This window comes from Phoenix dactylifera, chromosome 8, assembly GCF_009389715.1.
Source record: "Phoenix dactylifera cultivar Barhee BC4 chromosome 8, palm_55x_up_171113_PBpolish2nd_filt_p, whole genome shotgun sequence".
Lineage (NCBI taxonomy): Eukaryota > Viridiplantae > Streptophyta > Magnoliopsida > Arecales > Arecaceae > Phoenix > Phoenix dactylifera.
Window position 1 is genome coordinate 28,850,187 of NC_052399.1, and position 71,181 is coordinate 28,921,367.

Here is a 71,181-nt window from a genome sequence, read left to right on the forward strand (position 1 = left end):
TCATTGAGGAAGATATTCTCTATATCAGTGAATCTGTCTTATCTGATTACCCTAGATATCTTAGGTCCTTATTTTCCTCTTTGACGTTGTTTTCTTGTGCATCTTTGCCTAGCTTGGATGCCATATATCCTGGTTTTAGCAACTCTTTATCAACTGACTCGCTGCTTGATATATTGATGTTTCATTATCCTGTCTTTTGCCCGTTGCTTCCTCAGCTATATGGATAGGATCTATCCATAAACAGGGTGGTGTGATCAAGTTTGACATGTGCTGTTGTTTCACTGCTGAAGTGAATTTTTATGGCCATTATTGAAGCTAAAAATTATGTATTGAAATGGAACCATAAAACCCCAGAACTCCCCCTTTCCTCGTGCTTGTGTAGATTTGAAGCTTGATTTTGTTATCAAAATCAGATCCGAGTCAAAGACTGCATGTTGTGTAGTGTGCTTGTACATTGCTTCTTCCTTCAGATATTTTTGATTTCAACTCTGTTTGCTCGTAATTTTCCTGGACATTCAATTTCCTGCTTCTTTTGTGTTTATGCTTCCCTTGTATTTTTCATTGCATTAATCTTGGGTCAATTTTTTAGCCAGTAGGTGGCCCTTCAACTCACTTTTTTTAAACATCTCTGTCTCTAAGCCATCTATTTTTGGATTTCGGGTCCCCCAAAACAAGTAATTTTGTAGGAAAAGTGTACATTCTTGTTCTCTACTCCACAAAATCTGCCAACTTCTGACCCAGTAAGAGACTGATGTTGTAGATATCCATCATGAGTAATATTCTTCTGTGACTTTATAGGGACACCTTTCTTTCCTGCATGCTGCAGAGAAGGTTAGCTGTAGGTTTCAGTTAACAGGTGGTGCATTCAGCAGGTGGAAGTTTTGTCTGTTAACTCTGCAAAATATCGGTGTTGCCAGCACTGACCATGTAAATTATGTATTTATATGCTGATAAGCTTTTAGAAGTGGTGATTAGGGGCATGTGTGGGTTGCTCTTCTAATTTTTCAGCCCACCAGAGTTGAAGTAGTTTCTTTTGCATTTTGACAGTACTGAAGTGTTGGTGGTATTGATCTTAAAATTATTTTATTAGGTATGTTTCGTCAGTCATTCACTGGGAAAGAAAATAGTCTTGAGTGTTGATTTCTTCTGCATTGTATCCTTGATTAATATATGGATTATGGCATGTAAATGTAGTGGAAAGTTTTATTAATAGCCTGCAGCATCACATCTATGTGAATGTTGCTTGGATGATTCTCCCGTTTAGGTTGATTTGAGTCGCTGGGAAGTTCGGTAAAACCTGTGCTTGGTCTATTAGTTCTTGTTAGTGCCAAGTGCCGGCGGTAGCAACTCACCGGCTGGTGGTATTATAGGTAGCGGAGCCATGTGAGTCACCTGGTATCGCACCCGATAGAATTCCTGAAGCAACATTTGGGATTTGTGGGTTCGTAGCCTTCTAGAGCAAAGATGGGGGGAACAAATGCGTGGACTGATGCACGGGAACCTAGGAAGGTGTTTTGACTTTTGTCTTCTGTTAAGTATATGAGAATGTGTGCTATGTGCTTAAAATTTATATGTGATAGATATCTTGAACATTGCTACCTTCCATCAAGTTTTCCATTATTATGTGGGCGTCTCGTACGCTATATTGAGTGCTTCTATCTGCCCAAAAAAACATTGGAAAAGTCACTAGTTGAATTCACTAGGGAAGGATTTAAATTGCCAGAGTTTGAGGTTGGTTCTATTATCTATTTTAAGAGCAAAGGTTCTATTTGCCCATGGTGGTTTTGACGATGAGATGGGTTGATGCTGGTCCTAAAAAATTGGGTGGCCTGTTGGTCCATCCGAGCATGGATCATTTGGGCGGGCCTAGGTTTAACTTTTTAAGTCCACTTGAGCCCAATATTTATATATTATATTATATAAAATATATTATAAAATATATTTTTATTTTTTTTTAATTTTGTGATGGTTTCTCTCCCACCTCTTCGATATGGTTTCGATACGATGTTTAGGGCTAAGATCAGAATCAAGAAAGGAGATTTGCTTGCTGGTCTTTTCACCAGTGAATGTTGGCATGCAGTACTTCCTGAACCTCCATGTTTAAGTTTTGCCGAAAAAGATTGCAAATGATTTACCATCCATGCCACTCATATGGATATGAATCAATACTTCTAGCTGGATAGCTTTCTTTTGTAAGCTTTTTTTCCTTTGACATCACCTCCTCCTCCCCTACGATCCAGCTGCCCTTTGTCCCACCTCCTCCACACCCAACCGGCCGGCTCGACTGTTCTCCGTCCCACCTCTCCCTCCCCTCCTCCACACCCATCTGGCCAGCTCGATTGTTCCCTGCCCCACCTCCCCTTCCACACTCATTCAGCCGACCCGATCGTCCTTCGTCCCGCCTCCTCCTCCCCTTCCCCTCCTCCTGCTTTCCACCTGTCTGACCGGCCTGACGGACTCTCGTCCCCTCCTCCTCTCTCTCCAAAGGAAGAAAGCAGCGAGCGAGACGACATTAAGAGGAAGAAAGAGATTTGAGATAGGGGAATAGCGCAATCATAAGTAGATTCTTTTTGGAGGAGATCCCTTTCCTTACTTTGTTCGTGTGACCATTGCTGCAGCTGTTCCAGTACGCAAATAAGGTGGTTTGGGGGAGAAAGCAACTCTACTAATAGCACTAACTTGACTTCTCCTCTTGAAAATCTGTCCAAGCTGAGCCACTTCAAGATACAAGGAAAAATCAGACTTCCGCTTAAGTCCCAGTTTGAGGCGATAGACTTCCGCTTAAAGTAGTGACATCAAAAACGAATATCCCCTTCCGTTTTTCCTTTCCTTCCTTTGATGAATGAGAGTGACTCGCTCTGTGTTAGCCCGAATAGAGTTGACTCCCGCATGGAAGAGGAAGGAAATAAAAAACAGAATATTTGATTCAAAGTCTTTATATCCCAAAGGCCTTTGAAACTTTCAACGCATACTAAAAATAGGATATACTCTAGCTGGGACGAAAGAACCCATTTCTGTACTAAGGGTAGGTTGATAACCCACTGCGGAAGGCATTCTCACTAATAAGGCGGATACTTCTGATCCTGCTTGGATGAAATAAAAAATATTGTCGATGAATAGAAGCTAGTCTGGCCACCTCCCATCGCACCTCCCCCTCCTCTCCTCCCCTCCACCTTCTCTCCACTAGTCTGGCCGCCCCTGTTCGACATCTCTCTCATCCTTCTCCTCCTCGTCCCCATAGTTTCCTCCTCCTTGAGTATTCTCTCTTTTTAATTTTAAGAAAGAGATTTTTTTGGCAAAGCCCGCAGTTCGGTCCGAAAAAACCGAAACTCGATAAGTAGCAGGCTCAGGCCTAGAAAGTAAATCCGAAGGTTAAGCTGAGTCGGACCTAGGCCTAAAAAAAAATCAAGCGTTATCTTAGGCTGAACCTAATATGGCCCACCTATTGAGCAAGTGTAGTTGACGCCTTGCATTTTTTAGAATTTTTGAAACACAATTTTTGACTGAACACTTTTTTTTAAAAAAAAGGTGGGGCAACTAAATAAGATAGATTTTAAAAATGTGTTTTGAAGACGTCTTAAATACCATCAATATTAGTTCCAAGGCTGAGGTAGGAGATTTTTTTGTGGGTAAAATGTATATATTCTAAATGCATCTTTTAGAATCATAAAACGAGAGGTCATGAAGCTGACAAAAAATAGAGAAGAGAGTCCTGGAGGATTCATCTCATGTGATTTGCAACAAATGATGACCAGTTTGCAACATTATTTGACTCTTTATGGATATGGGTTGCATCGAGATTGTTTAGAATCTTGTAGTTGAAGTTATCTTCCAACTCAGCTTGTATTACAATTTAAAGTTGTAGTAGTTAACTTACATAAAGTCTCAATTTTTATATTTGGAGGAGTTTGCGAAAAGAGAGGCATCCTTGGTAGACATTCCGTTGAACACCGTGCAAATGGACATTAGGTCAGATTATTTGATGCACACAAAGACAAGGTAGAAAAAAGAATATATTTTTTAAAGAGGGAGAGTATTTTACCAAACAAGTCATGGGTATCTGACATATTCATACCTAAGAATTTTTTCACAAAGTGGTGACAAGATATATTACTTGTACAAATCTTCTATTTTCGATCTATGATGTCAACCTATAGGGTTTTATTTTTTTTTTCTAATTTATTCTCTAGTCGAATGCAAGAGATTGCCATTTAATTTACCGGAAGCGGTGGTATCTTGGACAAAGATGTCGGTATTGGATCATTGGTGGTGATGGCCTAGACATGAACCTAGGACTATGGAAGGGAGCGGGTGGCGGTGCAAGCTTGAGTAGGGTAGAAAAAGTGAAGAATAGAAAAAGTGAAGAAGAGCAGTGGAGTAGAGGGCTTGAAGTGACACATGGCAGAGCAGGTAGAGGATGTGAGCACTAGTGGAGGAGGAGTGGGAGGAAAGAAAGATAATATTATTAAGTTGCAGCTTGAGAAACTCAACAAAATGTGTGATTTGAGTTGCAGGCATCCAAACAAGCGGGCTACAGTGCACCTGCAACTTGAGCTATATGCAGCCCTACTTTCGGAATTCCAAATAGTCCCTTGGAGAAGATACGATCCTCCAAATATTATAAAGCAGAAGATTGGCATTATTCTCATGAGCTTATCTAGGTAATCACAATTTCTGAGTCACCCTCCACAATGTCTTGCTCAAGGTACAATGGTATAAATAAGGCCTTTCAAGGCCCTTTGGAACACTACCATGGGAATTGCGATATGTATGACCATAAAATTCATTGTAAGTTATATTGCTGTTAAAATTGATCTTGAGGAAACTAGGAGTTGGAGGCTTCTAAGTGAAAAAGGTGATCACATAGGTAGATAAACGCAAGGACTGTTGACAGGGAACCCTAGTTTCTCCAACTATCAAAGACCCCAATTGCATTATTATGAGTGAATTTTTGATACTTGAAGAACAGTTGTCATAATGATCAAGCATGAGTCATGGTGTGTATTTTCTAATATTCAGTCATTCCTTACCAGACAAATATGATAAGCAATATAGCATATAAAAATCACATCATTTTTATCCTTGCTTCTTTCTGCCCTTCCTTAAGACATTAAAGAAGGTTATCCAAGGGAAAGAAGGGATGGTAACTACATTTGGAATTGGTGCATTCTTCCATGCATTCACCACTCTTAGACATTCAAAGAGGATATGGCGTGGCCCTACACCAGGGCAACAATTGCGATAGAGGAATACATGAAGACCACATTGATGAAGAACACTTCAGTAGGGGAGATGATTTTAAGTTGCTTCTCGAAGGAGCAATGCTATTTTCGGATGAGTACCAACCTTCCACACCTAGACAATATCTTTGGTCAAGGAAGGGATGGCCCAGTAGAGCTTGTATCGTTTGCTCGACTAACTCGGGCTGAATGGTTGTGGTGGGCAGGTGAGTTTCGATCACAAGTTGTTGTTATGGTATTATCACTAGCCCATTTTTTGTCTCTCCAATCCTCTTCCTTATCCTGAAGCCACTCTTGTGTTCTCCCATGTCTTCGGTGGACTTCATGGGCAAGGCTTCTGCCACAGTGGCGATGATAATGGGCATTTATTCCTTTTCAAAAAAGCCGTTTGCAAGGACATTTAGATGACGAGGTTATTCAAGGCAAACGGATTGATTGGAGGGCCTTCAATTTGACACCTTCGGGCTTAAACTGTCAATAGAATCCAATTTCAAAACATAAGCACATACCACGACTGGCCGATGGTACAATATTCTCTGGTCCGGATGGTATGCGATTATGTTTGAATTGGATTTTTAGCTTGGCGAGAACATCGAAATTTCAATGAGGAAGTATGTGCAAATGCGGGCATGTGTTTAATCTCCCAAAGATTATATATTTGGAGAATTTTGGATACTTATACAAAACTATCGAACCTAAATTATAAGTTTTGGTTAGCCTTTTTGGTATTGGAGTAAACCCACTCGATAGCCAAGAGAACACTACAACATTAGTCCTTTAAGGATGATCGCAAGCTGATTATGATGTTTGCTATTGGATTTGATTAGATTTGGACCCTTAGCTTGGTAGAATAAAGGCACGTGTTTAGTCCCACATCAGTTGTGTGTTGGAAAGATTATGGATGGGTATGTGAACCAAAATAATAACTTATGGCTAGTCCTTTTTAGGTGAGATACTATGGGTTGTTACGTAGTGATGTACACGAGCTTGTTTTTAACCCCATATTGACATATGCTAGGGAGATCCTTGGTAGTTATATAAGGCTAAAGAACCTAAATAATACCTTTTAACTAGCATTTTTTGACAAGATCCTAGGTTGTTAGGGTCGTTAAAGGGTATTAAAGCGGAATTGAACTATGTGTGTTTAGCTTCATATTGGTTATACTTTAGATTATCTTGGGTACTTATGCAAGCCAAACAACCTGTATAGTTCACTTCAACTAGGCTGTTTTGATAAGATCTTGGTTTATTACAAGTAGGCCCTATAAAAACGCTAGCCTTGCAAGTGTTATGGACTCAACCCAAAAACTTAAATTGTTAGGAGGAGGATTGGCCCAGGCTAATAAACCTATGTGGCATCACTTTTATTAGTTAATATGGGACTATGATGCAAGGCCTTCCTTAGTGGATATTTATTTTTCACTTTTTCTTTTTGTTTGTGTGAAACTATAAAAAAATGTTATTATTATATTAATGTTTCTCTCTCATGGGCATTGCGTGTTTCCAATTGATATGGCCTAAATTTGATTTGCTTATCATGAGCTAACACATAGCCCAGCAGCAGATCAATCTAGATAGGACTTCTATTCTCCGATTGATCCGGATAAGAAAAATCAAGAGATAATCTCCAATGGGACAGAAACTCTTCGTCTATGAAAGGCACTCAAGAACCAGGCATGCGCAAGATACAACTTACTCTACATCATATTCTCTTTTCTCGCATGTTATTCCTAATATCCTATCCGATTTTGTAGGTCAGCATCTTTACATGGCAGATCGGCGCGGCGCCCTTCTCGTCTCTAGATCATCAGACCGGATTTTGGGCATCAACACCAATATTAGTAGAAATACAGAAGTGCATGCGAAAGCATTGGAAGTGTGTAGGATCGGCGGCTAGTGCTGTAGATGGCCGGCGGTCAGCCTTCATTTTATCTCATCTCATGCAGTATTACTAGTAAAGAGTGTTCAGGCGGCATAGACCTTGTTTGGTGAGTTATTTGAGTTTTTTTTTTTTTTTTTTGCGAGACCAACATTCCCTACAAACATAAGCTGACACGGTGCATTGTATGGACCACCCACTTCACAGGCCTAGCCTGCTAAGCTACTTGGGTTTCATCACCACCATTTTCCGCCACATTAGTAGAGAAGTCTATATACGAGCAACCTAAACTCCCCACTTCCATGTCACTCAAGTTTGGGTTCGAAGAAGTTCCGTGCTTCATTTCTTCCTCAAGGTGCTCACCTAAAGAAGAGCATGGCTGCATTCATTTCCATCTCTTCTATGGCGATGTCTCTACCAGTAGCTGTAAGGCCAAAACCTAACAAGCTTGCCATGGTAATTATAGTTCGCTATTTCTTGCTGAGTGTCATGTTGCCTTCCTCCAAAATTTGTTATCCTATGTTATCTGTAGTGCTGATTAAGCTATAATACTTTTTGGCTTGAGCAGAGGGTTTGTGGACCAAGACTTGGACGAAAGATTCAACATGGAGGTGCAAGACTACAGTCTCCACTCCCAAGATGTTCCAGGAGTACTAGTCCAATCTCATGCTCCATGGTGGAAATTCTCTCTACTTTGTGTCACTCGATCCATTGGATCTTACATGTTCCAAGACTTGATTTTGTTTTGAAGAATGACGCTTGTTCAATGCAGGCTAAATCTGAAGTTCTGCGAATTGTTCAAAGCACCATTGCGAAGCAGCTGTCGATTGATGAGAGCACTGTGACGCCCCAAACAAAGTTTGCTGATTTGGGTGCTGATTCTCTCGACACGGTAAGTGATTTCCAAATTTCTACTTGGACTCTATGCTTTATCTTGGTGCATGATTTGAAGTTAATGGTGTCAGGTGGAGATTATGATGGCATTGGAGGAGAGGTTTCAAGTGTCGATAGGAGAAGGTGGAGCTGAAAACATTGCAACTGTTCAAGATGCCGCCGACCTCATCGGAAAAGTGAAAGCAGAGGGTGCTTAACGACGGCAATGCCGGATATGTCTAATCTGAAAGCATTGATCTTGAAACAAGAAAAATAAGTTTCATAAACAGTAGTTTCATGTCAATTTCTGGTTATTGGTCTTCCTACGTTTTGCTTTGGAATTTTGTTTTTCTAGTCTTCCAGTTTTACAAGGATAAAGAATCCTTGTGGTTTTTTTCACCATTCTTCAATGGGAAATCTTCCCCTTTTTTTTTATGGAATGAATGAAGCAATGATCTCTTTCTACATCAACATGAAAGAAGAAGAAGAAATAAATTTCATAAACTTTAGTTTTATGTCAATTTTCTGGTAGTTGGTCTTGGGAATTTTTTGCTTTGATATTTTGTGCATCCAGTCTTCAGGTTTTTTTTAGTACACAAAGGATAAATTTGAGTCATTTGACAAGAGGAGAAAGCCTTTCCTTCCTTCCGGTTTATTTTATGAAAACTAATAAAAAAATTTTATGGAGACGCGGGGAATCGAACCCCGTGCCTCTCGCATGCGAAGCGAGCGCTCTACCATATGAGCTACGTCCCCAAGTGCCATTGTTTCGCAAAACATTTTATCTTGATGCTTTAACCCTGGTGGACATTCCTTTTGTAATTTATTTTATTCAAAAATTATAAGGATTTGTCGGCAGAAAAGGTTCATAAGGATGAAAAGGAATCTCGTGCCGGCAATGGCACAGAGAACACTAAGAAAAAATAATGTTATTTATATGGATATAACAACAGTAGTAGTTTAAGAAATAGAATACTACCAATTGTAGGCTATCCTAATGAATGAAAAATCACTTCATGCATGTGGTGTTGGTAGCACTAGAAAGTGGGAAACTTTCATGAAAAACCATGTTTATTTCCTCATATCAAACCGATCGGTGTCTTTTTCGGTTATGTTGTTATATTCTGAGGAGATGAACTATTAGATTCAAATTGCATATCTGAGCAACTAACAGGGTCTAGATTAACTTTTAGCCTTGTAGTAGGTCATTGTACATCGATCCCACCACCATTGGTTCTTAAGGTTGGGATTTTTGCATACCAAAAAAAAAAAAAAAAAAAAGATTGGATGCCTGGCAAGTTTTGGTTAAAAAAAACATCTGGTGTGGAATAGTTTACTAGCAAATAGCAACGCCCTTATAATGTTTATCTTTAGTCGAAACTATCTTTAGTTGAAAAAAGATATATAAAGAATGTTGAATCAGTCACAGTTCAGGAGTTAGCAGCAAATGAACAGGATTTAAGCCTCTAGAAACTTGCTTCTACTTTACACCGACTCTTTTAAGTAATCAACCTTATTCTAGAAAAATAATCATTCTATAGCATTCTTCTTGATTGTAGATAATCTTTATAATATGGGCAAGTTGCTGGACATAGTTGGCGCATCCACTTAGAGCTTCAGAGGAACCATGCTCATCCAGATATAATCGAGTCTGCCCATTATCATACAATTTCCATCAACAACTAAAACTTTGTCAACTCTTTTTAGAACCATAACTAGATTTAGGGTATATTTGGTTTGCGATCTGAATCGAAATCAGAATTAGAATGAAAAGCGGCATAGCCATATTCTCCGACGTGTTTGGTCCATCATTGGAATTGGAATTGAAATAGAATTTAAGTACCAGATAAGAATTCAGATTAGATTTACGAAGATTAGAGTATTCTCATTCTTCTTGAAATCAGAATGAGCATAGGACTCCTCCCAACCAAACAACTGAAATAGAAGTCACTCCTTTCCATTTCCATCCAAAGCCTAACTCTCTCCAAGACTCCAACCAAATATGTTCTTAATTTGGGATGTAGAGGATAAGAACATAATACAAACTCGAATAAACTGTTCCCATATAGTTTAACTTCATACGTTTTCCTATGGTTATTGTACTTGCGACTTTTGAATGAAATGTGCTTCTAACTTGGTCTTCATTCAAGGAAAAAAAATCATGCATCTACGTCATTACACCTTTTAACTTTGGCATCAAAGTTCACAGCAGTAATGGTCAGATCGGACATGACAAATGCAAAAAAAATTTGGTTGGATACAGAGCCAAGAGCCATCATTCAATTTACAAAGCAAAACTCCAAACAGGCATTGGAGGGGGGAAGACCAAGAACACTCCTGCTTTGCAAAACTCGCTTAAACCTACCGAGGTTTTCTCTCCATCACTCCACCCAAGCACTCCTTGTCCCCTAGTGTTTTCCCTACGCTCCCTCGCAATTTTATTACTACTACTATTACTACAAAAATCTGCATTTGTATACAGATTTATAAACAGCACTGTCTCCACCACACTGAAGTGAACTGTAATCCTTCTCCTCTTTAACTCGGTCTCATCTATCCAGAGAACTTATCACCACCCTGCGACGAAATCAAGCAAATTAGGTGCAGATAACAAAATAAAAACAAAAAAGAGTATTTTGCTTTTTTCCTTTAATTTTTTGCCCTTCTCTTTTGTTTTAGCTTTGTCAGAAACAAGAGTCTTCTGGTTGACAAAAAAATAATTATAATCTTAAACCATATTAACCATCAAATCTATGTGCCCCTGGTTTGGATGGATCATGATAGACTCGGATAATTATTACATGCAGTTCCATATAGGTCCTCGCTTTTCAACAAATTAACAATTTCTTTATGCATAAAGCCCCAGGAACTAGGAACCAGGAACCAGGAAAGGAACATGCCAAAGAGATATGCGTGGTTCTCCCGAACTTTTTTGGTAACAAGGAAAATTTTCAAGAGATTTAAAAGAATTTAGTTTTTCATTTGGGTACAGTAGATCCCGCCGGCCACCAAAATTTTATAGAACGCTATATGTTCATCAAGTGAAGAAAGTTGGTAAACATTCAAAGAAATTGATATGTTCACATATTTCTGTCATAATATATCATGATAACCTGGTAAAAGTTCTGAATAAGTTGCTGATTCTGATAGAATAATATGTTCATGGTGAAAAATACTTATTCTCATAAAATTATTATTTAGTTCAACTAATTCCCGAGATAAATATCTAAACAAAAAACCTTTGTGAATCTACATGAATGTTCTTATCAAATTAACAAAGAGAGATGATGTTCTTATCTCATCTTAAACATATCTAATTCATCACCATAAAACTTACAAGTTCTGAACGCGAGGCAAACCAAATAAAACCAGCAAAGCAGGTATGAAAACATATGCAACCATATCCATTTTCTGCGCTAAATTTGAAAGAAGGGAAAAGAACAGACCAGTCGTAAACGGTCGGGTTCCGGGGCTGTGCCGTCTCCATACCCTCCGCCGTTGGCGTCGGCTTCTTCTTCAGCCTCCTCCATTCTCCTCTCGGCCCCGTAGCTACAAACAAAAAATAACAAGCAAAGCCGGGGGGCAAAAAGGGATTTTCAATCTTCTCCTTCCTTCTAGAACGTTCTAGGGGGTTCTAGAAGGGGTGTACTCACGGGTGAGGGGGGAGCTGGGGACGCTAGCTGGCGAGGAGGGGGCGGAGGAACCGGAGTCGAGGGCGCTGCGGGGGGAGGAGGCGCCGGAGGAGGCTGTGCGCAGGATGGTGATGCTCCGGGTGACCTGGAGGCCGCCGGGCGCCGCGGCAGCTTCGGCGACGGCGGCGGCGGCTGCGGAGGCGGAGGAGGAGGAGGAGGGGGAGAAGGATGAGTACTTGCGGAGCTTGCCGAGGCCGGAGTCCGGCCGGGGACCGGCCATCGTATCGTCCCACAGCTGGTCGAGAAGTCCCATTCTCCCCTCTTCTTCTTATTGTAATCCGTCCAAGGGAAACTCAAGACGGAGCCCCTGAATCCCCTGTCTTCTAAGCTCCTTCGTATGGGGGAGGGTGGGGTTTTATGGAAGAGAGGAAGGGGATGAGGGAGAGAATTTTGGCGACCTCGCAGGGGGATTCTTTTGGATAAGGTCATTTTTGTCCCTCAATCGGCTTGCCTGAATTGGCTCGGCTCCGGCTTGCTACTACTTGGGCATATGGGCCTTAAGAAAATTCAGAAATACAAAGGAACAAGTTGATGGGCCTGATCTCTAGTTCTCTAGGAAGCTACCCTATCTCTGTGATTTGTGCCATACTTTTGCATAGGATGAGCTTTAGGTGTAAGAGAATGCTTGTTTCATAGTGGCACTCTTTATTATACTTGATTATTCTTGTAACAGTTCTATTTAATCATTCATACATGACGTTAGCTACTAGTCTTTTTCTTAAACTATGAGGGATGTTCGGTGCTCGAGGCCCGAACATGTGGAGGCGATAGCTATATTAATACATAAGAATTGCATATAACCCGCTTTCTCCTTTTTAACCTCATTAGAGTGAAAAAATTATCACTGATTGAGGAAAAAAAAGTGACTACGAAAAGAACCTTTTTAGAAAACGATTACAATGTATTTTTTATATAGTAAAAAATAAGCAAAAAAAGATTTAAAGGACTTGAAACTAATTGTTTTCAAGTCTTCTTGCATATCTCTAACTAAGTTTTTTTGTGGTTGTTTTGTTTTTGTTATATAATTTCTTATATGTGTATTTGAGTAAGCAATTTTTTTTTCCAAATGAGACAAAGAAATAAAATATCAGAGGAAGATGCATGTTATATATATTGCATGTTTTTCATGTTTTTTCTTTTTTTAATCTTTGGAGTCAAGTAGAAATGAATAGAACTCCTTTAACTTTTAGTCTTTCAATATTGAAGCCAAAAGCATTAGCAATCGATCGATGGAAACCTTACTAGGATGATTTCAATCATCAAAATAAAAATAATAATTAATCTTGACAGTCTCCGCTCAAATATAATCACAAATCTAATTTTCTTTATATAATCCATTTATTGGGATGTAACGTGATGGAGATTTTTATCTGTACGCATACGTAGAGCAACATATATATAGTGAGAAGGGTTAATAGTAGGTAGATCAAAGTGGTGAATAAACATTAAATCTTTATCAACCTGTTTCTTTCACTAAACACCTCACTTCATTAACGACTCTTTGTTAATTGTACACATAAATAATTGGTCAAAGAGAGTTCAATTTAATATAACATCTTTTCCTACTCCCCAGCTAATTATCCATGTTGCATAATCTATTTGCGTTGGGAGAATATAAATGTTACCATCAAAGACAAGGATGTCCTGCTATTTTTTCTTAGCTCACTTAATGGATGTAGCTATCTTTTCACGTCACATGATCAACAAGTCAAAACAATCACTAAATGTTACTATTTAATTATTGGAATCCTGCTTTTATTCAGATCCACGTTTGTTTTTTTTTTTTTTTGTTTTTTTTTTTTGTTGAAATAATAGTATTAATTTCAACTACTTGGTGATGATGTAAATGCAGTGGATTGGGCTTTTCTTAAGTCCAATTGGAGTCTCCGAGCAAACTGAGACGGCTCGAGCCGAGCCATCTTTGACGGAGCCCAAAAATAGAGGAGAAGAGACGCGAAAGGTCTGGGAGCCGTTGACGAAGTAAACCCTTGGTGGGCCCCATGTTTCCAGTTTCCAAGAAATGGATAAGATCCGTATCTAACTGGGCCAGCCACATCGCGACACGTGGTGGGGCCCACTTTTCCTACTTAGCTTCAAGATTTAGAATGCCATGCAAATAATTGCCTAAATTTAAGAATTATATTATTAGATACCACGCTGTCCATGCTTGTTATTGCACAAATACAACGCAATACTTTGTGCAAACATTAATTTAGTAAAGAAATTGTGAGGGATTGAATTGGCTATTCTATTTAGCAAGTCCATTAAAATAGAAAAATGGATATGGTTTTTCTTTAGGACACCAAGCAAATTTGAACCTGTCATCTATGTGAAAAAAAAGAAGGGAAAAAACAAGCTATAATTAGAAGCAATTGATAGGATTGACTGGTTTTTTCTGCCACCCTCTTTACCAAAACAATGCAACCAGCTCAATTTAGGGCAACATATATTTATCAGCATGGAGGGACAACCAATTAAAATTTACATTTTTAGCATGCAAAGACCAACTAAAATAGAATAAAGGTGAAAAGCTCTGCTTTTGATAGGTAAATATTATCCAATCCAATTGTTAAGGACCATCTGTGGCTGTTTTTGTCATACATCCAATAATAATATATGACCTATTTGAGTTGGGTTACCCTTGTGGAGCACTTGGAAGTTTGTCCCCTCCCTTTGGGTGGATGTGAGAATCTTGTGGGGTTTAGTTGAAACAAAAGCTATGATTAACATCAATCTAAATAAGTAATTGGGTCCCTTTATGTTGTCAATGGCAGTCAGCATCACTCACTAGGAGCTTGTCCCTTGTATTGGCCATGCACATCGCTGTATCCTTAGTTGATTAGTTTATTTCGATACCACCTATTCAAGAGAGTGTTGGTTTTCTATTGCTGTCATTAGCATTGGTGATAAGGTCTAAGAAAGCTGTGGTATGTTTGGAATCATTCTAAGGTCAGGGATGGTGCCTGTCTTCTGAGAAATAACAGCTGTGGTTAAGATTTTTTTCCTTTTGTTTTTTTTTTTTTTTGGCTAGGAGATTTGGCGACAGAAGCAATGCAACCATCCATATACGGATGCTGTGGTCGTAATCTTGCAAGAGGATAGGAAGCATCGGACAGAATGTCAAACAACTTCTAGGTTTGATTGGTGTTTGCCATGTACCCTAGTGCTAGTGTGCTACAAGGAGTACGTTTTTAGGTCTTCTTTTCATCAGTTTCCCTGCAGCCTTGCGTGCGATATGGGAAAGACTTTACGTGTAAGATTGGATGTTTGCCATAATTATTGTCAACAAATACATAATCCTTCCGGAAAAAATGCCCATTAACTTGTAGATATATAGAATACAATACGATATAACTGTTCATCACGACATCATTACAGGCTTGTTTGGTTGAAGAAAGTTTGCCTTTTGAATAAAAAACATTTAGTTGAAGAGAGTTTCATTTCCATTTCGATTCTGAAGAAGAATTGGAATATCCTAATTCTCTATGATCCAATTTCTACTCTTCTATAGCATTAAATCTAATTTCGATTCTATTATAATTCTGATGTTCCGATTCTGATCACGAATCAAATGGACCTGGCATGTGATCCGATCGGTAAACATTCAATCTACTGCTACCACCTCTCGTATTAAGCTATTGCACTTTCTTTGTGTTATTTAAGGACCTATAATCCATGCGTGTGTTTGTTCCGTTCTTGGATGCATGGGAGGCACGTACGGGCGTATGGGTTTATAGTGTAGACTGGCATAGTTTCAAACTCAAAATCAAACCAAAGTCCCATCTGTGTTAAATTTTTGAAATAATAGTTGAACTTATTATTATGTTAGAACTAAACTGAATCATCTCGACCAATATTGGATCAACCGCATCTCGTGAAACTGTCAACAAATTTCTTATCTCACTTTCTCTATAAACCATTTGAAGCATATTAAACTTTGAGATATGTTTTTTGAGCAGCTTTGTCTCGAATGAGACAACTCAGTTTTACCAAGAAGGGCAAGGTTCTACCGTCTTTCGTTTCAATATGCAAGCCTATCCATTCAAAGAATTATGCTATAAAAAATTAGTTGATGCAGATAATAAAGGGATCTAAAGCCGATATTTCCAATGAAAATGTGAAATGCTCCTATAGATGAGAAATGCAGCAAAATACTTTCCCTCGTGTATAATGAAGTGGAAAGATGACAGTATTTGAGGAATAAGTATCGGCTAACTCTATGCCAGCAGCCGCGGTAAGACAGAAGATGCAAGCGTTATTCGGAATGATTAAGCGTAAAGCGTCTGTAGGTAGCTTTTCAAGTCCACCGTCAAATCTCAGGGCTCAACCTTAGACAGGCGGTGGAAACTACCAAACTAGAGTACGATAGGGGCAGAGAAAATTTTCGGTGGAGCAGTGAAATGCATAGAGATCGGAAAGAACACTAACGGCAAAAGCACTCTGCTAAGCCGATACTGACACTACGAGACGAAAGCTAGAAAAGCAAATAGGATTAGATACCCCAATTGTCCTAGCCGTAGATGATGGATACTAAGCACTGTGCGTATCGATCCGTGCTTTGCTATAGCTAATGTGTTAAGTATCTTTGGGACCAAGAATTGAATTCCCCACCTTCTTTTGATGGACGAATTATATGTTATCCAAAACCAAGAGCAAAGATCATCGGAGATTATCTGGCATGGAGGCAAGTAGACTGAAAGTGCCACATAATTGAAGCCTCCTCATTCCAAGAACCTGAAATGCATGCACTTGCATCCATGTCATTATGCGTGGGTAGATGCATGCTTTGCAATTAGAACCATCTTTAATATGGCATTACAATCTAAACAAATACTTGAAAACTCAACGTATTGTATGACAAAACACAGGCCATGATGACATCATTTCTCATATTTTGTAGGTCACATTAGTAATCAAAACGATTCCTGTGTCTAGAATTTAGTTTAAGTTTGGGAAAACTGAAAGGGAAGCACAGGAGTAATTTCCAGAGGTATTGCACTTATGTCTTCTTTTTATTCAAAGATATTTTCTGTTTAAGGCTATATAATTAGTTTGTACTGTTACTTTGTAGTTTATTTGGTTGCTTTTCTTTTGTTTTGTACAAATTTGTCTTCTGCTATATTTTCTTTTCATCAATTTTTAGTATTCTAGCGTTCGTGTGATGGAAACTTGCAGAGCATCATCACCAAGTTATGCTAATAAGGTGGCGCTTAAGGTAAATGAAATGGTAAATGAAATCAAAGACATTTTTTTTTTGCCATTATATAAATAGTTTGCGTCTGTTACTTTGCAATTTATTTGGTTTCTTTTATTTGTGGTGACAATTTTATCTTTTGGTATATTTTCTTTTCACCGTTTTGGTAGGTTTCTTGTGCTCATGTAATGGAAATTTGCAGAGCACCATAGTCAAATTGTGCTCATCAGATGGTGCTTAATTTTTTCTTAGAAATTGTGCTCATAAGATGGTGCTCATAAGATGCTGAGAAAAAAATTACTTAGCTATGTCAGTTCATCACTATGTCAGTTCAAAACCCTTTGAAAATATATATTAAAGTTCATCACTATGTCAGTTCAAAAAATACTATTTTTCTGAAAAAAAAACATCGGATAATCCTGTCATTGGGGCACTAATTTGAGTTATACTGACTAATAATTGCAGTCATATTCTAAAATTACTTAGCTAAACTTTAACTTTGACGAATAATGATTCTTATTTCTAATAGGATGGCAAGTAACAATTCTAAAGAAGTATCAAGCATCAGGTGAGGTATGCAATGACATGAGTGAAGAGGACAATTTGGGTCAAAGTTCTGCACTTGGTGCACTGAAATTGACAATCCCCACTTAATGAACTAAAACTTGCTGTGGAGTGGAAGTCACTTAAAACACATTATATTAGCAAATAAATTCACCATTCATGGTCTTAAAAAAGTTGCCATTATAATGTTAGCTTGTTATAGGCTATATATAACAAGAATAACTGCAGCTACATCATCTTTTAACAGTCAATTCAATCAAATTTGAGACTTATCTGGGCACAAGATGGTTGGTATTTCCACTATACCACGTTCTATATAGCAGTGAAAACTAGCAGTTTCATATTTTTTAGGATGGAGGGCTCAGGTCATTCATGGAGTTGGGAGCAATTGTCCAAAAAGTTTGAAACTAAATTATTCTTGCACAGAAATATAAAAAGTCTGAATACGCAATATTGAAAACAAAGTGGCTGTTTTTGTGCAATTCACAGAAAAATAACATAGTAGATTATGAAACTGCACTCAGTTCTTAATAGGGTCATGTACATGAAAGCACACCTATACCATATAAAGATGCTACAGGGCCAACATTTCACTAAATTTAAAATCTAAACCAGTTAGTAGGAACAACATTTGTTAAAATTTAAATGTGAAAGAAACCCAATTTGGTTCATAAAATACACCTCGAAATGTTACAGTTGCCGGCATAAATACATTTTCTCCTGGAAGCCGTTAAAGCAACAAAGAATCAGTTTCTCTATTACTATTAAAATTTCTGGCTTGCGGACATTACCAGAAGAAGCGCTTTCATCTTCAGTGGAAAAAATACAGTCTCGTTTGGAGGGCGTTCCACTATAAATCTGCAAAGAAATCTGAAAATGAGGTATTTGAGGTTTGACCCTTGTCAGCCTTCTTTCTCTTTGGTCCTGCACAAATGTTACAGAAAACAATTCACTGAAACATTGAATAATACGCTATACAAGGTAAAGCCTTTCAGCAAGTCATCTGTAAACAATCCTGTCATGCATGGTTTAGTGCATTCATGCCAATTTGCTAAAGACCTAAGATCCCTGCTCCGTCTACATCTTTTTGAGCAGAAATTATCTATATAGGATAGTGAAATATGGCTTTCCAGCAGAGGCTTCTGAACCATGCCCGCAATTTGCATTCTGAACAGCAAATTTGCTACTTTTGATGAATAAAGGTAGAGGATGAATGCTTGAGAGCTCTTAAATACAAACATACCTTTACTGGGCTTAAAAGGCTTTATGTCCACATCCATTTCATCGCCATCACTATCTGATTCAACCAACTGTCTATCTGGGGCTCTTTGGTGACCATCCAAAAGATCTTGCATGTCCCAAAGCTATGAGAATCAAATATGTCAAGTCAGATAGTTGAAGATGCCAAATTCTATAGGTGCATATCTGAAATATAATGAAAATTGGTGTATTGATGTAAGGGTGCACATCAGGTGCACCCTTATTGATGTCATGAAGTATACCGGCCAAGGTTTACGATGTTCCCACTGCATAAAACATTGACTACAGTACTCAAGAACACTGTCTGCTAATATAAAACATCAATAAATCCTACTAGCATATAAAAAAAGGTCTTATCTTGTTACTTTTTTTATCATGGCAACTTCTGACATAATCAATTTGGCACACCCCTTCTACGGTGGAGGACGCGTATTCAGATTCCCATAAGGTGGTTCTAGGGAACTTTCAAACACCTCTTTGGTGCAGGTAATGTGATGGTTGTAATTTGTGACACAATTAATAAATGAATAAGGAGCATGATTGGGTAAATGCAGTGTGTTCTCGAAAAGTACAAATATCAGCATTCAAAATAGTATGTGAGTTGGGATATTTATTTCTGTGTTCACCTGCAACAGCTACTTGATTATAGAGCCAATTGGAGTGTCAGGTTGAGTCATTATACCTTAGGATGCAACTCAGGTGGGTTGGTTGGACAAGGATCAAGCCAAGCACGACCAGAGAAAATATTTAACCAAAACTCCTCGAACAAAGCAAACTGCCCAACCTGACTATAAAAACTCAAGTCAACCCAAAAATAGCTCAACAACAAACCTAACCGACCCATTTCCTAAGTTTTCAACCCATTTTTACATGAGTTTGGGCCAGCTAAGGTTTGGTTGGTTCAAGCAATGTCTAAGATCAGTTGACCTGGAGCTTAATTACTGATAATATGAGACAAGTACAATTTGTTCAAGAGTCCTATGGAGAATTGGGGTTAGGCTCCAATTGGGTTGGGTTAGGTAATAATTACAGCAATTTAGGTGCCCAATCTCTCGACCCAAACTTGACTTGACCTCAAGCTGGGTTCGATATGTCTCAACCCAAGCTGAACCCAAGTTAGATTAATATTAGCTCAATATAACCCCAAAATAAGGGTTGATTCAGGTTAACCCAGCCCAAGTTGCACCCTTAAATACACCATGCTGATAAATCTTAATTAACAGCAAAAGAAAAAAAAACTCACACCCATTTTTTTAAAAAAAAATACTACTTATCTTGCCAATAGTTACAGTACAAAAAAATGTGGATTCAAAGATTCTAGTCAGATAAATAAATGATATTCAATAGTGGATAAAAGGGAAGAATTGGACTTGAAGGTAAAGTTATTCGCTACCTATAAATCTGAAAAGTGAGAAATTAAATTTGCACTTAGCACTTTTAACAACACTGATGATCTACCAGGTTTCAAAAACCACATATTTATTAAGATAAATGATTTCACAAAATAATTTTAACTAGTACACAAGTTATGTACATCATAAGTGACCAAAATTTTAAAATAATAGAAAGGAGTACTAGTTATGGGAGCTCACCTTTAACATTTGATCATGTGAAATGCTGCCAAGAAATTTTCTATCATTTGAGAAAGCTGCGAGAAAACATAACGATAAAATTAGCTTACTTGCAGCTAAAATCAATTGTAAACAATGCTATCCAGATTGATAAGCAGAAAATAAGATGATGGACAGTACCGAGGCGTTCGATAGGATATTCTGAGTGCTCAGCAAGTGGCTGAATTATTCTATTTGGTAAAATGCCTACCAACCTAATAACAACTGAGGTGTCAGGTTTTAAGGAAAACCAGGGTGTTTGTATTAATATGAACCGTAACATAATTCGAACTTGAAGTTTAGTTCCCAAAATAAAATTCAGACCTGATCACTCCATCTTCTGATCCAGAAATAAGGGTATCTTCATCAAACTAACAAAAAGACAAATTTCAAACAAAAAATGATAGGAGAAACTTTCAAGCTATATCTAATAAAGAAAGTTGGGGAGAGGAAAATAAAAGATGCAAATATCACTCACCTTCAATAATGTATCAACTGACATAGGGTGCCCAAGAAAACGATCACTGATTACAAATAGAAGAAAACTATTAATTGGGTGTGCATAACTTAATGCTACGTTCTACAGAAGTGGCACATCCAATATGTCGATAACTATACATCAAGTGTAACTCAACATGCATCAAAAATGGCATTGGCACTCGTAAACATTGGGTTAATCTCATCAGTGCTTCCCATTGGGTTTGCTATTACCACTAGAACTGTTATTTTAGGTAATGGTGCCAATGGCGAACCAGATACTGGTGTTCTACGAAGGCCATTATTGCCACATGAATTGAAGTGATACCCGTGCATGTACAGCCACAGTAGTTTCTTCAAGGGAGCCATCAAGTATCAGCATTATAACTATCCAACATAGACAGCAGCTCTGGTGTGAATTTCAGCGTCATTCTTAAGGGTAGTGGTTAGGGTCAACAACGGTGTGTTTACTGGTTCTGGTGCTTGTATAAGCATAATTGCAGCATAAATGGAATTTCATATTTTATATGGCAACGTGAATTGATTTGTGTTAAAATAAGCATCCAGACCTATATTTCCAGCCATTCAACTATCACTGTTATCAGTACTACATAAAGACATGGTTAAATATTAACGACAATGGTGCTGATACTAATATTTGATGGTGTTGATTATATAGAATACAGAAGCAGTTATGTCATTGTAAATACAAATACTACCGTTTTTGAGAAACCATATAATCTTGAACAACTAAGATCTTTGTCCACCGAGATGACAAGGTAATAGGACAAAAAGAAGAAAAAGAGCAAACTAAACTCTAGTGGGAAAGGCAACTTTTATTTTACAACTGACTATACCCACAAAACTGGATCACAAAGTACTAACAACTTAAAATTAATGCTGGTTCTGATGTTAATGAAGTTTGCAGTAACAAGTAACATACCTGCAATCCTTGAAATGACCCCAAGAATATAGCAACAGAGCGCCGGTCTGAGTTCCACAAATAACTTTCCGGCCATTCTGATTCAAGAAAATCAATCAGCGTTGGAGACTCATTGATGAAGTCCAAGTCCATGAGGAATCACAGTCACAAATGTATAAAACAAGAAAACGAGGCATGAAAAGTTATGTAGCAATTTCTGTTGAATTAACTGATTTAATTTCTACAAAAGTGTTACAAACTCAAGGGAAATCATTCTGGAAGAAAATTGGTTTTATGTTACCTCTGATCAAATTTATCAGAAAGAAATGGATAGTGAAATTAAGGTAGAAAAATACAATGATACTAACCAAACTTTTCTAACTAGCCGGCCTCCAATTAATTCCTAGGTAAGTAGAGGTAGGCAAGTTCAAAATGCTCACACAAAGCAGCAGATATTGGTTACACTAATTATAAAGCAAGAATTTGCATATAACAATTTCTGATGTCAGTCATGATTTAATAATCAAATAATGTGCAAAGAAAATGGGATCTAATAAAAGCAGTGATGAATGTTACCTTCATTATGACTAAAGAGAGCAACTCATCTTCTGAAAATTCAGACTGGGATTGCACCTAACACCAACATAACAACTAAATCAAAAATTTAAGAACACAATCACAACGCCTTGTATGCATTAAGCTAACTTGTCACAGAATGGAAATGGCAATAGATAGCTCACCTTGTTTTTCCTAAGACTGCAAACGGATAGAGTTCCATCCCCACTGTAAACAAAAAAAATCAAAGGGAAGCTCAGAGTTATGGCTCCAAAAGCAGCAAGAAAGAGTGAAAAAAATAGCGTGGCAGTCGAAAGCTTCCAGATGTTAGATATATTAATGAGAAATAAATTTTTTTCTATCTGTAATTGTATAGTGTAGAATGGAATAGTACTTCAATGATTGAAGGTAGCATACATGGGAAGAAGTAGTTATGAGAGTGGTTGGGAAGCGGTGACAAAATCTTGGGAACATAGACAAGGAAAACAATGTCCCATCACAATCGATAGTCTATCAACTCATAAAATCTATTAAGGTTGCTGCTAGCTGTGACTTTTCCAGCAACAATTTCTTGCACCAGTTTTGATATTCTAGAAGTGACACTCACAGACTGCATCAACTAATCGATCAAACTAAGAGGCAGTCTTTCTTAGAGATGCAACTCTGGCGAATTTATCATTTGTGATTGCATAAAAAAGAAAACCAAAAAAAAGGAAAGATTGCTAATGGCCCCCAATAGTCTATCATTTCATTCTTTATATCATTATCATGGCTCCAACAAGTATTGCTCCCTCAATGAATCTATAGGTTAGAGGATCTGTATTTTTTTACTATAACAAGGGAAGTAAATGAATGATATTAGCTTTGGAACTCCTTTCCAATGAGCTAGGCCTCTTCATCAATAACACCATATAATATAGAACACAATCTTGCTTTCTTGAAGTAACACTTGACTGACCAATCTTGTGCACTGGATGTGAATGTTGATAGGCATATCATCACCATTCTAATTGAAAATATCTATAACCATGGTTACACTAACATTAGAATAAATAAAGATCAAAAGTCTGCACGACTTTGCAATTCAGAAAACATAAAATTATCCACCCAACTTGAATATGTATTGGGACATATAAAAGGAAGACTGGCTTTTTCCCATCATAAAATATTTCAGTTAATAAGAAGACAAGTAAGTTTATGATTATGATGTTGGCACTACGATAGCTATTCCAGGTATTTAATGGTTTTGACAATATTATATTAGATTTATGAATATCTCTGCCAGCACTCAAGGACCAACTCATATGGTGCTTTTTGAGAGAGAGAGAGAGAGAACCTGCTGGAAAAGTTCTCAATTTTTGAAGGATTACGTTTTTGATTTCTAAAGCATGATCTCAATAGATAAAGACAATATTCTATTTTTTTATATACAAAGTTTGTTATCATTATCGTGTAGTTGTGAAGATAAGATAAATCTATTATATACAAAATTTGTATAGTTGTCTGATGTCTAGGTATCAAATGCAAATATCATTATCGTACTTGCAAAGTAAAACCTCATTCTAATCAATCAGGCAAAATTAATCAGTTGTTAGATCACTATGCATTATAATAGCATAGCTAAAGAAGGGCAAGCCCTTTGAAATGTTAAAACGCTCAAAAAAAAAGAAAAATCAATGATGAATGTTGAAATTGTTAGGTCCACCTTGTTCCCAGAAGTTGCAAAGTACCAGGCACGAAAGCTATATCTGAGACATAATCTTCGTGGCCATGAAAGGAATTGCAACAAGCACGTTGTCTGGTGTCCCACACCTGCAAAACTGGCAGAGTCAACATCCAATGACATTTGCATTATGTGGTGGGCTAGGAATCATGTCTTGCTCTCAACCCTAATGTACACTCAGTTAATATATGTAAAACATAAAATATACCTATCAAATGGAAGTCATCATATAACAACAGAAGCCAAAGAAAGAGCCAAATAAATAGAAAACAAAGCAAGGGAGGAATAATGATTTCCAGCTAGTCATATCAAAAAGAAAGAAAGGAAAGGAAAGAAAAAAAGTTCATACAACATCTAGAATTGAAAATATAACTTGCTGCAAAGATATCTAAAGGTTACTGGCACTAGAGACCATTCGTAACAAAAATCTTTATCTCTATACATCAAGGTGGTGCGTCTAAGAAGAGGTGAAGTAATGGTAACAGGAATACACCGAGCAGTCATTCACCTTTATGTACCCTTCATCGTCTCCAGATGCAATGGTCGTCTCTGTCAAATTGACGAGGCGGTTCACTGCATCCCTGCATTAATAGAAAACAAATTGTATTATTTCCTTTATGCATCACCAGCAAGGAACTAAGAAGATACCATGACAAAAAAACTGCACAATCTAATAAACTCAGCTAACCCGTGAGCATCTTCTAGACGGGCAATGGCAGTTCCAGTCTCCACATCCGTGGCAAGAATCGAGCAGTCCGGGGAAGCAGTCAGAATTACTGAGAAGAGACAATGCCCAAAAAAATGTAATTAAGATGCGCCATTAAAGGTGACCGACAATTGGTTCAGCTATAAATTCTTACCACGTCCCGAATCAACAAAACGAACGGCTCTACAGGACTCATCATGGGCATTAATTTCCAATAACCTAGAACAATTACAAATTCCAAATCACAATCATATCAAGAAAAAAAAAAACCCATTTTTAACTGTTAAACAAAATAAACTTGGAAGAACATGACCAGAAAGTACTAATTGATTTGAGGTACCTTTGGGGCTGCGAATCAGCAGCATAACGGTACCTGTTTGCGTAGAATTGTAACGGAAATTAGATGATTCTTTTATCGATGGAAAATACAAATATCTAGTGTTAGAGCATATGTTTATAATGGAAATTAGATGATTTTTTTATCAATGGAATTAAAAATTTCTAAAATTAGAACTTACAAGTGGAGATCCCCGTTGATAAGACCGGCGGCCACCAGAGGAGAGGAAGGATGGAAATCGAGATCGAACGGAAGTTTTCCCAAATTAATCTCCATTATTATAAGACCTGCGAGGGAACAGCAAGGAGAAGCGGCCGAAGGTCTCGGCAACGTGGGGCGGCGGCGAAAAAGAGGAGAGAAGGAAAACAGGGGCGAAAACAGGGAGCGGCTGATCTCTCAATGAGATCCTGGCCGGCAATGGTGGCCCGATGGAGAGCGAGGTCGTGGAAGACTGCGGCACAATTCCTCGGCTCTGGCCAGGCGTCGAGGAGGCCGGCACATTCAGAGAAATCGACGAAAAAAGAGACGGTGGCACGCGGAAGAGATAGAGATGAGGGCGGTGGGAGGGTTTCGTTTAGAGCAAGGCTCCGCCCGAGTCCGGCGGCCCTAAGTCTCCGCCGCGCCCCGGGAGACGTCGACCAATTCGACTTCCCAGGGGTTTAAGGTTTTAGGGTTAGGTTTTAGGGTCGTAAACAGGTCCAATCGGACTAAGGCCCAAACACAAACAGCTAACCAATTTAGCTGATAGGAAGGACTCAGGTTCAGGGCCCTGGAAACAATTTAGACCCACTGCATTGCTCGGGTCGGATTGAGGTCAAATAGGATCAGGACCCAACATAAAATGTTCAGATTCAGGTCGGATATATAATTTGAGTCAAGCATTTAGCTATCTTCTTATAACTAAAAATATTATAATTAAATATAAAATTATTTAAATTTAAATAAAATTAAAAAATATTAGCTTAAACATAATTTTTTGTTTTTTAAAAAAAATTATTTTAAAAAAAGCCGCGTGGGTGTCCCGCTCCAATCACTTCATTTTCTCTAATGTTGCGAAAAACAAAGCAATTATAATACGCCAGTTGTATGGATATTCCTACAAAAATATTTTGCAAGAATCAAGTCTATTAGACCACTTAGTAGCTAATATCTTTTAAAAGTTTATTGATCCACACAAAGAAAAAAAAAAATATAAAGGTCGTTTTACCTTTCCACAGGATTAAGACTGGAAAGATATTTTGGGTTGATATAGGCCGTGTTTAAATGAATTTCTGAATGTACAAATCCAGCAAAAAAAAAATAAGCATAAATCTAATCAAATTACCCAAATGGACTCTAAAGCAATTTTCTTTTCCCTATCATGTGAATGCCATATCCGTGCTAGTAACATAACTCCTTCATTACTTTATACTGTCCATCTTGTTCCTTTACTCCATGTTGTTACCCTTCTACTTCTTCATGTAGCTCCTTTCTTTGCTTCACGTTGCTATCCTCCAAGTAGAGCCTTGGGTCTAAACTCTGTTCATTTTTAGTCAAGCTTGAAACTAGATCTATTAAAATTTGATATTTTCTATATCCAAGTCTGGCCCATGAGCAGCTCTACTGAGAGAGCCATTGTTTATCGAGTTTACCTGCCAAATGAATTTATTTGAGTTTTTCGTAATGAATTCGAATTGTGGTCCACTTACCTTTGCTTACCAAGCATTATAACTATTTTTTTATTTTCTTATTCAATTATAATTCTATTAATACTACAACAGAAAATAATAATATGTATTATTTTAATTACAAAATAAGTAGCATGATGGGATATTTGGGCGCAATGTAGCTAAGCTTGGATCTTAATTCAACAATGAAAGGAAACAACATCATTCATGGACTTAAGCAATCATGCATGATAATAATATATGTCACAACTCGACTATGAGGGATATAGGTTTCTTGGATACAACTTTTAATCCGTAACCAAAATCCTAAGAATGCATTATAATAATCCGATGTCTAAGCTACAATAGTCTTTGATTTAGTATATACTTGAGTTATATGAGTTTGTCATATTGACAAAAAAAAAAAAAATTAATACAATGCAGTCAAGCTAGCAATACCATTAACTAGCAGAATTAATTGGAACACTAAATGCAATGCATCGTGAAGCAATGTTTAGACATGAATTAAGCTATGCTTACATAATTAATCAGAGAGGTCCAATTCTACATCAAAAGGCCTCTCTTACCATTAGCGATTAAGGCCCATGGGCCTTTTTTATCTTTTGGGACAACACATGGAAGACCTGTATAATTTAGAAGGGGCCTTTTTTAGGCTAACCTTGAATTCGAGAGGCCTGTGTCCCAATGTACCTATCTCATTGTATGTAAGATTATATTGACATGTTTAATTTAATTTAAGTTTACAATATATTGGCAGTGCTCTTTCTTTTGGAAAATACTTCAGTTGATCTTAATTTTATTATTCAAATAGGATTCTACTTCTTGTAGATTCCATTACTAAGTATAGATAGTCTAAATTACTTTCAATCAAAAAAATAAATAGTATGAATTAAAACAACATTCTCATTGACATTCTCTCCTATCACATTTAAAATATCCATAGGAGGTATTTTAGATAATGAGTATTAATTAACTATTATTTTGTTATACAAGATATTATTTATTTATCTTCTCCTTGTATTAACCATTATATATCCTAAATAATTTTTATATGGCATAAAGTTATTTTCTGTATTAGATTATTTTGAATTTTAAAAATAGTATAGTAAAAAAGATAAACATCTCAACCTTTCTAGGATTATTAACTTGAGAAAGATAGTGGCGGCTGTTTATGTTACGATTCTTATGGTAGGAAAAATGGTTTTAGTGAGATATTATGTTGATGTCTCATTATTTTTAAACTTATACCGATAGTTTTTGAATTAAATTTTCAAAGTTAATTTAAAATATTATAATTTATAATATTACAGATTATTTATTTCATGAATAATTATTTTACCAAATTATGGAGAATTTTTCAGTATTACATATTATTTGTCATCCTAACAACAAATAACAATTGTTCTTGCCATTCAATGTTTAGAAACTAGCATATTATTGTATACTATTATAAGATTACGACGAAGAAATATGACCGTTCGATTATTTAGATACTATTTTAAATATCATAAATATTTTTAAATTTTACAAATATAATTTATCTGCATGACATGCAAATATTTAACTTGATAATTAATTAAAAAAGCATGCACTTGCAGCACATGTATCACAAAACTAGCAACCTAAGAGTTGGAAGTTTGTTTGACATGGCCATAGTATCAAGGCCCGCCCAAGTCTCAACTCACACTGAAACCTTCAATTGGAGCTTGTATTGGGTCGGGTCCACTCTGGGTTTAACTACTGGGCCTTAATGTCTAAATTGTGTTCTATACTTGGCCCATTAAAGGACAAGGTCCGATCCAGGTTCGGGTCTTCCGGTCGGGTTTGAATATGTTAATTTAAGCTCTTATTGGACACCAAACAACTGTGGATCCTAAAAAATTAATCAAACTAAATACAACCATACTCTTTGAGAAATTTATCATCAAGATATATAGTTACATGCTTCAAACATTAAATCACCACTCGCAAGCCTTGACAAAAATTGGAAGGATACACTTATACTTGGATACTCTAATGCGTGATTTCGTTCCCTCACTCATGAGTCATGAAGTTATAGAATAAGGTTTCATAGATCATGAATTTAGAAATCGAAGAATATGTATATAAATAAATAAGGTATTTAGTTATTAACGAATTAGATCTGGTCAAGTCTAAAAATCTCAAACTCAGGCCCGACTCAAAATTTTTAATAGGCCTAAATTTGGTCTAAAAATCTCTCTTTCTTTCCCTGCTGTCGGTAATCAAATGCAACTAAACCACGACCCAAACACCGGCTCAAAATTGATGCCATAAATTGCAAGGACCAAAGTCCAAGTTACAATGCTCATGCTAGAATGCAATTTCGAACAATACTTCTGTGGACCAAACCTTTCACTTCTAGGATTTGCATCCAAATAAATATAGCCTATGGTATAATATATAAGATAGTGATGATACTAGTGCAAATAACCAACAATAAAGACCATTATATGTTCCAAAATTCAAACTGCAATAACTTGTGGTTGAAAAGATGGCATTGATTCAATGGCATAATACTATTAACAAAGATGTACAGATGCATTCATGAATGTAAGACTACCAGTCCTAAGAATCTTCCAGACTTATGCTCTTCATTAAAGAAAGGAGGAGCAGACAACTTTTTCCCTTGGTTGCTGTCCAATGGGCCTCCAAGTTGCCACCAACTTGAGGGTTGCCGGGCCACCTACCGTTCTTCTTTCACCATCACTCCTTTTTGATCCAACTTGCAACGACCTGTGGGGGCCCATAGGTTTCACATCAAAGCCTAATGCTGTGTGGGAGAGGAGCCATGTGGACCCATCTCATTGCTTGGGCTTTCCTGGGTGATGGGTCCTCTATAGTAGAGGACAATGTTACCCTTTATTCTGCTCCTCTTCTCATATTTGGCCCTGGGTTCTAACATTGTCACTAAAATTGCATTTATCTTTTGTTATATTAATACCTGGGAATGTTTGGTTGTTTATTAGTTTTTCAAACCAGATAATTATAAAAATATAATTTCTATAAAATATGTTATATGAAAAACTCAGATTTCAGATTTCATGACCTACTAATTTGTTTCAGAAAACAGATTTTATGGAAAATAACTACATAAATATTCTTGTAAAACTCTTTTTTTATTTTTATGTAAATTTGTTTAAGTAAAATTTGGCAACCAAAAGCACCTAAGAATTTTATATGAGAAGAATAAGTTGCATGAAGGTTTTTGGTTTTTTTTAAAAAAATTATTTTTGTTTGTTCAAGGAAAAGAGTTAGCTAGGCAAAACTTAACCAACATTTTTTGTTTTTGTTTTTTTTCTATTATGATGATATCTTTCTTCATGCCTAAATTTTTTCATTTTTTACAGCTAAAACTTTATGCAAGAGAGCTTCAGGTTAAGTTTGGGTTTATGTGAATGCTGTGATGTGCTATTCGAAAGTCTTAATCTGTCTGTTTTAGCAAAAAAAAAAAAAAGTCTTAATCTGTTGGTGTAAATAGTTCCTGGATAGGTCAGGATAAAGGCGAGAGGCTACAACTATTATTAAATCAAACCCCAACTTTTATCCATCAGAATATCAGCAGATATCATAAATGTTAAATTACATTAATATGTTCGAAACTAATACCATGGTAACCCCAAAAAATACTTAAATAACTCAAAAATATTACTAAAGAAATCACTCAGCTGGTGTGGTGTATACTTCGGCATCGTGAATTATCATTTATATGAAGCAACTTTTTCAAGTGATTTTTCTGAATTAATGTAACATTACTCATGTTACTCATCATTTATCTAAACTTACCCTTACTCATTTCTTTATCCCCAATTTTTTTTTTACTTAATTCTAATTTTAAAAATTTAAAACTTTGAGTCACAACCAAATTCCATGTCCTATAAGTGAGTGGGCATTAATTTATGATCGAAATCAGTCCTTAATTCTCTTGGCACCATATTCAGCAAATGTGAGTAGCTATATAATTTCATTCTTTGATTCTCTCAGCATCAGAATTAACAAATATGGTCAGCTATGCAATCCTATACGATGGAAATCATATTTGTAGAGATTTTCTTTATATGTATCATATCATTGACCAAATCTTGCTTAATTCTCTGGATATAGAGACATTGAATCCTTTGATGTAGGGATATTGATCTCATATAAAGTGTATATAAGCATGTTATCATAGCTAATAAAAGTAGAGCCTTTTGATCACAGATTTCTTTCTTAAACGGTTTGCTAGATGCAATATTTTTGAAAAAATTATGTCCACTTTTGGCAGCTAGAGCAAGAAGAATGGGTGGATGGACCTGCCGTATAGAACAATGACATAATTTTCAAGCCAAGTCAAAGAACACTAAAGCAGCTTTGATAGCTAGGTACACTGCATCATCTATACTCATGAAAAGAATCCATTTTCCCATAAACAAGTTAATTAATTTCATTACCATAGATTCATAGATCAATTCTTGAACTTGGTAAATAGTCATGACTAACTTATTTTGAAATAAACAATGAATATAGGATAGGAATTTGGCCGTCCAAATGTGCATCAATGATTGGAATTTACCTCACATATATATATAAAGCTTAAAAGACTCTGCCTTGATATTTTTATAAGATTTTTGTGCTACTTCCACTTTTTTTAAAGGAAAAACACTCATAATTTCTCTTTAGACTCGATACGCTCATTTGAGCCGACATATCATGCTACGGGACCCACAAGTACTAGACAACAAAAAATGTGGCAGAATCTAGTGGACTCTAATGGGACCCTCCCTTGTTTGCCTTTAGAAAGCCTAACATGATGGCATAAAAGCTTGTAATAGAGCCTAGCGAAAAACCCAAGTATCTTTTCACCAAAAAAAAAAAAACTCAAGTATCTATAAAGACTTTGCACCTGCGATGCATTTGTGAGATTCAAAGGTAGAATAAACGGCTACATACAATGTTTATGCATAACGATAAATATATTTGGTCATAAATATTAAATAGTTATCTAAGAAGTAAGTACAGAGGTTCAAAAAAAAAAATACTCTCAGTATAGACAAATTTAAGTATCCCAAGTTTAATTGGAACAAATTTTTTAGATAACTAATATTTATGAAGATTTATTCACTATAATCTCATCGATCTCATGTAGATTTATTCACTATAATCTCATCGATCTCATGTTTATTACAAAATAGGACAAATATTAGCGAGTATGAAGTTATGTAAGATACCAATGTCATGTCAAATGTGCCAAACAACATAAATTTTGCGATTGGAATCAGAATCGGAATTGCCATATTTTTCGATGCATATGATTCATGACTGAAATTGAAATTAGAATGGAAATTGAATACCATAGAAGAGTTCATTGGATTTTAGAGGATTGGAGCATTTCTATTCCTCTTTGGAAGTGATGAAACCGACATGAAACTTTCCCCGACCAAACGGAAGGAATGAGAGTCACTCATATCTATTCCCATTATGCCTTTATGGCTCCAACTCAATGCCAGGTCAATGTTAGGTGGGCATAATCTGTTGCCAACTAGCCTCAGCTCTGCTCGCGAACATTCTTCTTTTTGTTTTTTCTACAAGAGGTCGAGGATTACGCTATTATGGAGCTCATTCTTTATTTGTTAGCTGGTTGGGACCAGTTGAGTTGAATCAAAGGACTCTCAATTCTACAACCATATAGAATTTTCAAAACCTAATTGGGTGGTCCAAAGATTGTGATAGCCATTGATTGGGAAGTGAGAGCCACATGCCCTAAAAGTGCATCCTTAACCATATACCCTGAAAGGATGGTACTCAGGGAGCTGTTACAAGCTTGAGAACCTTCTGAATTAGGGCCACATAAATTCTAATTACTTGCTCTTACTACACCTAATTTGATCGATACCCCAATTATGATTCCATTCATCATAACTAAGTTTGTGTGGTTTGACATACACCACATTAGCATCCTAAACTCTCCCAATAGGTAGACCACATGATCTTATATATTGATGGACCTATTCATGTAATAGCTTAAAGGGGTGTTTGGCAGGATTACTCATTCAATTTGAAAGCTGATTTATCTTTAAAACTCTTTTAACTAAAGAAGATTCTTTCTTCCTAAAGCTTCAATCATCCAAGCACCACTCATATAAAGAATATTCATCTCACAACTTGTGAGAATATCCAAATAGAACAGATGCATTTGGTTTACGGTTGAAATAGAAATAAATTATAATAAAATTAAAATTAAAATAAAATATAAATATTAAAAAATCAAAATTAGATTTAAAAAAATTAAAATATTTTTTTCCTTGAATAGGGATTGTCCAACTTTCTCCAACCAACCAAAATATTTAACTTGGCAACGTGAACCACATGAACCTAAACATTTGACTAAATGCTCTCATAAGCTGAACCACACAATATCTCACTTATATAAATTAGCCCTCCAATGAAGCATTGCATTTAATTCAACACGTACGACACCCATATTCACATAACCTACTGAAGAAAGCTCTAAAATAAAACCACAACGACAGAATTGTTAATTAAAAAGTGCCGTCGTATTATTATAGTATAAGTATACACAAACAATACGAAGTCACATGTACCAGCTGCGTACATACTAAAAGCAAACTATAGAACAAAAAAAGGCCTCGGATTTAAAAGAGCAGCTCATGAATACAGAAGCCTGTGCCCATGATAAACGTACCAGGTTGATTTTAAAATAAAATAAGGCCTTTTCATGCAAAGTTCCAGTAAGGTTGCTGTCTTAAAGCCAGGTGCCTTCTCTTCATCATTAAAATATAAACACAAACCTAAGACCTTTGTTTATATTTATATCATCAACATAAACCTAGGGAATTCATCAGCATAAATCAGCTGATCTCCAGCAACCATATGATAACCCAATAACTGAGAATAGGAAAAGATCAGAAGCATTCCATGAATTCAACCCAATCCTTCAATCCAATAGAGCAATTAAAGTAAACGAGCGCATACAAGTCGACGATAATATTAGGTCTGTAACCTGTAGATTACAGGCTTCAGGGTGAGCAATGCTAAATCAACCGTTTCTCTCCATTGCTGGCTCTGCGACAGTCACAGAGATTTGAGGGGTCGGCGGAGGTACTGAAGAGACTGAGAAATGAAGATGAACATGGAGAGGTCAATGTGATTCTAAATTCTAAGCTGAGATCTCGGCATCATGGGATGAGACATCGTGTTTCGACGACACCTTCTGCTTTCTCCCATTTCTTCTCTTGCTGCCTCCTTTCGACGGCTGCCTTGAATCATTGTACTGCGAAAAAGCCAAGCAATTGAATCAGTAAACAGAGTTACCAAAGCATGTAAGGTTCTTAATTATTGATTGGAAAAGATGGCAACATTAGGCAAAGATAACAGTTTTGAGAAGTATGGCGATCGACACCAAGCGACCAAAGTCACCGAGCAATTCACAGAAACTATATAAGATCCATGGGAGTTGCTTGAGAGGGAAATTTTAGTTATGGCAAAGGCCTTTTCATAATGTGTTGAGATCAGAAGTCAATGTTATCTTCATGACATGTCCCCCAAGATCCCAGTTCATAAGTTTGATAAGATTCAAATATATTCATCCATCCCCAATGATGCAAAAAGTTAGCTACGCAATTCCTTGTACCAAAAATTCCTTAATCAAAGAGTGCTCTACTAAAATGTGGCATCCAAATCTACTCCAATCCACCTAGTATCCACACTATCTACCATCGTTAAAGGATTAACGGTTTTCAAATTAAAATGACTAAAATATTCTTAATGGGCAGATGTGTTAAAAAAAAATTTATAAGGAGATCACGATAGAAAACAAAAAAAAATAATTTTAAAATTGTATTTTATTTTTAATTAAAATAAATATGGTTTTTGTTAACGGTGTTAGAATATATGGACATTTGTAAAAAATAGTGTTTTATCAGGATAAAGAATAAATATAAATTTTAAGAAAGTATTCATGCAAATTTGAATTTTTAGAAGGGTATTCATGAAAAAAAACCTCTATAATTATTTAAAGGGACAATTCCTATTGACCATCTAATTATGTGGTGGTTTAGTATAGGACAACCATCCACCTCTTAGAAGTTAGAACACTAGGCCAATGAGGTGATGATTAGATGGTCAATGGAAATTTTTGCACAGAATTTTTTTTTTCTCATCAAAATATTTTTTTGGAGAAGCTAATTTCAGAAAGATTGTTGTATACAAAAATAATTTTGGCATGTTTGATTGACCATAAAAAATAGCTATTCTAGGGTTGAGCAGCTACAATATTAATTAATTTCTAATTTGGTAAATTGAAAGCACCATAAAGATCTAAATCTGTGCAAGACAAGCCTGCAAGCACACACCAGCGGGACCCCTGATTCTGACCACGTGAGGTGGCAAATAGCGACACCATAGAACCGGTAGTACCCACTTGTGTACTAAATTGCCTATTATTGAGTCACGACCCACATGTAGCCGCACGCAGATGGCACGTGAGATCGACGTGGCAACCCACGCGATGTGCGCATCCAGGACACTGGTAGGCCCAGGGTGGCAATAACAGGGGACATAAATCCACCACGTCAGCATGGTTATGCCACTAGTCCGAGAGCTATAACTAAAAGGACCTACGAAACGAACCACAAACTTGACCATTAGGCAAATTGCTGTGGGGCCCGCCGGACTCACCCCGAAGCAGAAGCCGGCAGCGCCAGCGCCCCCCTCGCCGAGCTTGGCCGTGCCGGAGTTCACGGCCGCGCTGCCGCGCTTGTTGCTGCCGTTAGCTCCGTCAGAAGACGGCGAGGAGGAGGACGAGGAGGAGGGGAAGAGATGATCGTAGCCGTCGGATGACGCCTGGGACGGGAAAGGACCACCGAATCCAGCGTCCAGGTCGTCCTGGAACATCTCCACGAATAGTTGCTGTAACTCCTCGAAGGTCTCGTGGTCCTTGTCCTGGCCATCAACGGTCCAAACAGCAGCTCCTCAGAAACTCGACTCTGATTGGGTTCCATGGATTGAAAGGCCCAGATCAAAAGAGAACATGAATAGTTCGAAAAGGAAATCTTACGTTGGGCTTGGTTTGGCTCATCATCTGTGCCATCTCCCCGAGGAACTCTCCCATTCCCTGATATTAATTAAAATTAAACAAAGATTAAACGCATGATTTAATTCAAAGAAAAAAATGGAAATCGCCGTTACCGTTAACACGAAAACTTACGTTGTGGTCGTCGTCACTGTCGTAGACTCCTACGTCGTACAAGAATCTCTTGTTGGAATCAGAGAGAACTGCAAAAATCGCAGACACGCGAACCCATAAAAATTTCTCTCTCTTTTTTTTGTTGGGGGAGAAAATATTCGGGAGAGATTGGTTAAGTATATGTAAATTATTTAGATGTTGGATTAAAATAACAGGGGAGAGAAGGAGAGCTGAAAGGACCGGTGTAGGCTTCCTGGATCTCCTGGAACTTCTCCTTGGCCTCTTCCACGCATTTCGAATTCCCCGACGCCGAGCACTTATCCGGATGCCATCTCTACCATTCATAGAATTAAGAAAGAAGAGCGATTGCTTACAAAAATGTCAAAAAAACGAGAATATTTTAGAAAAGACGAAAGCTTTGAGAAGAGGAAGAATCCATTAAGATGATATTGGAGAAGAAGCAGCAGTATTTCATTTCTCATAGCTTTTTTTTTTTTAAAAAAAAAAGCTATCTTGGACAATATTTCACTAGAATGGAACAACGATTAGAAGCAATCAACGGAAGTAGCTCGAAAACAAGAGAAAAATCGAATTTTTTTGAGGAGTAATGAATCGAATCCCCCCATATCTTCGAAAGCTACGGTCTTTCTTCTATTTCGATCTACAGAGATCGAAAGGATAACAGAGGGAAAAGAGAGATTTTTTTTTATTTATTTTTGGGTGGGTTCGAAATCATACCATGGCGAGCTTCTTGTAGGCATCCCGGAGCTCCGCGTCGGAGCACTCCTTGTTGAGGCCAAGGACAGCGTAGAAATCGCCGGTCTTCTCTCCCCCGGCGGCCATTGCAAACCCCCCACACCGCCGCTCTGATACCATAAACGGCCCCTTCCTCCGGCGCCGGAGCACTAGAAATAGCGGCGAAGTTTTGGGCCAGAGAGCCGGCGGGGTTCCATCCCCTGCACGCAAGCAAAAAAGCCCCCGCCGCTTCGCGAGGGTGGGGGAAGGGATGGAGGGAGAGGGAGATGAGAAGGAAGGCCTCGAAAAGACACCCACGCCTCCAGCCCCAGGAAGCCTCCAGAAACAGTCCTTTTTTTAATTTTTTTAACCGCTTGTTACGCGAATTGAGATCCAGCAGAACAACACCGGAGCTAATCTCAGTCCCTTGTCCATGGTAAGCTCACCTCCATCCTTATCCCTCACCATCCTCTATTATTAAAAATAACGGCTACTGCTTAATAACGGCTTCATAACGGTCTTAATTTCTAAGACTTTCTTTTTGACGATTTACAATTTGCTTTCCTTTATTTTATTTTATTTTTTTTATTTTTGGCGGTGGTATACCAGCTTTTTCACACCCAAAAAAGTACCAATAAAGTTAAAAAAAAGAAGCGAGCTAAATAAGTACCAAGCATCCGCCTGGTTCACTAAAAAAAACTAGCCAATATCTATGTTCGCCTTCCGATAAACATATATGGCCCTAATAAATTACACATCCTTCGTACATCATGGATCAGAGACTGCTAAAGGGCAATTTGCTTTCTCTTTCCAAAATTCATCATCCTAAAATAGAAAAATCTAAATTTTTTTCTAGAAAACAAACATAATATTTTATCCCATCACCTTATATATGATAATTTTAATTTAATTCTTTATTACCATCTATCTAACTTGATACTATCTAATTGCAATATATTTTTATTTTACATGATAACACCTATAATAACTATCTTAAACACTTGTTTACTCAAAAAAAATACGTACAAATAACTATCATTTTTCGTATCACAATAGTACAAATAAATATTTTATCGTTCTAGCAATGATAATAATTTTTCTAATTTAATTTTTGATTAGATTTTCATAGAACAATAATCATCGTCACACCTATCTAATTTGCTATTTAAGATCATTGTTGGATTTATATGGGCTACTGGATTAAATACCGTAGGTTGTAAGATAACATGCTTGCGAATTATTGTCGTAAGGCCTGTTAGATGGAACCACTGGTTTCCGTCGAGAAGCGGTGAGAGTTATCTCACCGGTGGTGCTGGCAACCGAGAGCCCCCGTCTCCACCGTACGATTGGAAGATCCAGTACGGACGGCGGAGATGGGACGCGAGGGGAAGATATTTATTGGCGGGCGAGGCTCCAGAAAGTTCCCCATGGTGGTGGCGGTCGCGGATGACGGCATCCCTTCCCCCAAACTCCCACCCTCTGCTGGGGGCTGGGGCCCGCATCTGAAAAGGCTGAGGCCCCACCTACCAGTGGGTGCAATACCCACCCCCGAGCTGGGGAATAATTACGACTTGCCACTTTGGCCAGGGAGGCGACAGCGGGCGTTACGTACCTGATGGGAACGTTTCCTTATCCGGTAAAAGCTGCGAATCTGGATGGGGACAAATTACATGACGTGGAGCCATTTGGAATTATTTTCTTTTCCTAATGTTTGCCAGGTCAGCTAGACGAGGACGAGGGAGACTGGAGATATGAGTTAAGCGGCAGCCTCACTCCAAAAAAAAACACATAAAATATGGCTCGTATTATAAATTTTAATATTTTTAAATCACTTTCATTATTTTTTTAAAAAATATTTTAAATATTTTTTTTATTACCATCATAGTTATAGCTAACTCATTGTTTTCTTCATTGTCGCTACATCACTAATGCCTCCATGGATCATAACCCAAATATAAACAAAAAAAATATTAAATTTTAAATAAGCCCAGCTCATAATTGGACTAAAAATGAATAAAGTCTAAGCATTAGGCAATGACCAGCCATCTATTACCGTTACTACTATTACATTGTGTTGCTATCATCGTAATATCTACTATTAGATTTGGCCTTAACACCATCATAACCTCCTCTATCTCTATTGCAACTATCATCATCTTTATTATCGTCACCATATTTTTTTTAACAAATAATTGACAGACCAAACATGCTTATATTTTTAAGAGTCATAATAAAATAAAATAAAATATTTATTTATAATTTAGAAATAGGAAAAATGAATAGGTTGCAGAAAAATGAGAGAATATTGTAGTGATAGAGGTTGATGCCTAATCCCGAGTATTAGTTGAGGGCTATTTTTTTGATATTACTAATTAGCAGATCATGGTTGGCAGTTTATGGAACAGGTAATGGACTAGTTGGAATTGGTTGCTATTAAAAAGATATTTTCATAGAGAGTATTACTTCTAATCACCTAACATATTACTATATCACTTCTTGAATCAGTAGTCCTATGTGAAAATAGGTAATTGGTGATATGATATGGATCAAGCAGACTAAGTGGTGATCTGACAGGTGATGTCTAGTATTTTTCTTTCATAAAATGACATCACTGGCTCTTTCCAAACAAAGCCTATATATATCATTCAGATTTACTTGGTATAAAGATTCCATACATTTAAAAGATAACATAGAATTAGGATAGATTGTAAAAGATAGTATTTTTTTTCACTCCTACAATTTTTGGGTTGCATTTCAATCTTACAAATTAAGTGTGCCGTTGATGAGGTCATGTTACTTGGGAACCGAAGGGTCTTATTTGCTTACTTTTGAAGTTCAACCTTGTCTTAATTATTAACCTTCAAGCTTTACTGATGCAAAATGCAATCATCTTTCACCTTGGGTAATGCGAGACTTTTGTTCTTTGAATTGCTTTGTTTGTCCATCAATTCTTGAGCTACTTGTGTTCTTCAGTTAGGTTCTCCAACTTGCTTTAAGGATACTACCGGTGATAGTTTTTTTTTTTTTTTTCACTTTCAAATCTGAATTATTGGAATGATTTTTAATTATAAATTCCACCTTAAGAAACTAGCTAAACTCGTGATCTAAACAAATAGCTTAGTCCACATGATGAACTCACTGAAGAATGTTGCATTGCTTAGTACTCTAATTTTTCTGGAATAGCAGCCGTCCTTGTCCAAATTGAGGAAAAGAAAGGCGAAAGAGTCCCTCCACAGTGAGGGCCAAAAAAAAAAAAACCTTGTGCTAAACCCCTCCCCTGCTCTTTTCCACCTCCAAATCACAGTATCTTTGTTCTCATTCGGGATATCATGTTGTAAAATCTAATCTAGATCTGAAGCCTCTGCTGCCTCCTTAGTGAATATCTGAACTTTGGCCTTCAGCACCATATGTTACTTAACACATTTTGAGTGATTACACCTTGGGAGGTAATAGAGCTTTTTTTTTTTTTTTTGGTAAATCAGATGATTTAAATTAATCAAGTATAAATATGTCCATAGGAATCAAAAAATAATATATCAAAAACATGAATGAAAAGATATGCCGAAGAACCCATAATGTACATCCTGTATGGTTTACCATATAAGATGCCATCCAATCAGCTGTACTATTAGCTTCTCTATAAATATGTGAAACCTCAACTAATAGCAGTAAATGCATTATTCATTAACAATTCTGCAAAAGTGGATGAAGTTGGATCAGAAAGTTATCTGATAACTATCATAAAGTCCCGTGAAATATAGTTTTCACAACCCCAACTTCTATAACCTTATAAGCGAAAATATTTTCTACTTGTGAATACCATGTAAGTGAAGAATTTTCCCACACCCTCATCTGTTGCTTAGAAATTACATCTAACAAATATCCTTTCCTTTACATCTAATGACAACCACCTGTTAGAGGTGAAGCCTCAAATTCAGAACACTTGAATTATTGGATTCTTCACAGCAGCTAGCGGTGGCGGAGCAGGGGGAGAGCTTAGAATGGCTTATAATCTTCACTCTGCCTAACTTAAGCAGACCAACAAGAAGTGGAGACAAAAATCCTGGATGCAATGGGTAATGATAGGGATAAAAGTACTCGGTTTTCCCATATATCTCACCATAGTGATGCTTCATAGGGGTAATAACATTCACATGCTTAATTAAGTGCCATGATGGGCAATGGACGACAGACCAGGAATGCATCCAAACTGAATTCCACCAATTTTATTTTAATCCGTGGAATGATGATCATGTTTCTGCTGAATCGGTTGGCCTCAATTGCCTACTCTTGATCCTCATGTTTCTGCTTAATTGATTGATACCGTCCAATATTAGATTAGGTATCCTTTCTTTGAGTGAATGGAGGGGGCTTGGCTTACACCAACACAATCAAATCAGCTTTCAGGCATGGCATTCTTTGCTGCGATATATATATATATATATATATATATATATATATATATATATATATATATATATATATATATATATATATATATATATATATATATATATATATATATCATAATAATATATGGGAAAATCAGAATGCTGGCTCTAGCTTAGACTTAAGTTAAACTCGAGCAGCTCACGAGGAGCTCGGCTCATTTAGTCTAAATATAAATACTTTTAGTGATTGCAAATTACATAGCACTAATGTACCAAATATATATGCCAATTATAAATAGCTTTTATAGTTGGTGACATATCAATTGCATACTATGATAGGTTGTGATTCTTCTAATTCGGGGAAATATGGATAACCATTTAATGATTCAGCACAAATTTTTTAAAAAACATTAAACTAATGATAACTTCATCAATAATGATCAATGAATTATCAACAATTCATATAATATTTAACTATTAGCATATCCTTGTACAAGTAATTATGGATTCTTTAAATATTTAACATGCATGGAACGATAATATTGCGTGCAACAAATTAGTCAGACTCCACACCTACGATGGTGCCAACTCGGGAGAGACTTGGGAGTGAGAAAGACAGGAAGGAAGCCTTCGATCCTAAGCCTCCCCCATTGAATCGTATCCCCTTCAAACTTGGAAATGGTTGAAGCATTAGATTCTAGGAGGATATATGGTTGTGCCCTGGTTCCCTTGCTCCTACCTTTCTGGACTTATACCTTAGGGTGATGAAACGTAATGCTTCCGTTGCTTCCCTTTAGCTTGGGCAAGAAAGAATTTGGAAGATTAGATGTTTATTGACCACTCTCCTCCTTGGAGTCGGCTCAGTTGGACCACTTGTTGGATCTTCTTTATGTTAGCATGTCTCCTGATTTTAGGAGACTAGATGTGGCCCACCTGATTTAAGTTTATCCACATCAGGATAAATAAAACCTCGTTTAAATGGTGATTTAATCCAATCTGATTAGAGGTTATTCAGAGTTTATCTTATCAGATGGTTTATAGAAACTAATTAGAGATAAACTTTACTGATAAGGATCCTGATCCCTAACCTAGCTCTATAAGTGGATCCATCACCTAAGGCACTCGAGTCCTGCATAGATTGGAAGCCCCGAATCTCCTCTCTCTCTCTCTCTCTCGCAGGTCTTCTTCCTTCTCGTGTGGGCGCGTGCTTAGTCTTCCTCCTCAAGTGGGTGCATGGTTAGTCCTCCTCTCGAGTCAAGTTTAATCAAAGTGCTTAATTAACAATGGCCGGAGGTTAGTAAACATAATTTATTTTATTTAATCTTCCACTGTGCATGATATCTTACACTTTCCTCAGTGTCACCTTCTAATTTTGCAAATATACTAGTATGGAGAAATCGTAGCAACGGATTATTTAGTATAGTTTCTTACTACAAGTTCATCAATATATGGTGGAGGGATTCTTTGTCATGAGCATTTCAAGACAATATGGAATGCTGGTGTACCAGAAAAGGTTAAGGTGTTCTTACGGGTGCCTCTCAAAAAATAAACTCCATACAGGTGAGATACTGGCAAGGAAAGGTTGCAGCTTCATAAGGTGCCCATTTGCTCAAGCCTTACAGAATACAATCTCCTCCTATCTGAATCTTCGTGATCGGCCTCCAAGCATCAGTGCCCTCTGGTCTTCATGGCAGAAAAGGAATAGGTAAGTTTGTCTAAAGAAGGGATGGGATCAACTTTGTGGGCTCATTTGGTTCGCGGGAAAAGAATGGAGGAAAGTGTGGTCAACGAAAAAATAATGAGATGCTTCTTGTTTGGTTGGAGTTTTCAAAGGAGAGAGACGGAAAAGTTGTATTCCCATGAAAATATAATTCCCACATTTCATGGAAAAATCTTTCCTATGAGAAACATGGGAAAGTTACTTTCCCATGAGGCGAGAATCACTCTATTTTTATTTTTTCCCCAAAAGGCCTTTCGGCATTAAATAAGCATTAAAAACCTAATTTTTTTAAAGGGTATAATAGAACTTATACATAACTTTCCCAAAAAAGTGGATAGTCAACCAAACATAAACACTTTGGAAATTTGTCACTTTTCACCATGATCAACCAAACATACCAAAAGTACTTTTCTAGGTATTCTCTTCCTAGGAATATGCTTCCCAGGAATCATATTGGTAGGAAGAAAAATACTTCCTGCGACCCAAACGAGCCCTGTATGGCTCTCATGTGGCACATTTGGAATGAAAGCAATATAAGAATTTTCTTAAAAAAAAAAAAAAAAAAGGCTTCAACCTCCTTTGTTCTGCACAAAGTCCTGCATTTTTTTGCCTTGTGGCGTAACCTTTGTTTGGCTAAATCATTAGAGAGCCACAAGGGTGTTCTATCCAAGTTATCCTCATTGTATCCATAACTTTCTTCTTATTTTCTTCCCTTTTTTTCCTAATATCTCTTTCTATGTAAATTCTTTATATCCCTTTTAATAATATTACATGGGGGAAGTTTCTGTGTCCGATCTAAGTTATCCTCATTGCATCCATAACTTCCTTCTATCCTTATTGCCTTTCTTTTTTCTTCCTAATCTCTTTCTATGTAAATTCTTTATGTCTCTTTTAATAATATTACATAGGGGAAGTTTCTCGCTCCCTCCGTATTCCATAAAAGATAGAGAGAAAAGGAGGAAGGAAGAGCATATACTAAGAGAGGTGCGAAAGATGAAAACTGTTATATGCGATAAAACATGAGGACAAATCATACTATTCTTGAAAGGAATTTGGTGGCCATCAAATCCATCAATTTTTGGAATCAGTTTCATTCATTGATTCAGGATTATTGGATAATAGCTTCGACGCTATATTCTTTTGAGGTGACACATATTTATACAAAAACAAATAGTGCTACTAATTAGATGGCGACTTGTGTGACTAATCATATGGAAACTATTCTATGGATTGCTGCATCAAATATTCCTTCTAATTTTTTGTATATTTTATTTTCGGATTCACATAAATATAATTTTACTAGATTGGTTTAATAAATCCAATTTTTTCATAAAAAAATCTGGAAACTAACCCAACAGTCTAGCTCCTTGTTTTATATAGGCCTTTTGTTGTTCTGTTTAAAAAGTTACTAATTATGGCTCTTTCTTGAGACAAGATAACGAGGCCCTATTAGATGGTGGTGATCACATAGGGCCTTAGAGCAAGATGCTGGTAATTGGGTGAGTCAAGCCCCAAAATTTGAAATTCTTAAGTGGGCCATGATTCAAACACGAGCCATGCTTCGTATCCCTTTTGAATGTTAAAATTTTGTTATCAATGTATGAGGCAAATAGGTGGAGGTTCGGTAGTGCAATGACCTACATTCAGATCCCATTTATACATAAATTTTATAACTTATTCAAGAATTACTTATTAATAGCTCAAATTTTTTTCTATAATACAAATTAATGATATCACATAACTTTTCTAGGAATGATTTTTTTTTTTTGCTATTATTTGTTACTTTTCTTCTTCTATATTTATCTTTAAATAAATAAATTTATGAATATCTTTAACACTCATATATTTAAACTTTATTTTTTCTAATTCTTTGTTATCCAACTCTTTTCAGATTTTTGATAAATTTTTTTGAACATTTCTTATTTCCAAATCATCACATCCAATCTTTTCTTCTCCAAGGTATGTGAGAAACCATCACGGGCCTTCACTAAAGAAAGCCGCGAGTCACGGGAAGAGAAGGGAAAGGCTTTCATGGACCTTTCAAATTTAACTGCGCTTCCGAGAAGCCAAGTAAACGCAATCCCAACCATCCGATCAATTAATCGTTCCCATTGAACGGCTCAGATGTGCCTGTTGAGAAAAAAAAACTTCCCACCGCCATCTTGGGGAGAGAGGGCCGGTTTCCTCGGCGGGAATATTTGTCCGGACGTCTTCTGAGCTTGACACGTGTCCCACTTGACCCGGCCAACCCTTCACCCATTTGCCCTCTCAAATTTTCCATTTCCCAATTTACCCTCACAGGCAATTGCTCCAGTGGCGGCAGCGCAAATCGCGGAAGACAGTAACAGCCGAGGATAAAAAAATAATAGCGTAAAAATGTAGGGGTACATTAGTAAATTAGAATGTAACGTTTACACCGGCTGTTCTCCCTTTTTTGATCCTCTCTACCTTTCCTCCTCCTCCTCCTCCTCGTCCTCTCCTCCTAATGGCAGCCTCTCCTCTCCTTCTTTGAGCTAATGAAGCCATATCCTTTGCCCAAAAAGGTAACTAAAATCCTAGGTCAGTTTCATTTGTTCATGTGTCTAGATTTGTGTCTCTTTCTTCCTGCTGATGGTTGATCTCACAGAAGTTCTGGTTATTTCTTCTTTCCATCCTATTTATTTTGGATTTTTTGTATTTAGTTTATAATTATGTGTTTTTGTTGTCAATTAGAAGCAAAGTATTCCATGGAGCCCATGGTTATGACATTGATCTATATGACAAAACTTTTTTTTTTGAAAAACAAATGTAGGTAAGAACAAGCAATATTATGTATTTGATTTTTTTTGTAATAATTTTTTTATGATAGAATTCTGATGTGATTGTAAAGCAAAATGATGAATTATGACATAATTGCACACAAGGAATGTAGTGTCAAATCTGTTCTATGGAAATTGCTTTTTGAACATAATTTTGGATTCTTGCAGTCCCATTGATTATATATCTTATTCATTGGATTATTTCACTAGATAGGTAGTCTTATCCTTCTCAATCTAAACTTTTATTCTTTTCAAGTTGTGGAGATGTGATTTTAAGGAAAAGGACTTTCCATCTGATTTGTTAGGTAGCCAGCGATTATATTATAGAATGTTAAATATTTAATGCCTCCAATTGCTTCTACTTGCTTTTTTTTTAAAGAATGTGGTGGAGAGTCTCCATTCCCATCTTTAAGACACTTAAGACGAAGAAATGTTACTTTGAAACAAATGTTATAGAGAGTCCCCAAAAGAAGAAACTTCTATTTTTCATGAGGATAACAGTAATGCTAAGAAGAATGCTTCTATCCATTGTGAGAATCCAAAGGTGCTCTTGGTAAAGAACATTTTGTCACTTGGTTTACATTTACTTAGCTTTTGCTGAAAGAAAAGACAATCTTTGAAAGCTTTGATTTACATGCGATTTCTGTTTTCATGTAATAGAATCAACTGAAATTGTTCTGCCCACCTTTAGATGCTATGTCATCACGTATTTATACATTAGTCCATTGTCTTGAACCATGCAATCAGTTACCCGTCGAGCCATCAAGCATATCCCGGCAACCACCATCCTGAAAAATCTTTGAGAGTCTCCATTGATGGGGCCCTAGATCCACTCAACTGATTGATTGGTTGGTTCTGGGCCTTCTAGCTATTAGATGGAATGTTTCCCAATGCAGGAGATTGCTACCATAGCAAGGTCTGGGAAGGGAATGTTTATATTGTTATATTGTTTTAATAAGTTTCGATTATTGGCTGCTCTCATTTGGTGCTCTGTTTTGTTTATGCAATAAGGCAAAAGATGAGAAATCAGAAGTTCTATAATGGTTGTGCAAAACCTTGCTGCATAACTCACATGATGCATTAAGGTTCCTTGAACATATTAGGGGGCTCTCATTAACATACCTCCCATTAAGGTTCCTTGCTACATACATACCTCACATGATGCATTAAGGTTCCTTGAACATATTAGGGGGCTCTCATTAACATACCTCCCGTTAAGGTTCCTTGCTACATACATACCTCACATGATGCATTTAGGTTCCTTGAACATATTAGGGGGCTCTCATTAACGTACCTCCCATTAAGGTTCCTTGCTACATACATACCTCACATGATGCATTAAGGTTCCTTGAACATATTAGGGAATCTCATGTTATTCTCCTGAAAATTCTGTTCTTTGCACATCATGTGCTTCCATAGTAGGACAATCAACGTCTTATTGCTAGATGCTCCTGGTAATAGATCTTGTCTCTTTAATATTTTAATCGTTCGCAGATTCCATAATCTTAATTATTGATTTCTTTTTTAAAATCTAAAGATTCCTCCATTAATAATTCTTTTTTTCTTTCATCGGCAGCAATGCCGTCCTTGGCTTTTTGTTTCAGTGATTGAATTGCTATGTTTAGACTTTTTCTTTAATATTTTTTAATGTTCACTTTTTTCTTTGAAGCTTCAAACAAGGACTTGCAGCCGTATATTCTATTAGCAATTATTGGTTGTGGGGTGTGTCTGGAGTCCAAACTTGTCTCCTAAGAATCTCTGCAGTGCATCATGGTATATCATGCCTCAAAAGGCTGGAAAAATTTATAGGAGGTTTACAATAATGAAACTCTTTTGTCTGAAAAAGTTTACTTCTTGAAGCAGCAAAGAATGACAGTTCAATGGCATACCCACTTTCTTTTTGGCTAATAATAATTAACACCAGTATTATTGTTTTACAGTAGTCAAGCTGCTCCCTTGAGACATTTTGCAACTCTCTCCAATGGAATAGAACTTGAGCATGATTACTTTCAAGCTTTTTTGAGAACATTTGCAATGCATCATAATGCCTTTCTTATTCATTATTAAACAATGTGGAAGAATTTGATTTCCAGCTATGTTGTTTCCATGGCTAATCTTAAATTAGTGCTATGACATACAGTCTGAGACTATAAGTGCATAGAGACCACCGAGATCTGATAGGACTAATTTGTCGGAATTTGAGCAAGTCTGGCGATCAGCATTTAGTCCTCCAGCCATGGGTGATGAGAATGTGAAGGTGACCGGAATCCGGCAGATAGTCCGATTTAGAGAGATGCTCCAGAAATGGCATTCCATTACACTTGGGCCAAAGGAAAATGAATCCAAGGCCTCCGGCATTCCCCCTGCCGTGGACAAGCGCTTGAAGAATGTGTGCAGCTGTTGTGATTCAGATGAGGAGGGCTGCCAGAGCCCGGAGCCTCCACCGGATGTCCCTAAGGGGTATATTCCAATCTATGTGGGACCTGAGCATCGGAGGTTCGTCGTGCCGACAAGTTATCTGAGCCTGCCATTGTTTAAGCTACTTCTAGAGAAGGCTGAGGAGGAGTTTGGATTTGACCATAGGGGGGCTATCACAATCCCTTGCGAGATTGAGACATTCAAGTACATTCTCCAATGCATGGAACGGCACCAGAAGGGCCTCATTGATGATCGTAAGCCCATCGCTTCTCTGTTATAAATCTGTGCTTCATACAAATTTAGATTTGTTTTGTTGTCTTTTATTTGTTTCATGTTCGATCAGAAATTCCAAGTGCCTGCAGCTTGCCTGCCTCTGTAAGGAAAGAAAAGTTTTTGCTACCTCCTTCTTTCCTAGTGGTTCAGAGGGAAGGCAGCTAACCAAAATCTTTAGAAACTGAACGTTCTCCTTTTCTTTCAGAAGTTATATTTTCTCATTATTGTTTTCATTTACCAGAACATTTTTAAATCTGTTTTCTTTTTGTGAGAGAAATTTTTGAATTTGTTTTTCACTATGTTCTACAAATTGTTCGAGTCTCTATTAGATTTTGTCAGATTCTCTCTTATGTTATGTGAAGTTTGTTTCAGACTTTTAAAGAACTACAAACCTTTCCCTTGACAGCTAAATCATAATTTGTCTTGCATGCATGATAGTTTAGTTAATTGCCTTAAGAAGGGAGTTAACGGCTCAAATTAAATATATTTGGCACAAGATCAAATATTAATTTTTTGCCGATCTTGTGCTTGAAAGTTGAATACCAATCTTTCCAAGTGGTTATAGAGGCTTGCCTGATGTTAGTATTCCTCTCTCTGCTCTTACTCTTTTGCAGAAGGAAATCCCACAGGGCTAGGAGAATGATCATAATGGCTTGTTTGTTTTCAGCTACAGCATTTAAAGGTCTGACGGCATTTCCAATTGCCAAATAGTTGTTTGGCAATCAGAGTGTTAGGATCCCCTTTTTCTTGTATTGGTGAAGTTTATGTGGAATCTGATGTTCTCAAGAATCTTGGGCATAACGAGATGGAGTGTGCTGAGTCCATAAATTTCCCCCCTTCCACTTTTTGAGCTGCAGGGGATCTAATGGGGCTCATCTGACCCACATTCCCGGTTTCCTCAGTCATGTAACATTGGATTTATGTCTCAGCAATTGATTCTGTTAAACATGTGAAGCTTGATGGAGATGCGTCATTCTGATCGCCTTTTTTTTGTCGGCGATTTCATGGCTAATGCCCTGTTGATTTCTTCAATTAGTCTATTCTTCGATTTTAAAGATTCCATATCATCTCTGGATACGTTGATTAGGAGATAATTAATTCATTATTAAATGAAATTTGATATGGGATTGATCATCTTTTAATACTACCTATCAAGAGATAACAGTCCAATACACTGTAGAAACTATATGCACTAAAATTATTAGGCAACTTCTTGGTGCCTGAGGTGGTGTTGATGTAATGGATGGTATGAGAATAACAGCTTGGTGGTGGTGGGGAAGGATTAGTAAATAATCCGTGGTATGTGAAAGGACTACTTCAGCTGCAGAGGAACCGATGAGCTCTGATCAGCTGCAGAGGAGAAAACCTTGGAAAAGATTTTATAACAAACATTGGTTGATTCAATCACAGAAAAGGCTTTTTAGCATCAAGATTTCTGAGGAGAAATGATAGTCTAGTTTATAACGCAATATAAACAGCATACATTAAGGCCACTTGGAGGTCCTAAAAGTTCTTTCCACATTGCGAATTCTTCCGACTTCATAAACATTGAAATAGAGCATTTAATTTTTAAATTTTATGGTTTCTTCCTCTTATTTTAGTTCTCCAGATTTTCAAGAAAGGCAAAACTCTTCCTAAAACATCTAAATAGTCATATTTTTCAGATCTTCTGGAGCAAAGAAAAGCAAAAAAAACCAAAAAAAAATACAGGTATGGATGGTTAAAATATCAATATTCAAACAGCCATATCTATTTTTCTCATAGTCCTCGACCTAGATATTTCAACGGTGTAGTATATTTCTTTTTTACTAAAGCAATTATAAACATTATTTTCTATGTGACAAAGATGTATTTAGAAGAAAAAAAGTAATGCTTGGCCTCCCTGAAATTTATTAGTCATAAGAACACATCAAAGAAGGATTAGTATACTAATGTCTCAATACTTTTCTTTGTTTATTCTCCTAGCAGATCCACCAAACATCCAGCTGAGGTTTCTGGATAAGCATGACCACATAAGCTCCTTTCTTGCACCTGCTACTCCCTTCACATTCATGGCGAACTCTGTAGAGAAACCTTTGATGGAAACCTCAATCATTTAATAAATTACAAATCGTAGTCTCTAAGATCTCCCAAAGGACTCCTAATCACCCTTGTCGCAACGGCATGCAGCATATACTTAAAGAACACGTAGCCCATCATTCCAAGCTCCTAGAAAATAAACAATACACAAAGGAATCCCATCTGCCAATCAACATCACCAACAGGAATTATCGAAGTCACCAAACTGAGTTAATGTATTCCCCTCTCTCTCCGTAGGGAAAAAGGACATCGATATGCACGGCCTTAGTTATATATCCCCTTCAGGCTTAAGCTAGTAGATTCAGGGCAGGGCTCATCATGGGAGCAAGAGGGAGCAAGTTGAATAGTTTCCTTAGCATGAGAGGGAGCAGGCAAAAAAGAAGAAGGGGTGTGGCTCCATCAACCCCCAAGGGGTACTTTCCAGTGTGTGTAGGCCTAGGTGACGAGCCCAAGCGGTTTATGATCCACACCACCATGCTTGGAGATGCAGACCTATTAGAGCTCCTCTGCATATCAGCAGAGGAATACGGATTCTCTAATCCTGGTGTGCTGAAGATTCCATATGATGCGAAGAGCTTCGAAGAGCGGATGCTCATGAAGGACAAGCATCGAACGCTAAGGATCATAATAGCCTAAGTCTTCGTTATCTTTTTTGGTACTTCATGTAGATTTTGGAAGCTAAGAATAGCTTGTGTAACTCCTCCATTTATGGTTTGTTTAATTGTTTCATGAAGTGAATCTCGAGTGCTCGGTAGTGAAGTTATCGATCCTTTTTTTTTTTTTTACAAATGAACGATTTCTCTTTTTGTATGAACATAAATAAGAATTTAGTTGATCCTCGTTAAATTTATCCTATCAATTTCATCTAGCTCTGTGGTTATATTCTATTCCCCTGTCAGAAGATATGAACTCTGCTATATAATGAAACTAGCATCTTCCCTGTGCTATCAATGCATGGGAGACTTGTTAAACAATCCAACAACTACCATGGCTCTTTGTGGAGATACAAGATAACAAGGCCTGCTTAAATGGTGGTGCTCGCTTGGAATCTTAAGACAAGATCAGAAGTTTGATTGGCCTGGCTCCCACTACCCAACTTAGTTAAAGAATAGTAAAAATACTCTGAAGTGGGCTATGATCCTTACATGGGCCGAGATGTCGTCGTCATTGCATGGTGTGGAGAGAGTTGTTATTACAGGTATCAACTTGTCAAAATGGTAATATTTTTGGCAGTTGAATCAAGTGACTTAGGAATGAATCCCATTTTCATTAGTGTTTGGAGGGTTGGGGATATTTAGAAAAGCTATCCTTGTTATGTAGCTCATTGCCCACATGCCCTTATATATCATAAGAGAGAGCATTGTTGCTTGTAACCTAGCGAGTAATGCCTGTGTTTTTTTTTGACATTTATTCATTTGGCAACCCAACTTGCATCCACTCAAATATATTTTAAGGGTGCGACTGGCATCTTTCCTTGCTTCATAGTGCATATATGTGTGTTTCTCAATGTTACACATGGCTTGAGTTGCCGAGTTTTATCTTAGGTGTTGCCCATATTTAACTTTAGGACCACAAAGAAGCTTAGACCCCGTTTGGATGATTGGGCTCAAAATTCTATAATATCTATGGGTTAGGCCAGTATAACAAGAAAGATTATAGGATTACAGGCTAGGCTAGATCTATATCCATAAATATCTAGAAATAGTTTTGGAATGGATTTGCTTGAATTTGATAGGGCAGGTCTTGATTTCTCCCTATGGGACTTGAGCTGGCCTACTCTAAAGCTATTCATGAATATTTATGAAGATAAACCTAGCCCAACTTATAATTCGATGATTTTGCTAGTTATATTGGTCCAATCTATGAATCCTATAGAATTTTGAGTCCAATTATCCAAGCACACCCTTAATATTCAAGGCCAGGTGCTTAGATCGAGGTTACCCTTGTTCTCGATTGGCCTAGATTCTAAACTGTATTTTCCAAACGTTAGAGATTCAGATGTGACATGCGCTGCAATACCATCCTTGTTCATGTTTACCCTTGGACTTGGAGGTTTTGGGCTTAACGAAATGGCTCGTAATTTTTCTTCTCTTAGGTTAAATTTTAGGCAAATTTGCTTCTTTGTCCAAAACAATCCATCCTTATGATTGTTTGTATGGACAGGTCTTGGTTTCAAGGTTTTATAAGGATCCTTCTCTCTCTCTCTCTCTCTCTCTCTCTCTCTCTCTCTCTCTCTTCATTATTTTCTATTTTTTTATTTTTAAGACAGTTCCATATTTAGTGGGCCGTGTTGGTTTTGCTAAACTTTAGGAGAACATAAATTCTATTTGGTAGATGTGACATGGCCTGTTGTAACCATGTTTGATACATAGATCTTTTGCTTGAAGAGTCGGCAAAAAGTCAAGTCGCGCGTTAGCTAAGTATGAGGAGTCGGCATGCGGCCTACTTAGGCATCATTCTGTGAACACCTTTTACGTGTTTCGAGATTAGGCGAGGCAAATACCAGAATCGCATCATTGTCCTAACGTTGCCTCTCCTAACAGGTCTCATTCTTCCATGCGGTTTTGTGGCTCAAAGCTCCTGAATTGTTCCCTAGCAAAATGAAACTACAACTGAAGCAAACCTAGTGCATAGTTTTGAATTTTGTGCTTAAGATTTTATAAACACAAATCTAGTCTAAATATCTAATCCAAACCTAGAAAGCTAAAGGCTTTTTTTTTTCTTTTCTTTTACTCTTGTTGGAGTAGAAAGCTGAAGAGATTGTTGATGCAATATATAAGCTAACAAGTGAGTTAGCTAACATCGATTCCAAAGTAATAAATCTGAGGCAACTCAATTTAATGCAATCATTCTCAATGAGATCATGTGCCAGTTGTATATGTCTGCACCAAGATTTACTTTTTCGGTATCGGATTATATAACGATGCCATTTTATTATAGTGTCGATACGCGGTATGGTACGAAACAGTAAAACGTACTGATTGTCGGTGGTACGAGACTGCATACTGGTACGTGGTACGTTCGGCATGATATAGTACCGATCGGTACAGTAAACTTTGATTTCTAAGATTTTAAATTCTTCTGAGTTTATGTTACAGCAACACTCCACCGGTCATTTGTGTGTATGAGATTTCTCCATCATTTTCACATTAGTTCCTGGTCTCTGTCGTTCCATGTCACTCGCTAAGCAGAATTGGATGGATGAAATTAATATGAATGATTTTATTAGACAGGACAAGGGATAAAGAGAACTAGAATAATGTAGCAAGTGGATAACCATCCTTTGCTTAACCTATCGGCCATATCTAACACCAAAAGCGAAGGTCCAAATTAAAATTAAACAAAAAAAACAGAAGAAGAAAATAGAATTATTAAATGACACAAAGATATCGCTCGTTTCTCTCTCTTATTTCTCGGTGTCCCCCACAAGAAGCCTAAGATGTCTCCCTCGACTCCACCCTTTACCTCATTTCCCTCTCTCATCTCCAATGTCCAAAGGATTAATGATTGCATGCATGGTCTCTCGTCTCTCGTCTCTCTCTCTCTCAGAAAATCCTTATGGACAAGAAAGATAAGATCAGGAGATTTGATGCCCCTCACGAGGGGCTTCGACAAAGCAACCACGAGACACTGCATGTGCTTCTCGTAGCCCCACAACAACCACGAAACCATGTGCTCTCTCTCTCTACTCTTCTCGGATAGCCAGGACTTCTAGGCTGGCCTCCGCTTGAAGCCAACTTTGCCAACCCAGAACTGAACCTTGGTACTATGAAGGCCAAATGAGGTGCTACGTGAATCACGAAGCACGACAGGATGGCATATATACATGCAGCCTTGCATGGAAACCTTGAGTACAGTCGTGCACATGTCTGGTCTGCCAAACACTGTACTGTCATCTCACGGCAACAATCCAGGCTGTAACTATATCTTTTCTTTTCCCCATATTTCATGAAACTTGGATGCAATGGAAGGCTCTCCTCCAATGTCTAATAAATCACTCCAACCATAGAAGCCATCAAGGAAACATTAATTAGCAGCAAGCTAACTAATACCTTCAGCTATAGTTACTAATTATCATCAATCCTAATGCGGACTTAATAGTTTCTTTCGGTCATATGATCGCTAATACGAGCTAAGCTCACGACAAGCAACCACCGTCAATGTTAGTTTACTCCTAACACTAGAATAATCGCCGTGCATGTGACATTGTAGAAGGTGGAGATGTAGCACAAACATATCTAAGTTGCATGCATGTTGCATGCACCAAACAAATTAAGCTTAGAGACATTATTGTTGTTGATCACTAGGACATTATTAGAGCATCCCTAAGTGAAGCCCACAGGTACCTAATGATTTAATGGTGTCGTTTAGCAGTAGGTAGAGGAAGAGAATTTCTAACATCTACTATAGAAAGCTATAGTATTATTTTGTCTCCGATTAATTTTCCTTTTATAATGTTTTCAATTCATGTGGTTAGCATTGTAGAGACAAAGATTTATCAGAGAATTGAAGTCCGGCTTCTCTGCTCGGCGCACATGGACGATCATCACACAATAGGGTGATGGTATGGTTCAACTAATCTCACCTCAATGTCTCATACAAAATGATCTTAAAAACCTTTGTTTTGTTTCGCCATATTTAGCTTGTAGACAAGATGGATGCATGGTAATGTCATTTTGTTTGTAAGTTCAAACTCTAGAAATGCCATATTTTTCATCTCAAGAACTATTATTGAGGACAAGTGATGGCAGCACAGAAAAATGCTAGAATAGGATATAATTTGTTTTCCAGATGAAAAATGTTGGACAACCGATCAGCTAGCTAAACACTAAATGATACTAAGGATATATCTATAAGTTAGTCCACAACTTTATGTGAAGATAGGGCTCTCTTTTCTCAACATTATGAAACCAATATCATGTTCCTATTTGAACAATAGTGAACATTTTAGATAAATTAACAAAAATCATTATTTTGTCTTTTCATGTCTTTTTGCTAGAGATTTCGCAGCCAACTTAAATTGTTCGCTACAAGTTATTTCTTGAAATAATTAATCATATATAAAACTTTGGATTTTCATTGAAAAGGCAACCGGATATATTGCCTTGTTAATTAGCTGAGGGATATATCCTAAATATCCAAGGGAGAGACATTTACTTGCATTTGGAACCCAAATAGAGTCACTACAGTGATCTTAGATCACTGCCGATCCTTATCCATGGGTAATATGATCTCTAATGATCTAAGATCTTTGCATTTCATATGCTACATTTCGGCAATTAAAGATTTCCAACCATACATGATTAATATGTTTGGTATGCAGTTAGAATCTAATATCACTGGTCATGTAATACCAAAAGTTTCCCTAATATATCCCATATATTTTTGCAACCACTTAATAGATTTCTCAAATAAATCATAAAAAAACACACATGAATATAAATCAAATTATCAAAATCTATCATTCCATACCAAAATTAATTAAAGCCTATCAAAGTAACTCCAGCAGATTATTAAACCCTTCTAACTAGAAGAAATTATTCTTATGGGATTATCAAAGCTTTCCTAGCTAAGAGAACTTTTTTTTTTTTCCCCAGGATCGATCGGCTACCTCCTATAAAAATACAAGGAAAAAATCCATTATGACATCACTAAAGACTCTAGCAGTTATATCTCCCATGTAAGAGAGTATATAACAACCGATTTAGTGTTTAGGTTATTCCCAATTAGAAGAATTTATATTGCCTTCACCAATCCAAAAGGGTTTAAAAAGTACAAGATATGTGAGTTAGGATTTAATTGAGGCTGAAGGGAAGTGGCAAGATATGTGGGCTTAAAGAATTACATTGTCCCAAATTTTAGCCCAGCATCATTGTCTTGGGATAATTTTGAAAACCTATTCTCAGGGATCGTTTAGCATCACCAGGTTGGATGGTGATTTTAGAAGTGTGGGTGATTTGGGATTACTGAGATGAAGATCACTAGAAGCAACCAAATATGATGTTCTCGTTGCCTCCACTCACATACTAAACACCACCTTAGGATGGTACATTCTCCAAAGCAAGACTATAGCGTATGACCAGTAATTATACTCTCCAGCCATATTCATATTTGGGACACTGTATAATTCTTTTAAAAGCTGATAATAGCATCCTAGAAATCTTGGAATTTTGAGATCAACAATCTCTGTAGTCCTTACTTGTTCTTTTCCCTAGCTTTAGAAGCTGAACAAAAAGCTTTTTTGTTATATTACTTGCCTATATAAATAATATCTTATGGATATCCTTCTCTCAATTTCCACCCTTCATCCTGGTTGTAGAAGACCCAAAACCAGCTACATTCATCTCAGAGAGACCGGATGATATTAGATACTGTTTCATTTTTTTATGGACAATATTAAACTACATTCCTACCTTCTAACCAAAACCCATTAGTCAAACTTACATAAAGTATTTTATCCATCAAATTTTCAAGATACTTTCTGATGATTGCTTTATTAAAATTAACCATAACTAACACGCCAGGTAGTGAATTTGTGGCTAGAGCAACATTAGGCTAAAGAAGAAGTGGCAACAAAACTTGAAAAAATAAACATGCAGGAAACAAGGGAAACTTTATGTTATGAGCAATGAGATTAAGTTTGATAGCTGCAAAACACCTGCCAAAAATTATCTTGGATTGACATGAAGCTCAAAGTGCACCTACAAAACAACATTCTTCTCCAAGGCAAAAATGATAGCCCAAAAAAAAGAAGAAAAAAAAAAGACGAAACCTACATCATATGTGATATGTCAATGTCATTGGTGTGACATGCAAATCTGCGATCCTATCCAAATTATAGTTCATGACTTAAACTTTTCCATTTAGGTAAGTGGCATACAACATACATTCAATCAAACAACCAGGACATAACTTTCTCACCAAGAGCCATTAGTTAGGTAGGGCGTCCATAATTAGTGAATGTTGCTACCTTGACGAGGATGGCAAGTCGGCTCGACCATGACGATCCCAAGATGCTTAGGTTACATGTAATGCACATCCATCTTCATTGGCCACATTTGTTCATCTGCTCACAATGAAGCGATCAAACCCTTTCACTCATGTAATCAAACAAAAATAAGTGTAACACCAAAATCTAACCATCCATTAAAGAAGATAACAAATATAACACAAGTGTTTAAATTACACTTTACAGAATTATTTCATGAAATATTCAAAAAAAAAGAAGATCACATCAACAGCACAAAATATTTCACAAAATATCATAAAAACAGATCATCATGAAATCAATGCCCAATCATGTCCTTCGAGTTTGTGACAGGTTAGCGAATCCTCCCTTTATTCTTCCTTCAACTCCTCCCCATGCAAATTTCACATCACCTACCCCTACATCAAAATAAACTAAATAAAGGTCATTCATCCACGTATGAATTAGGGAGTCCGGTGCTCCGCCGCCTCTTCAGGCATAGAACTCGACGAGCTCGTCCAGCGAATCGGGCTGGGGATCGGCGTTCTCCAGCATCCAGAGGAGGTGCTCGAAGAGCACCACCTCGCAGCCGACCACCGTGGCAGCGGCATCGCCGCCGCCGGACTTCTCGACGAGGACCCGGAAGAGGGGGTGGTCGACGAGGTCGGAGCTGACGAGGTACCGCCGGCGGGACTTGCCTACGTACACCGGGTGGAGCCCCGACGGGATCTCGTCGCCGTGGAACGACGCCGACTGCCACGCCTCCTCGTCCTGCGACCTCGACGACGCCGAGCCCCCGCCTCCTCCGCTCCCCACAGCCGCCGAGCGCGCGATCCTGCTCGACGAGTTCCACCGCTTTATCATGCATTTGAGCTTGCTCAGCTTCCCGTTTCCGCCCTTCGCCATTTCCGCTCACACGAGAGATACACAGAAAGAGAGAGAGAGAGAGAGGGGGGGGCGGGGGAAGGATGGAAAGCAGCCTCGAGTATATAAAGGGCCGTGGGGGAGTCGGGTGGGCCGGGCCCACAAGAATAGGACGACAGCGGGGAGGCAAAGCAGTCCCGTGTACCGTGGCTAATTAATTACAAGGATGCCACTCTGGGCTCTTCTGAGCTGGCACCTTGGCGATGAAGCATGCATACAAATTATGTTACAGTCTGGATTTTGGCAAATGAATTATAACAATTCATCATTAGATTGTTATAATTTAATCCCATCGTGCAACATCTTCAATTTTGTCATAATTTTATACATTTACCGAAAGCATCAATATGTTAAATAATATTTGCTATAATTATGAATTGTAAAACTTTTGGTTAGGTCAGTGACTCCAATAATTGCATGATGGATCATCAAGTCAAATTTTGAGGTTGATCTTTTTGAAATAATATCCTACGAACTAAAAAATAAAAGGAGAGATCTTGCTGTAATGTCGCATGATACAAGGGGTTCTACCTTTGTCACTATTATATACCAACCGCAGGGACCAAAACACTATTATTCCTCTTTTTTTTTGTCTGCCTCATAAAACGAATCTAGAAGGGAGCTTGGTGAAAGTGATAGACATGTGCATGGAAGTCAGAAGGTCCTAAACCTACCAATTCTTATTTTAAATAATATTATGTGCTCCTCCCTTATAGGCAACCAATGTAGAGTACCAAGAAATCTAGCAAAAAAAACCACAAATAAGTAGGAATTAAGTAATTTACTCCGCAAAAAATTTGTGCTCTTGAGCATAATTCAATGAGTGAATAAGATATATAGAATGGTTTAATTCTGAAAATTAACCCCTAACATATTATAAAGCTACAATAGCCCCTCGCTAGTGGACCGTTTCGATATGAATGATCTCGTCAATTTATAAGATAGAAATTGTTTTCCTATAAGTCGATGACAAAGGTTTCATTCCAAAAAGAAGGAAAAATGAAAGAATTAGCTCTGTCGGTGGACAATTACTTGTTAGTTAGGGTGAGGTCTAATTGTTTTTGGGAGAGAGTTTGAGCTCTAATTTAAAATAGACAACTTTCTTTCTTTCTTTCTTTTGTGAAATAGACAACTTTCTTTAGTATTTGGTATGCTTGGGAGAGAGAAGTGTTTGACACGTATGATACAAACCAAATCTAAGGGACCCAATCTGTCAGATGGACGGTATCTGCTGTTTTAATATGAAAACTATGTTTCGTTATTTTTTTTGTCTGATATCTGGCATTTTCCTCTCGAGCAATCACTTGCAAGAATCAAGGGAGCCCCACTTACAAGAATGGCTAAACAAATAAAAAGGTAAGTAGCTCCTTTCAAAGTTGGGCTCATTAAACTATTTCTTAACATGGGAAAGCCAGTTTGAGTCCTTAAGATTCTTATCAAACTCCCAATCCAACATTTATCTTGGAACAGACACATTAATTTATTGGGAAAGGGAGGTTGAAGCTGAGTTTGTCAAAATCAGACAGATGTTCTTCTGTCTGGTAGTGGGTTTTGATTCCCTTGGAGACATCCATCAACATAGCCAAGCATAGAAGAATATCAAGTGCTTAATTAAACATGATGATAAAGGACAGATAATCTTAACATATGACCAATTTCGTTGCAATTTGAGAAAAAAATATAAGGGTTTAGGTTGCAGGACAACAGTATCTAATGCAGAAGGTATTTGGATTTGGTGGCTAATGAAGCAGTTTTAAAGAATTCAGAACTTATGTTAAGTTAATAGAATATCACTAGAAAGGACAAAGACTTTTGCGGTAGTTAGCATATATTCAAGAACAAATGTAAGAGACATTAGTTTAATTGGTGCCTTGGGTTCTAAGAAAGAGCTCTTTATTGAGAACAACAGCATATGATATGGCAAACACTGATGATGAGAAAGTCCAATGCTGAAGGACATGATATCCATTGGATCTACTCAATTTAAAGGCTCAAGCCGTTAGATTTTTGGCTTAATTATTTATGTCAATCATTCTCTTACAATTTTGTTTAATAGTCTAAGGAACTAAATCTCAAACATGCTCCTCGAAATCATTTTTATCCATACAATATTTCAATAATAGCCTATTTATTTTGTATGAAAGAAGTAATAGGCTAGAAATGTCCAAATGATAGAAGGCAATGTTGGATTAGAAGATTTAGAAGGAAAATGAAAAGCAACATGATGTAGTTTTAGTTGAAGTGAAGGGGCAACAACTCATTCAGTAGATTGTTTGAAATGCTTCAAGATATCATACATCCTCCTCCTCTAACTCCTCAAAAAAAAGAAAAAAAAAGAAAAAGAGAGAGAGTAATGTATATTTTAAATTTCTTGCATGCCCTAGATGAAGTAGATATGATAAATGTATCCATACTTATTTAGTAGAAAGAAATATGGATGCAGATATATTAAACTGATATTGGAATTTGTATTCATATTTGTTCTAAATAAATAGGGATATCGGATAGTAATGATATCCATATTTCTTTTAAATAGATAATAATATAACTTAGATATTACTTCAGATACAAATTGGATTTGTGAGCCAAATTTAATAAAAGTAGCATTTTCAAAAAAAAGATAAACGATAGTATACTACATTATATAATTTAATAATACAAATTATTTAAAGAAGTAGAAAAATAATAAGTAGCTTCCACGAAGAATTTATATAATTAATAACTCTTCTCGAGTATTAAAAATTGTACCATCATCTTTGTCAACGCCGAGCAACCCTATATATAATATTTTTACCCAAATGATATGTATTTGGTGGGAGAATCTAAGTGAATAATAATTTTTTCATCCAAATCTCAACGGATAGCGGTTTGTTATTTGAATCCAATCCGAATTGATCTGAAATATTACTATCATATTTTATCCAACTTACTTTCAGCCCTACCAAGCTTAGCCCAGAGACAGTGATTGATGCACCATCATATAGTCAGCCATGCAAGCAGCAAACTCTCTCTCCCTCGCATGCATGCTTAGGTGCACAAACATCATCATTCTTTCAACCGAGAAACCGAGAACGAGAACCATCACCTTGTGAAATGCGTAAGTTAACTAATAAATATATCTGACTTATAACTGTACTTTTCTCTAGGAGAGATCCAAAATAATTTTTTTTTTGTAGCACATCACTGGTAGCCGTTGCTGAAGGTTTTCGAAACTTGGAGCATGGCCAAGAAGTTCTCAGTCCACACGACATCAACCTTAGTTTAGGAGCACTACGCCGTGTACGAGGGTGCACGTACGAGTTTTTAGCGAGAGCTTCCTTGTGGCTGGGTTACAGTTGTAAAGGTTGGGGGCGGCCCAATGGACTGTCTAATTCCAAGCTTTCGTTGGGTTGTCTTCCTCGAGTCTCCTGATGGAATACAGCAGGGATCTCGGCTGTGGTGCTTTCGAAAAGCGGTGTAAAACCGTGGGCCGAAAGATTCCACCGAATTCTGAGCCACGAACGAGCGACAAAGTTCCGGGCTCTTCCTTCCATACTCTGTTTTTATATGAATTATTTTTTCTTGATAGCCATAGGAATGGAAACCAATTTTGTGTTTATTTAATCCGATCAGAAAAAAAAAAATCTTCAACATGCTCTTAGCCTTACAGTATTTTCTAAATTATCGAAAGTTCAACAATCATTTTTTATAAATTTTTCGATAGTTTAGTCATTTAAAGAATTTGCACTAATTCACTAAATCGGAATACCATGTTTCCTATGAATAAAAAGAATTAGACTATATCTTAATATGCAATTCATATATTATTAACTAGATATGCTATTTACAATGGTTGCATGGATTGAATATTGGATTTACCTAACCTTACTGAGTCTCTAAAAGATACGTAGTCCTCATCTCATCCTTAAACTCCTGAGTAGCCTCCCTCTCATTGTGATTGCTCTATTGAATTTTAGTAAAAAAAGTAAAGTCAGATTTTTACCGAAATTGTTTCTTGTCAAGTGAAAATGGAGATTAAAAAATGGTGTCTCATACACTATGGAGATGGTGAGAAGAGAACTAGATTGTGCTGTTTCTTCTGGTATAATAGAGAACCTCATTATGGTAATCCAATTATTCTAAAATATTGCTAGTTCATATTAGCAAAACTACACATTTGAAGCCAGGATTAATTAATTTGTTAATGCCATAGTTTAAAAATTCCTAATTTTTAAAATTAAACATGATTAGTTCTCTAACTTGAGCTGATATATTACCATAGTAGTCACCCTTTTATGTGTGTGTGTGTATGGAGCCAACGAAAAGAAAAGGACTCATGCATGAACATTGGCATATGGGCATGTGGTTGTTCCATTTCATCATCCTTGATTGACAATTCAATGCCTCATCTAATTCAATGCTCTATTAGGAGACTAATTAATATTCTTACATTGGCATATGCATGATATGAGAAAATGATGTTCCCTTAAGCTATTTGTCTTGGAGGAGTTCCCATGCATTTCTGATAGTTTTCTTTGCATCAGCTTTCAGAAGAATTTAATGAACGATAATGATACTAGTCATTTGCAATCAAGGAGATGTACTAGAAGGGACCGAAATGCAGGCATGCACTATGCCATTTTGGGTTTCTTTTAGGGCATAAGACTATACGTAATTGAAAAATCTACAGACTGATTGAGATGGATATTGAATTTGATAGACAAATAATCTGCAAAGGTCTTGGATACGAAGCATGATACATATGCATATATATTATATATATATACACACACACACACACACACACACATATCTATCTATGTATTTATATATATTGTTTGATTTTTTTGAGAAAAATGCATATGGTTGGGTTAACCAATCGATTTAATAGAGCATAGCATGATTGTTGGGATTCATAATGATGGTGGCAGTAAAGATTATCGACTAACAATCTAAAAATAGATGTGATTTATGAATCATATTTTTGGATTCAATTAAAGTAAGCTAAATTAGGTAGACCTTTTGTAGTTGGTATATTGGATCCAGGATTTAGACATTTTCTACTTTATTAAACTAGACATGGATCTGGTTACATGCATATATTTGACTATGCTAGCTTAAAATTAGACTTACAGGAATAGAGCTAGATCTATGCTTGGATCTAGATATAAATCTATTGGAAGATTCAAGAACTCATGTAAATATGGATCTTGATTGTATTAACTACACTGAATCTCTCTTCGAATTCAAATGGTGTAAGTAGTCTACAAATTTGACCATGGTTATAAGATCAGTGAGTCAATAACACGGCTACCATTGGCAAAAAAAATTCATATGACATGGTTACTTCCAAAAAAAAAAAAAGTGACCAAATTTGACATAATTCAGGTTACATGGTGAGTCAAAAAAAATATATTTGAGTCAACTCTCTTTTTCTGTCAAATGATTATTCTCACATAATTAATTTAGGGCCAATCTTTCTTTGACTTAAAACATGATGAGTTATAAATTTCTAAATCAAGAATGCAAGCTTTTCGCTTATGCATATCTTTTTAATTTTTGGATAATATTTTTTCCTAAAACTCCAGTCACTTTACATTATTAATTGGACATGATAACGACTTGCTTATCTATACATTGTCATAATTTGCATAATTAGATGAATATTATATTTCTTATTATCTAGAAATTTAAAGTTTATATGTAATAGAGGATGCAAAACCAACCATTTGATCCATTAGATTAAAAAATAATGTAGTGTATTTTCTCATCAATTTTCTTATAGGGTATGGCTATGCTTCCAATATACATACAAAATTGTATATTTTCTTGTTTTGTATTGTACAAAAATATAGAAAAATGATTCGATTATAAAGATTTATATTAACCCAAAAGTATTTTAATTAGTAGGTTAATTGTAGAGAAGTTTTATGTCTTGATTCGATGGCTATTCATTGAAATCAGCATAAGTTATTATTTATATGTAACATTTTAAGAGTTAGTTTTTAAAAATTGTTACACATTTTATTATATATCTTACAACTTTTTTTAAAAAAATTTGTATTAATTTGTAATATTTATTTTTCTTATTTGATATGCATGACTCACCCGATTCATATAATTATGAGCAAATTAGTCATGTCCCAACATTTCCAACTTAACTCTAATCATTTCTACCTTTTTAATGAATAAATTAGAAATTTATCATCAAAAGTTAATCAGTTCATTTCTACACAAACATCACACGTAGTCTTCATTCAAAGGATATGCTTACATTAAACTCTCATCGAAATGATTTGCAAATAGTTAGGCATTAGCATAAGCTTTATATACATTTATTAGTTTTGACCCATTTATTTTAAGATAATCTACTTTTACTCTTTCTGTCCTAGATAGTTATCTACTATATTTAACAATTATAAGTTTTCCATTTTATATTGGCTTTATTTATATGCGTGTTAATCTAGCTAGTTATTGTAATGTACTAAAAAAAAGGTTATCAAATAAGTTATCACTATGGACTTAGATATTTAGTTATTTCTTGTATCATGATCCTTATATTACCGTGCTAAATAAAATTATATATTCTATAAGTATTGATATTTAATAATTAAATTTTATTATTTGTGTTATATTATTGAATGAAATAGGTATATTTCATATTAGATTTCATCTATCAAATTATCTGATAAGGATACCTTTGTTTATCTCTTCATAAATATTTGTAAAAAAATATAATTAATACATTGATCTTTCATCTATAGTATCTCTCCTATACGTCATAAACTAGTCGGACTTTATTTTTAAAAAATCATTACCTATCTCTCATCCACATCCCAACCTATTGGATCTTTTTTTTAAAAAAATAAATGAAAATAAAAATATTGATGCTCTTTCTCTAATTTTTATGTTTTGTCTTTCTTATCTTTCAATTTCCAAGCTTTTATTGTTAATTCATTTTTGAAATACATTGCATGTTACCAGTTGCTACTAATCTCTAATTAATATTTACACAAAGTTGTTGTTATTCAGTCTAAGTAATGGAATTTCCATGATTATATATGAGAAAATGATATTCAACGATTTTCAACAACCAACATACATTTTTATTAGACGTTTCAAACTAATTATTGATCTCTTGCTGGATTTAGATGCCTATGCAATACATATAGCATTCCATAGTATTCAAATGATTAGTCCTTTTAAAAAATGATCTCAAACCTAAAGTAGTAATATATAGGTATCATTTGTATCTGTTACAGTTAATCCTTAATAAAAATGTTATCCCATATATACTTCTTGTTATGCATTAATTGTTGATAAGTATTTTTTTATACCTAAAGTTTTGGATATTACATTATTATTAACTAGTGAATATCAATTGGCTACTCATAATTGTCTTTCTTCTTCTTTTTTCTCCAAGATAATATAGATACTCTTTACAATCTATCCTTGAAAAATATTTTTTTTATTGTATATGAATTGTGTTTCTAGATTTATTATACTTTCAATTGGTGATTGTCTCCTCAACGTACAAATCATACCTATATTATAGTCACCTATTATTCCCGCACTAAATGTTTTCTTATAAATCATATTTTGCTGATTTAAAATTAAAAAAATAGAATTTTTCTTTCTATTTTTTTTGTATCTATTGGTATCCATAAAATAACACCTTTCAAACTATTATTATAAACATATTGATGTCTTGTAATTCAAAAAGGTTTATTATAAGCTTATTTTATTGCATAAACAAGATTCAATCAAATTATTCTAACATATGAGTTGGTAATTAAGTTAGTTAAGTTATATATTTACATAATTGATTTTTTTACATAATCATTGTATTATAGTTGTTATCTTAGTATATCAACCATTATTTATCACTCTTATTAACTAAAAAAATATTTAATTATTTAATGGTGATAACAAAATTTTTTTGTTAATTTATAAATATTAATTATCAAAATAGTGTAAATCAATATTTTTTAGGAGTGTAGAGAGGAACTTTCTTTTCTTCCTACAAAACAAAATAATAACTACAAGAAAAGAAAATTATTATATTTTTACATCTAAGAAATCTTCATTTTCTATTCTTCTATCTATTTTTCGTAGAGGTAAACTGCAATCAAAATTTGGGTTGATTAAATTTTTATATATCACTATATAGCAACAAATTGCTAAAAATTGGTAACAATTATAATTCAATTCTTACAAAACCTAGCTTCTAACTAAATTGAAAAAATAACACTATTTATATATATTTGTTTTAAAAATAAATAATATTTTGGATTATATATTTTTTTAAAAAAATTTGTGTCACAATTTTTTTGAATACCCTATACAAATATAAAAATTTTGAAAATGATATTCTTATTCGTTGAATTGATGTGGATGATTTTTTAACTTACATAACTCATTATGCACAATTTTTTTTGTAAAAAGTATTCAATTCGTTGAAGCATAAAAATCCTCTCAATTGGAATTGTATTTATAAATATACATCATGTTAAATATAAAGAAACAAAATTTATGTTGCTTATATCCTAAATATTTTTCTTTTTAGATTTTAAGTATGAACATGATTGAATATTAATTAATTGTAATTGACTATAACTATAGACAATATGCAAGATCACTAGATGAAGAATTCTTATATGACCTACGCATGTATCAAAGGTCCAAATTGATTCCATTTATCATAACAAAACTAATCAAACTAAATAATACATTTGGCTACTCTAGTAGTGCAACATAATATTATATGATAATTATATAATCCTATTTAAAACAATAGTGATGCTCAAAATTTTATAACACATCTATTTATCTTGTATGATAGAAATGAATAAAAAGATATGCATTATCAATATTAAACTTACAAAAAAAATTATGAAATTTTATCTTGATTAAATGATCGACAATTATTTATTCTTTTGTTCTCCATTCTATATGCTCCAAATATTGAAATAATTGGAGATATTAAAGCCAAATAACAAAAAATATTTTTTATTATGTCCATTCATTCTCTAATCTCTTTTATTTGAAAGTAATTATCTTTATCAAGAGATAAAATACAAAATAAATCTGGATTTTATCTAAATCTTACATATAATTACATGATAACAAGCTAGTAACAATTGCTAACATCTATTATTTAATTCTAACAAAACTCTGAATTAAAATTTATAAATATTAATATTATTCTAATTTTGGAAAGAAATAATGCTATTGTATTGTATGATTTTTTAAATATCAATGTAATGAAAATTATTCTTTATAAAATTTAAAAATAATAAAAATAATAATTTATTTTATATATTGACTAGATGGTGATCATTTTTTATTCACATAAACTTATCATACATTTTAGTATAAGAATATAGCTCAACTAGTGAGTCACTTAAAATCTTAAAATCATCAAAATTAATTCCATACGTACGTACTATTATATATTACATTTAATTAAAGAAGATCCAGATTTATATTGCCTATATTCTTAAATATTTTTATACATGTAATTTTAACTATAAAAAGTATCAAATACTAAATAAATTATTAATGGTTATATGCTATTAACGTAATACAATTAGTCAAACAAAATTATGCATTTATTTTGGCTCCATGTGATAACAATATAATCCTACAAGATAAGCATACAATTTTATCTAAAAGTTAGTATTGATATTAAAATTCTATGGCATGTCTGCTAATCAAGAACAATAATAACGAATAAAAGTTATACATTACTGATTAAAGCTATATTGCCATAGATTTTTTGCTTTGATATGATAATCGACAACTATTTATTATGTCATTCTATATAGTATATGCTTCAAATATTCAAATAATTTGAAGAAATAAATATTGAGTGCATCAACTTCTTATGCCAAATTATTAGTTTCTTGTATACATATTATCTAGTTCGATGTCTTATATGAGAGATTAGGAAGAAATTAATAACACATCTATTTAAGAAGAGTACAAGGGTGAAGAATCAACAACGTAAGGAAAGAAAAGTTGTCAAAGATTAATCCTATAATTTTCCAAGATTTATTTTGTCGCATTGCAAAATCTTCTTTTAAAACTTATACATCTTTTTAAGATTGATGTGCATGTAATTAAGAGAAGAGGCCATTCATTTGAAATCTAAGATTTGCGGTTTCCAAATATAGATCATCACCATCTACAAAAGGGGATTATTCTCACGCATAACAAATCTAACTTCGAGGTCATTGTTCTTCATTCCTCTTCCATTCTCTATCCCTCTCATAGTAAGTTTTCTATCTTCTTTTATCTATCATTCTATATTATTTTTCTAATAGTTTGTATTTATCTATATCTCTTAATAAATCTGTTTCATTCTTTTTATTTGCTGCTATTTTTAAATGTTGTTTCATTCTCTGTCACTCTTATATCTCTTTTGAAAATATTCTTTTTTCATAATAATCCCATCAGATTTTCTTTTTTGCTATTCCAGTTTTATATTTGTAGTTTTTACAAGATCGTACTATATAGGATTATTTTGAAATATCTTGACATGATTTTTTTTTGCTGTCCTAGTTTAATTTGTTTTCACCAAAATGGCCAACAAGGAATTGAAAGGCATATCAATAGAACAACTGGAGAAGAAAGAAGAAAAGGGACAGCTTTTCTCATGCCAATTCTGCGATAAAGCTTTTTCTAGCTCGCATGCTCTTGGCGGCCATCAGAATTGTCACAAAAAAGAAAGAGAGGCTGCCAAAAGAGCCAAACGAAAGGTTGATCTTTTCGGTATGCAGAGTGGAACATTTTCATATAACCCTCTTCAAAATAATATGCATCTACCATTATATTCACCATCTCACATTATGCCTGCATCTACGTGTCATCACCCATACCATATGCCAAATTTCTTCTACAATTCCCATGGAGCGGTGCCGGATCCTGAGTACTCTTTCAAAAAATTTTACCATGGAGAGATGCCAACAGATGAAGGCCATATGAGGTTTCTGAACTGGCAAAAAAACTATCATCTTCAACATGGCACACCTTCAAGGATGGGAGCTAATGTAATACGAGAAGAAACCATGGCAGGGCCATCATCCTCCACAAATGTAAACCAAGGCTTTCAACAAAATGAAAATGGGATCAAAGATGACAAGAATGATAAGGAGAGTGAAATTGACCTCACACTCCATCTATGATGGCAGAGTTGAAGACTAAAGTTCTAGGTCTTCTTGTTGTTCTTTATTTATTATCTTTTACGCCATTGTAGTGTCTTGTGTTGGTATGTGGCGCATGATGTCTTTTATCCTAGGAGTCGTTTTACGACTTTTGCTCTTTCTATGTTGTCCGGATTAATTGATTTCAATGCATTTTAAATGATGAAAATCGTATTAGGTGTTAAACAAGTTTTTTCCTAACGTTTGGTAGATAACACTAATCTGTGTAAACTATTATAGCTATTGTATATCTGCTATTATTCAGCATGCTTTTCTTTTCCGTATGTGCATGTACATGCGTCCCCCATGCAATGGCAATTATGTAGTTTTATAAGAAAGTAAATTTCGTCAGGGTTTTTCTGTAAGCAACTTATTTCTGAAGAGTTATATATCAATCATCAAGTGCATTGCATGTGTTAAAAACTACTATAGATACGAAGTTATTCGTTGAATAATTATATGGATTTATACAGTCCTCTTCATACATTTCACGAACCATAATCTAAAAGAAATGTTATGCACCAAAATTAATACTGTCCAACTCACATTAACATTATGTTTTACTAATACTTCATTTCCTATTTTAACGCTTCCCACATATTTATGGATATGCACCTCTGAGATTTCGAATCTTATAGTAATATAGACCTTAGATCTCTCTGTTCCTCTTCTAAATATTATTCTCCATGTTCAGAGCTCAATAAGATAAACAATATGGAAGATCTTGAATATTTGTATGTAATTTGTTTAAACGAAAAAACTTCCAAAAAGTGGTATTAGAAAATCTTGAATGGGATCGATGCATTGTTTGTTTAAAACCTTTCCAAAGTAATTACAAGCACCACTCAACTTTGTACTTTCTTTCTTTCTACTAACAAATTGTACGAACATTTTCATTTTGGGCTACTCAAAATGCCATGCAAATGTAGTCTGAGTTTAAACTTACTTACAGTAATCAACATGGATGGATACATTTTGTTTCAGATGAATCTGTACCATGTCAGGCTTTTCAATATCTTATAGGTAGCTACTCCGTACGTAGACAACATAGTCTTCTCGTTAGATACACTGGGTTGCCTTCCAAAACTTCCACATTCCTCCATGTATTCAGGTTTAGGCTGGCCCAGCCTTCTTGCACGATAGTGTTTAGAAGGCAAAACGACCATCAGCATCGATATTCTGTGAAGTATAAGCTATATATGAGTGGGCACAGCTCCGCAAATGATCCATGCCCAGAAGATGACATGTTGCTCCGTATATTTCCCACTTTTATGTTTTCGTTGCATGAGTTCTGGTCGATCACAATGCGATCATTTTAGTGCATCAAAACAACCGATGGGGAGGGGACTTGCATTAATCTGTGCTATAATTGTTCGAACTTCTCGATCTTGATTTTTTGTTTTTGGGTGGCATGAGTCCTTACTAATTGTTTGAGTCCTGTGTGGCACGCAAGAGTAGTTCAGCTTATTGGATTCGATCACTTGATTGGCTATACATGCAAGTGCAACACCTTAATGCTGCTCAGTTCTAAATCTGAAGAACTTCACCATCAGTTTGAGTAGGAAGTTAGCTGGTCGTTTCTCTTTCATGCCTCCAGGAGTCCAGTGGATAATGACCTTGTTTAGCAAGAGATAGCAAGATGTGACTTAAACGGATACTTGGTTGCAATCACGTAAACTAAGCTTGCCTGCTTACGTGCTTAAAGTATTTTAAGCAAGATGTACGTATTTTGCACTATAAAGTATTGTACTTCTCGATAGCTGCTACCAAGAGACAGATGGCTATCAACAGC

The 71,181-nt window shown here is 36.0% G+C and overlaps 7 protein-coding genes and 1 non-coding gene across 8 annotated transcripts in view; 3 read left to right on the forward strand and 5 right to left on the reverse strand.

Annotated features, from left to right (window-relative positions):
• Positions 1 to 1,212, forward strand: part of LOC103712597 (KH domain-containing protein At4g18375-like) — a 7,980-nt gene extending 6,768 nt beyond the window's left edge. Inside the window, exon 8 of the mRNA XM_008799164.4 lies at positions 1 to 1,212. This exon is cut by the window's left edge and continues 320 nt beyond it. The gene's annotated coding sequence lies outside the window, so the exon portion shown is untranslated.
• A 6,315-nt stretch (positions 1,213 to 7,527) lies between these two features.
• LOC103712612 (acyl carrier protein-like) lies at positions 7,528 to 8,210 on the forward strand. The gene is made up of 4 exons (XM_026806717.2): positions 7,528 to 7,575; positions 7,688 to 7,795; positions 7,892 to 8,011; positions 8,085 to 8,210. Exons 1-4 carry the CDS (start codon positions 7,528 to 7,530, stop codon positions 8,208 to 8,210), a joined length of 402 nt encoding a protein of 133 aa, XP_026662518.2.
• Positions 8,211 to 8,675: 465 nt separating this feature from the next.
• Positions 8,676 to 8,748, reverse strand: TRNAA-CGC. Its single transcript has one exon. It is a non-coding gene; the product is annotated as a tRNA-Ala (tRNA).
• Positions 8,749 to 10,142: 1,394 nt separating this feature from the next.
• On the reverse strand, positions 10,143 to 12,030 carry LOC103712599 (dormancy-associated protein homolog 3-like). Its single transcript, XM_039129461.1, has 3 exons — positions 11,646 to 12,030; positions 11,439 to 11,541; positions 10,143 to 10,569 (listed from the first exon to the last, which is right to left on the reverse strand). The coding sequence occupies exons 1-3, from the start codon at positions 11,935 to 11,937 to the stop codon at positions 10,542 to 10,544; spliced, it is 423 nt and encodes a 140-aa protein (XP_038985389.1). The 5' UTR covers positions 11,938 to 12,030; the 3' UTR covers positions 10,143 to 10,541.
• A 5,881-nt stretch (positions 12,031 to 17,911) lies between these two features.
• On the reverse strand, positions 17,912 to 25,687 carry LOC103716964 (WD repeat-containing protein 55-like). The gene is made up of 15 exons (XM_008805185.4): positions 25,214 to 25,687; positions 25,036 to 25,068; positions 24,850 to 24,914; positions 24,678 to 24,765; positions 24,498 to 24,570; positions 23,972 to 24,078; positions 22,452 to 22,494; positions 22,288 to 22,344; positions 21,733 to 21,809; positions 20,791 to 20,836; positions 20,637 to 20,683; positions 20,454 to 20,527; positions 20,295 to 20,350; positions 18,686 to 18,806; positions 17,912 to 18,366 (listed from the first exon to the last, which is right to left on the reverse strand). Exons 1-15 carry the CDS (start codon positions 25,306 to 25,308, stop codon positions 18,293 to 18,295), a joined length of 1,056 nt encoding a protein of 351 aa, XP_008803407.2. The 5' UTR covers positions 25,309 to 25,687; the 3' UTR covers positions 17,912 to 18,292.
• Positions 25,688 to 33,603: 7,916 nt separating this feature from the next.
• On the reverse strand, positions 33,604 to 37,031 carry LOC103716963 (dnaJ homolog subfamily B member 3-like). Its single transcript, XM_008805184.4, has 6 exons — positions 36,640 to 37,031; positions 36,142 to 36,235; positions 35,923 to 35,990; positions 35,773 to 35,829; positions 35,394 to 35,657; positions 33,604 to 33,987 (listed from the first exon to the last, which is right to left on the reverse strand). The coding sequence occupies exons 1-6, from the start codon at positions 36,775 to 36,777 to the stop codon at positions 33,874 to 33,876; spliced, it is 735 nt and encodes a 244-aa protein (XP_008803406.2). The 5' UTR covers positions 36,778 to 37,031; the 3' UTR covers positions 33,604 to 33,873.
• Positions 37,032 to 45,176: 8,145 nt separating this feature from the next.
• On the forward strand, positions 45,177 to 49,248 carry LOC103716962 (protein SMALL AUXIN UP-REGULATED RNA 10-like). Its single transcript, XM_008805182.3, has 3 exons — positions 45,177 to 45,290; positions 47,686 to 48,217; positions 48,851 to 49,248. Exons 2-3 carry the CDS (start codon positions 47,782 to 47,784, stop codon positions 48,877 to 48,879), a joined length of 465 nt encoding a protein of 154 aa, XP_008803404.1. The 5' UTR covers positions 45,177 to 45,290; positions 47,686 to 47,781; the 3' UTR covers positions 48,880 to 49,248.
• An 8,188-nt stretch (positions 49,249 to 57,436) lies between these two features.
• On the reverse strand, positions 57,437 to 58,244 carry LOC103716961 (auxin-responsive protein SAUR76-like). The gene has a single exon (XM_008805180.3). The coding sequence runs from the start codon at positions 58,186 to 58,188 to the stop codon at positions 57,775 to 57,777; it is 414 nt and encodes a 137-aa protein (XP_008803402.1). The 5' UTR covers positions 58,189 to 58,244; the 3' UTR covers positions 57,437 to 57,774.
• Between the last annotated feature and the right edge of the window lie 12,937 nt (positions 58,245 to 71,181).

What these genes read in the sequence shown, in the direction of transcription:
- LOC103712612 (XM_026806717.2), top strand. Translation starts at nt 7,528, where the DNA reads ATGTCTCTACCAGTAGCTGTAAGGCCAAAACCTAACAAGCTTGCCATG. An exon ending in AACCTAACAAGCTTGCCATG is followed by an intron (nt 7,576 to 7,687) that starts GTAATTATAGTT and finishes TGGCTTGAGCAG; the next exon opens with AGGGTTTGTGGACCAAGACT. An exon ending in GTCCAATCTCATGCTCCATG is followed by an intron (nt 7,796 to 7,891) that starts GTGGAAATTCTC and finishes TGTTCAATGCAG; the next exon opens with GCTAAATCTGAAGTTCTGCG.
- LOC103712599 (XM_039129461.1), bottom strand. Translation starts at nt 11,937, where the DNA reads ATGGGACTTCTCGACCAGCTGTGGGACGATACGATGGCCGGTCCCCGG. An exon ending in CCCCAGCTCCCCCCTCACCC is followed by an intron (nt 11,542 to 11,645) that starts GTGAGTACACCC and finishes TTTTGTTTGTAG; the next exon opens with CTACGGGGCCGAGAGGAGAA. An exon ending in AACCCGACCGTTTACGACTG is followed by an intron (nt 10,570 to 11,438) that starts GTCTGTTCTTTT and finishes ATTTCGTCGCAG; the next exon opens with GGTGGTGATAAGTTCTCTGG.
- LOC103716964 (XM_008805185.4), bottom strand. Translation starts at nt 25,308, where the DNA reads ATGGAGATTAATTTGGGAAAACTTCCGTTCGATCTCGATTTCCATCCT. An exon ending in CAGTTGATACATTATTGAAG is followed by an intron (nt 20,684 to 20,790) that starts GTGAGTGATATT and finishes TCTTTTTGTTAG; the next exon opens with TTTGATGAAGATACCCTTAT. An exon ending in ATATCCTATCGAACGCCTCG is followed by an intron (nt 20,351 to 20,453) that starts GTACTGTCCATC and finishes GTTTTCTCGCAG; the next exon opens with CTTTCTCAAATGATAGAAAA.
- LOC103716963 (XM_008805184.4), bottom strand. Translation starts at nt 36,777, where the DNA reads ATGGTATCAGAGCGGCGGTGTGGGGGGTTTGCAATGGCCGCCGGGGGA. An exon ending in CCTACAAGAAGCTCGCCATG is followed by an intron (nt 36,236 to 36,639) that starts GTATGATTTCGA and finishes TATGAATGGTAG; the next exon opens with AGATGGCATCCGGATAAGTG. An exon ending in CTGCCGGCTTCTGCTTCGGG is followed by an intron (nt 33,988 to 35,393) that starts GTGAGTCCGGCG and finishes GCTTTTTCGCAG; the next exon opens with TACAATGATTCAAGGCAGCC.
- LOC103716962 (XM_008805182.3), top strand. Translation starts at nt 47,782, where the DNA reads ATGGGTGATGAGAATGTGAAGGTGACCGGAATCCGGCAGATAGTCCGA. An exon ending in GAAGGGCCTCATTGATGATC is followed by an intron (nt 48,218 to 48,850) that starts GTAAGCCCATCG and finishes ACTCTTTTGCAG; the next exon opens with AAGGAAATCCCACAGGGCTA.
- LOC103716961 (XM_008805180.3), bottom strand. Translation starts at nt 58,188, where the DNA reads ATGGCGAAGGGCGGAAACGGGAAGCTGAGCAAGCTCAAATGCATGATA.